The following is a 72,089-nucleotide window of genomic DNA, read 5'->3' on the forward strand; positions in this document are numbered from 1 at the left end:
ATTCCAACTTGTTCTTTTACAGATCATAAAATTTGGGCTACATTGCCATCTGACATCTTTGTAAGACAACGAGGACGACGTCGAGTAGAGTTAATCAGGGATATCGATATTAGCCGAATATAACAAGAATTAATAATATACAATCATACAATCAATATTTCAAATTAATTTGTAATATAAGCATTTCATTATGCTTTACAAGAATTTTACAAATTCAAACAATTAATCCATACATCAAATTTTACATCATATAATAAATGAATTCATGAAAAACATGTTTACATCATAAAATCAACAGAAACATCTATAAATTAAACAATAAATTATTCACTCACACATTTCTATTATACAATCAATATATTATTATACCAATTCTATAAATCGTTCTATGAAACTAACAATCATGTGATAAATTTTATAACCAAGATCGTTGACCTTCAGTCAACGTTTCGTGTAACGTTTAGTAGACCCGTTTAAATTTACCGCCAGAAAGTGTCACTTTGCCTTCAAACAAATGGCTTCTTAAGGTGCATACAAAGACCCGTTATACACCTCGAAAACGCGGGGATGCAAAACTCCTATACCGCTCAAGCGATCAGAGTGAAACTTGGGCAGTTAATGCCTTATTTTTGCAAAAAGTGGAGCGTCTTTTCACTTTTTCAAAATTTTAAAAGAAATTTTACAGACATTTGTTACCGATATTACGCGCATGCCGGTAATGTATGCGTGTAATGTCGGTAAGAAATTACCGGCATGCATGAAAGGTCGGTAACAAATGTCGCCAAAATGAGATTTCGGTGTTCTTCGTAATCGAAAACCAGATTAGCTGCCATTTCGTCAATTCACCATCAAATCTCATGGGACTGGGCTCAAAATGTGTGTTTCATCACCGCCGAGTAGCATCATACCGGACAGTTCGATCAATTCAGTGTAACTGTGAAGATTTGGCCAATTTCTGTGGGTGATAACTAATCTGTAAATTTTTTTCAAAATTTTGAAAAAGTAAAAAGACGCTCCACTTTTTGCCAAAATAAGGCATTAACTGCCCAAGTTTCACTCTGATCGCTTTAGCGGTATAGGAGTTTTGCATCCCCGCGTTTCGAGGTGTACAACGGGTCTTTGCAGTCATGCAAAACATGCAGTCACCAAATCTTCACGGAAAACTGTTCTGTATATTCGAACTGAAAACTACTTCTTTATACTCAGGAATTTTTTCAGTTCTTTCGATTTGGTGGAACATTGTTAAAAAAATGAGCAACTGATTTTTTTCTGGAAACTTCGTGTTTAAGGGGAGACTTTGGTGAAATTTTGAAAATCGTTACTAAAAGTCGTATCAAAAAATCCTTCCACCGGTTTGTAGGTTATGGTAGCATAAACCTTGAAATAAAGTTTCAACTTTCTGCGATAAAAGCTTATGCGCAAGGAATTTTTCACAGCGATGGGCAGAATCTTCTTTAAAAAGTTCCTTGCGTATGCATCTTCAACCCAAAAAGTTCAAACTTTTTCTCAATGCATATAATAACGTGACCTAACAATTGGCGGGAGGATTTTTTTATACAACTCTTTTAAATCGTACAAGAGTTAAAAATCCGATTTCCGTCCAAAGTTTCACTCAAGTTTCCCCTTACGGGGTTACGTAGGCCTTAAACTTTGAAAAATTCCATTTTGTCTATGATTTTTTTTTAATATAACAAAAAAATTAATTTAATCAAACTTAAGGTATATGAGAGAACAATATTTGAACTATAATTCGGAAAATTTTTTTAACAAAAAATTTTGAAAATTCAGTCGTTCCGAACTGGTTTTCAGATTTACGTGAGATCAGCAATCAACCGTACGTCTACCATTTGCACAATCACGACAATATCTATATCCCATTTATCCCATTCTTGTTAGAATGGGATTCAATAAGGTGACGATATGTCTGGCATTGATATGTCTAGATTTGAATGGAACTTTAAAAATGTTTTCAGCTATTTCTACATCCTGTAAGCTTATATTACACAGGTTGTAACGTGTCAGAATTCGTCCATTTCATCATTCCAATAATTTGATTGATTTTGCCAATCGGAAAATGAATAAATGGCAGGGCAAAGCAGAGCCCCGCAATCTCTAGCAGACCGCGGATGTCAGCAACGAGCTTCACTCGAGCTGCCGTGCTGTGCCGACTCCCTCGCTATTTGTCGCATAAACAAATTCACATGTAATTATGAATAACTAGGGCTTGATTAATCAATCAATTGGGCGAATCAGATCTGCTCATACATATAACGTTAACGTAGAGTCCTTGCTTACTGAATTTATTTTCTTTCAACTTTTCTGGTTGGCGACGCATCGCGGATTGTACTTTGGTCCATCTGCCTGTCCTACCCGTCGATATTACGAGATTTAAGATACGAGATTATTCAACGGTGGCGCATCGCGAATTGTACTTCGATCCTTCTGCCTGTCAAAATCGTTTGAATTTACTTATAACGTTTTGGAATTGAATTAAATAACTCTTCTCACTGGGAAAGCATCGTGGATCGTACTTTGGTCTTTCTGCCTGTCAGATCCTTTGATATTACGAGTTAAATCAACAGTGGTGTCCGCGGATTGACTTTGGTCTTTCTTGCTTGCTAAACTGTCTTGATTTTTGTAAAAGAGCAGATCTTAGTATTTAAATTCATATTTTTAGCTTCGTGCAAATTTGCCCAGTAGAGTCAAATATATAATTTTCCGTATAAAGCTCTATCGCGAATTAAAATATTATATTAGCGATGTAATTTCATTTTCTTGTTCAGTAAATCACCTCGTCAGTAGGCAGGCCCATATAAAATTGAGTAGGAACAAGCCGAACGCGAAACTATTATTTAACTTGCAGCCATCCGATAGTGAATGTTTTGTTATTAATTATCGTTATATTATCATGTATTGAAAGATCATTATTAATCGTACCTTTTGCTTTATCGTATAGGCTCATATGATAGTGTATGCGGATTAACTGTCCTCCTATCGAACCATCCGATTACGAAAGTTAACTTAACCTAAGTACTTATCTAACCCAAATACATTTATAATTGTTATAATTCCTAGACACCCGACACCTATAATCCCACAGTACATACTCCTTGGTCATTTTCTGAATAATATAAATATTGATATATACATGTATTAGGGTGGTCCTTATTTAGGGTATGTTCGAATTTTTTTCCACGATAGTTCTGAATAGGTTCCAAATATATCAAAAAAAATTCGTACCAAACTGCAGTTCTTAATTTTGAAATTAACCCGGCCCCCACGACAGCCAAAGTTTTAAGTGGAATTAACATGGAAAAAATTATATTGTTACTTTGGAATTTTCTAAGTTATGCACAAATGAACGTATCATATCGACACACAATAATTTTTGTAGCAAATTTAAATTTAACTTTAAATTTAAAACTAGAGTTCATCAAAAAAATTCGAACATACCCTAAATAAGGACCACCCAATGTGTATATAATTGTCCACCATTTATCTATACGAAGATTATTCACACCCCATGGTAAAAACCAAACGTCCTGAGAAGGATCCTACTGCTCTCCGCTTTTACATTTATGCTTCGTTCTCTAGAAAAATATTGCAAAAACAAAAAGCAATTGGCGCCCAACATTAACGTATTTTATAAAGTACACGTGGCTGAAGCATCACAAGGTCGACAAAGAAACTATTTTTTTTGGGTTTCTGTTTTAATGCATAAATTCTGATGCTAGGCATCGAAAACCACCAAAATATCCATTCTTAGCTTTTAAAGTTTGCTTTTGTCTGTTTTACGTCAATAAGTAAGTTTTGAAGATTTTAATTGATTTTAAGAGCAGCAGGTGGTAGTACTTTGATCAAAACGGTAGTAAATTGCATATTACTCGCGTAAGGCACAGAAGTGAGTGTTATACTTGTCTATCAAAGGTGTAACAACTGTTCTTAATTGTGTATTACTGAGTTAGAAAATGGCGTTAAGACAGTGTAAACAAAATGTTGATTCATTGTGTTTTATTTGCGGTGAATTTATTAAAGTAAGAAGCAAAAAATTTTTTTGGCAACAAATTTGAAGCTTTGTGAAGCTTATGAAGCTACTTGAACCTTGAATACGGAAGCAAGATAAACAATGAATACCTTACTTTGCCTATGTTAATTTAAAATTATATCTAAAATTAAAATCTAAAAAAGTTTCGAACATACTTATATTTTTATGACTTGAATACTAAGTAGCTGTTATTATCATACGGAAAAATCATCAGGCTTAACCCCAATTGATCTCAATTCTGATACGAGAATATGATGGGAGATTACGTTTGGGGTTTAATACGAGAAGGTCCATACAAACATAAGAAAATTACTAAAAATATTCATTTTTAAACTTGATTTTTTATGATTTTACAATGAATACCTTAATCAGACCCAAAAATCGTGTCGACCGGTATTATGATCTTTATAATATTCAATAAGGCAACTATATGTCTGTGCATTGATATGTCGAGATTTTAATCGAACTTTAAGAATGTATTCAGCTGTTTTCAAATCCTGGAGGCTTATATTATGATCTTCATCCATTGTTTCAGTCAAGTATGATACTGCTTGCAAAAGCTGATATAATCCAGTAAATGATTTTGCAAATCTTTTTCAGTCAACTCTGAAAAATCGAGTAAATCATCTGACACAATATTTGCAAATGATACTTTTCGTTGAGCCAATGCTCGTTTTCTACATCATGTGCTAAAGTTTATCCTGATTTTTTTTTAAATTCATAACAGATAGTACTACATCTAAAACATTTTTATCTGAACTGAAACGTTTCCTGAACTTGTTGTTTAGAAAAGTAATCCGGCAGTATAGTTGTGCTTTTGAATAATTGAAATCTAAAAAAATTGAATTCATTCCTGAATATAAAGAGGTATAATAGAATTTTTCTGTTAAAATTGGGTGATTGCGTGTTTTAAAAAACACAAATTAAAAAAGTAATTTATTGTTATTTTTTTTTTTGATCGGCTTTATATTTGAGAATGATGAAGAAAATATTTTTTCATGTCTTTTGTTACCAAGTATTTGGGAAAAAAATCACAATTTGCTAATTTTTATTTTTAAAATGGGAAAAAAACGAAAAAGATGTTTTTTTTTAAATAACTCGAAAACTGTTTAAGAACAAAGGTTGAAATTTGCGTTGTACTGTTTTTATTTGGTAACAAAATGATCTCCAGAGTGTCGATAGATAACGCCGCGGGGGGCAGATTCAGCATGTTCATCGGGCTCTGCCTTTTTATCGTTCTGTATTGTTAAGTCCATTGGAATGTTCCCGTTAGCCGGAAAACAGCAGTTTCACACTGTTCACAGCGCCACCTATTTTCCCGAAAAAATCGGACCACTTTCTGTTAGGGGAATACCACGGACTTCCTATTCCTAACTCCGCGGGAAATACCAATATGTGGGAGATTTGTCTCGTGCACTGAAATATGATAGAACTGGAACGCGCCCGACCATTCTCTTGCATTAGACAAACCGTGTGCAAAGAGGTAGCTCGCTTGTAGTATCCTTGTCCTTTTCTTACTGAGTCACGCATGCGTACATCAAGTACCGTACAGCATCACCAAAATGTTAAGTCGTGCTACGTACGTCTCGTTACGTTTACGCCCAGTCAATGCTTCCTCTATCGCTGCATTCCGTGAATTCAATCACTTATTATTTTAACATATTGGGTGCGGTATTTTTCCTTCCTCAGTCACTGCATTCCGTGAATTCGATCACTTATTGTTGAACTAACATATTGGTCGGGACTGTATCGACAGAGGATGGGGATACCAATCGCCGCTCGGAGCTATCTCTCTCTATTCGGGTCGGAGCGGTCGGCTTGCGTTCCAGTTCTATTTCAGTGGTTTCCTGCTCCATCCTGCTCCACAGGCATGGCATACCTACATAACCGTTGCATGGTATCCCGTATCAGGTATACATAGGTATGTGTTTGCGAGCAGTGGGATGGGAAGCAGTGCCTCCGCGTGGAAATCTAAGCTTTTTTTGCCTACTCCTAAGAGAATTCTGTAGACAATCGTTTTTTCGTATAATCAATTGTTAATATCTTTACCTCCAACACAAAATGGTAAATATACAAGTTCAAGATTCGTAATACTAGCAATATCTCCGTAAGCAAGGTTATTTCTATCTGATCAATGGGTGTTACCTTATTAGGTACCGTACTCGAAACAAGAATTGTAGATGTCATTCATAGGTGTATACGTGATATTACAATAGACATTTCACACGTGACCATTTCACACGATTGCATCTAATCTACTCAAGCGCGGCAACGTCGCATTGATACAAGGCAGTTTTTGGAGCATTCAGTGTTGCCCAAAAATTATCCTAACAAATCACTGTCCGTTGAAAATTCGTCACATATTCATATGTGGATGTTGTGTGTGTGACGTGTATGTTTTAATAATCCTTTCTAAAAACACTGCCACACTTCATACGTGAAATTAATTTGGGATCGTATTACCAAACAAAAAAGGTTGATATGTACATACATGGTATTATTTATTCTATTCATTTCTGATTTGTTCAATTTATGCGTCCGCTGTTCAAATAATTTTGATTTGGAAGGAGACGTACAGTTGCCATTAATTGACATTTCAGCAAGACCCAAACGAAGATACCGAGTGGAATGATGCGCTAAGAAAGCAAGGAATTATTCCTGAAAAACAAAAGGAAAAAGAAATCACAGAGGATCAAATTGTCAATCTCTTAGAAAGTACAATCGATAAAAAATTGGGCCGAGGTATGTATCACGAGGTACATTTTATATGTTAATATAAATTACCGGAACAAGTATGTAATAACGATGTACGTACACCTGTATAGAAGCTCATGCAGATTAAGATAGGTAAATTTTCCTCTATTTATCAATGCACATTCATGGCATTTTAATAGTGATCTTGAGAAACGATCAACACCAACTTTTTGGACACGCAGTACTTTCACTTTTTTAGACATGGAAAGAATTGAAAATATTTGTTTCACAGTATCTTCTTGACAATTGCGTAACTTCCATAACAATCGCTTCAGAGTACAGAACGCATACTTGTAGCACTTTTTCAATTCATGCGTTCTTTTCAAACAGGCTGTTTTAATTACCTGCTAACCGCTGAGGATGCGCCACTGGGTGCTATCTGACCTGAATGGTTGCTTTCCTTTTAATTATTTATTACATTAATTTGAATTTTAAGTTGTGTAGTTATTTTTTTTATTTTCAATTTTATTTCACAAAACCTGACCATCATCTCTATACTTTTACTTTGCTTTTTTGTACTTTTATTCTGTATCGGTGTTGTTAAGTTTATTGTTTCTCTGTGTCTCTTTTACCTTCAGCATTTTGGTTTGTTTCGGTTAGTTTATGGTCTTTAATTATATTTTATTTTCTAGAGTAGTATTTTGGGATTTTTTCTATAATTTGAGATTTTTGTCTTTGTGATTGTTTAACTTGTTTAAGATAGATGAATTTAAGTTGTCCAACATTGTCATGGACTTTAATAAATACTAATACTAATTGATATAAAAAAAAATTGAGCCTATCCGTGACAACTGAAACTATTTAAATTTCCTACCATTTTTATGAAGTATTTTCAATTTCTTTTAAGATTCTCAAAATTTTCAAAGTGCTCTTGCTCAATGGGATTGAGAAGTGACTCTTCAAATTACACATGTCATGAGGTATAGGATTCGATGAGATCCATTAACCTGATCTTGGTAGTAGTCAAAAACAGTGGTGCGTCATACTTGAAATTCAAAAAAAACTTTTTTGTCACTTTTTCTGGTTTCTTGGATGTTGCTGCAATAAGAGTGTTCCTTCTTTCAACTAATATAGACGAATCGTGTTAGAAAATCGGAGAATACTTGTTTTACACAAGATTTTGGAGCTGGTCGGATTTTTTAAATCCAGACTTCAATTTCAATATCAGAGTCTCTCAAAATATTGAATTTATGTATGTTCAAACCTCGGTTCAAACTGATGTATTTCAAATCCCATAAAATTTCGATACTGGCGTACTCAAGTAAGTGCTAATTATTTTTTTCCTTCATTGAGTAAAAATCATAGCCAATTAGTAAAATTTCACTTTTCTGTAATCTCTCTAATAATCGCATAAAAGTGGGGCTTAAAATGTAGAAAGTTCAGAAAGTAGACGAGACGAAATACTGAATTATCAAAGATGCGAAAATCCCCTATCATTTTCTAAATGTAGAAAGTTGAAATATAGAAAATTTGAACTAGTATCGTCAAAATATAGAAAACAGTGATATAGAATCAGAAGAATAAATAGGAATATTGAAGAATTCTGACAATTCTATGTTTTGGTTTTACGTACTTTACTTTTCTATGTTTCGATTTATTTATATCTCGAGTTTATATATTTTCAGGATCTTGTAAAGTAGACTTTTGCGTTTAAAAAACACCTTACAATAATTATTCAGTTTGCAATTCTTATTCCGTTGAATTCTATGCCGAAAACGATTCAAGATGGAAAAAAGTGGGACCTCTTCGAAATCACTACTTCATAGAGTTGGAAACTAAGATGATCCATCTCCTTTAAAGAAACAGAAAACTGTTCATGCACGGAGAGAAAAATCAAGCTTTGAAACGATGAACCTTCATGCTTTTGGACCTTGTAATTTTTACATGCTTTCAAAGCATGAATTTCACGAGTTTAACCGGTGAATTCATCGTTTAAAAGCAAGACTCTATTCACGGGCTAGAAGGAGGAGATCCATGCTTTAGCCGCATGGACTTCGTGGTCCGAAAGCATGGAGTCTATCGTTTGAACGCTCGGAATGATTCAAGCCTCCAAACCATGAACTCCACCGCTTGAAACTGTGAATCTCGAGCGTTCCCCCTCCTTGCTCTAGCGGCTTATTAATTTTAACACTCGAGACCGAGAGATTCACAGTTTAGAACCGTGAAAGTCTTGCTTTCGGACCGCGAGCTACTGCAAGCTTCTGCTCGGTGGTATTCATGGTCCTAAATGACGAGGTTCTTGCTGCAAAAGCATGAGTTTCATGCGTTTCGAGCAGAACACCTTCCAAGCTTTAGAAGGTTGAATTCATCCTTTAAAAGGATGGTCTTTCCAAGCCTTCAAAGCTTGAGATGTTTCCATCGTTTCAAAGCTTGATTTTTCTCTCCGTGTGTATAATATTGATTTTTTTTTTTTTTAACGTAACTTGTTTATGAATATCTTTGGTGCTCACACATTTCAATATATATATCACTTTATCTGTTCTTGTCAGAATTGCAATCTAAAATTTTATAGCAATGGCGTATCATAATTGATAGTTCTCGCAAGTGTGCAAGTCTGTCTTCAGGGCATGGCGGTCTTGTGATCCACACATACTGAAGTTCGTGGTCATGCAATATGTGGCGATCACCAGATTCGCTCATTTGAGGTCACAAAAATTAATCAAATCATTGAGTACGCCAGTGCCGAAATTTTATGGGATTTGGAATATGTAGCTTGAAGGTACATAATGACAATATTTTTAGAATCTCTGAGACCGAAATTGGAGTCAAGATTGTGAAATTCTAGCAAGTTTCAAGAATAGCCGAACGTTGTAAAAGAAATTTGTAACTTCGATTTTCTATCAAACTGAAGTTTGTAACGTCGATGTAATGATGCATCTTTGAAAAACATTGTTATTTTGCAACTTAGGGATTACTTGAAATTTGGTAAACTGTTAAAACAGAATCAACAAACTCAGATTTTGTAAATTAAACTTCTTTATGTGTTCTAAAGGTGCATAATGGTAATTTTTGTTTCAATGTTCCAATATGTTGATGTTACTAACTTCAGCCTCATAATTTTGTAGCATGACCCATTTATATTAGCTGAAAAATACATGTGCATATGGTTTTTAGACTTTTGGATTATAAATTTAGGGTAAAAATACCACTGTTTCTGCAGCAAAGCCCGAGAAATCAGAAACCAGACAAAAAAACGATTTTTTCAAATTTAAAGTACGACATACCACTTTTTGACCTCTAACAAGATCGGCTAAAGAGGTCTTATTGAAATCCATATTCCATTGAGTTGAATTTCCTGATGAATTTACTTTGAAATGAAATGAAGAATTCAAGGTATTTTAATTGGAAATTCGTAGCACTAATAAAGACAATAAGACTGACCTTTAGTCAGGGAAAAGTCAGGGAATATTGTGTCCGAAAAATAAGGGTGACCGTGATTAACGATGAGTGAAAGCAAGTTTACCTATCTTGACCTGCATGAGTCCTGATTATTCTTTATTGTACTTGCTCCAGCCAGCCATAATGCGGACAGTCTAACACTCGACGAGCTAGATGAACTTGAAGATGAAGAAGATGAAAAAGTGCTGTTGGAATACCGGAGAAAAAGGATAGCTGAAATTAAAGAACTTACTGAGAATGCAAAATTTGGCGAAGTTAGAGAAATATCGGCTCAAGATTATGTTCAAGAAGTCAATTGTGCCGGAGAAGACATTTGGGTTGTTTTACATCTCTACAAGCAAGGGTAATGCAGAATGAACTTATGTACATCAAACTAGAAGTAAATTTGTTTATTTACATTGGATTATCATGATGTTATGGTCATCATATCAGAAATACGAAAATTTCAAGTAATTCTTAGCGACTGAAAAAGTCAGAGAAAAACGTAATTTTTGCGAAATAAAATTTCAAAATTATGTGATAATTCAGCTGTAATAGGCAAATGATCTTACTGATCTGAGCCTTTTATTAAGGTAGCATATTCTTCATTCAAAAGATAGAGGAAAACAGATTTCTGTCCATAGTAATGGTATATAGTGTATAATATTTGCAGTGTAATAATTTTTATTTGAAATAAAGGAGTACTTGCAAAGTCAAAATTTTTGCTTCACGAGAAATAGATTAACTATAAATCTCTCTGAAACTAAATACATTCGATTTGGCCCAAACAATTGAATTTTGGCCTATGTCAGATAAATTTGTAGATGTCAAAAATTTTATAATCATATAATCAAAAATCTGTAAAAATTCTGAAGTACTGTAAGTACACTGCTTTGTGTAACGAGCGATACTTTTTATGGAATGTTTTTTCATCGTGTCACCTCACCATACTTGCAACTATGTCGGTTCTTTAGTTATTTCACGTGAAAAATTTTGGGGTCACACGAATAACTCATGTGCCGGGTTTAAGTATTAATAATAGTAATGGTTTTGTTAGGCCTATTTAGAAAACATTCATTACATTTTTCGTTTTTTCACAAAATCATTGAAGTCCTGCCTTCAATTAACAATCACTAATCAATTATTTAATGTTCTTTCAGGATCCCCCTGTGTTCCCTACTGAATCAACACTTGACATCTTTGTCTAGAAAGTTCCCAGCAACGAAGTTTCTGAAAAGTATTTCTACAACTTGTATTCCAAATTGGCCAGACAGAAATTTGCCAACGATTTTCATCTATAACAACGGAAACATGGTTAAGCAGTTCATCGGCCCAATTGAATTGCGTGGAATGAAGATCACTGAAGCAGGTAAAAAAATGCATGTTGAGAATTGAAAAAAAAAAATTTTACAAGACGAACTTGCTGAGCCAACCATACCCGTTTTGTTATGCGATATGTTTCCACACCTAAAAATCAGTTTTGCACATTAAATTGTTTGATATAAAAGTTTTTATCAATCATTTGCTATCATTTGCTAGAATTGGTGCTTTGAAAAAACTATTTACCGCAAAATAACGTTTGACTGCTTTAGGATTGTTACACTGAAAAAAACACCTTCCTTTTATGATATATGTTGGGTAAATTCAAATCTTGATACAAAATCATCATAATCTCTGTTAGTCATATTCGTAATTTTATTTCGGCTGTATGCTGATTGTTAGGTTTCAAGAGATATCCTTCTGCATGGATTCTTTTCTCGATGTATAACTTTTTCGGGTGAAGGAGAAAAATAGTTGCTAGACAAAGCATCATAGTATGTATAAATGTAATTAAATTACCACTAATTACAGAAAAACCATCTCCATTATTGTTGCATGAATCACAAAGTTCATTGGGTATTTGTATTTTGCATTGCATGCAGTTTTGTGCTTTGATATTAGTCATAATAAGTGATATAATACACGGTCCGTAAAGACTGACTACAGCGTCCGCTCAACAAATTTACATAATTTTAATCAAATCATAATAAAATCATAAGGTTTTAGTGTAACTCGATACTTAGGGGTTGTCCGCATATTATGGAAAATATTTCTGGTAAGAAGAGGGTAGAATAATTACTTACTTGATAATATTTGGAGGGATAATATTAAAATTCTTTTAAATACAAACCTTCATATAATCCAGGATACTGTTGTTTGTATCAATGATGTTGAAAGTAGATTAGATAATGCCGTTGAGAAGATTTATGCCCTACAGAAGCATGATCACACTTCAAGTATGGAAAATAATATACAAATTGACTAGATAGTCTTATATGAATCAAGCGGAAGAAAAGGTGGTGACAGGAATATCCTGTTTCACAACATAGACGAAACCGAGGTTGAGGAATAAATTATTTTATGGCAGTAACATCAAAATTGTTAGATTAGAAAAGACGCCAAGTACAAAGTATATGTCAGTAATGGTGACATTTGAAGAAACTGCACGCGTAATCTGGGTACTATAAAATGCTAAAGCGATCACCAAGGACAATAGTAAAGTTTCATGAGACAGAACTTCTAAGCAAAGGGAGTTGTTGAACAATGTTGTTTCTGAATTGGATGACAGTAAGGGTAAAGGGGAGACTGATTTGATGATACGATTTATACATGGGATACCGAAAATGATGTCATTTCAACATGGTAATCAAGTGACACAAAAATAATGCATTATGTTAGTGGAATTAAAATTTACTATCAGAACGTGTAAAACATCACAATGAAGACTTGACTTCACCCCCAATGTTGCGATCTCATTAGTAAGCTGTAACATAATAGTGCTAACTGGGACCTGGTTAGATAAAGATTACAAAAACTATGATACAGTGTTAAATGACTACCTTATATATAGTTGTGACTATAATGTTCTTTCTTCCAATCAGTTCGAGGATGTTGAGTTATGATATTTGCGAAAAAGTTTCGTTAGTGATTTCGAATTCACTATAAAGACCGAATAAAGTCAGCAGCCTACTCCCAATAACAACCAAGTACAAACATTCTCTTGCTCCATACCCTCTCCTTGAACAACATGTAACAGAACGAAAGAAGGTTCAAAACAGAACACACATCAACTGAGTATACTAATCAGAGATTCGATTGAACAATTTGTAGACGATCTTGGCTCGTATCTATTCAGATAATCATCTGTAGTACCCCAATCGCCACATTCATCCAAGTTCCTCAGATGGTTCAGTAACTGTCTCAGGGTAGCCACTATGGGTAACAAAAATATACCATAAAGTTTATGAAGAATATAACACCATTAATTACGGGGCCCCTTTACACTACAGTAGAACGTCGGTCAATCGGAAGACCGCTTAACCGAACTGGCTGTAAACCACGCATCCCGCTCTTACCAGCATGAATTTTTTCAAGCGTTGATTGTACCTATTATGTACATGCATATCTTATTACCAGGCTGTTTACTTTTGGAAATGAGTTGCGATAAAAGTGATTGAAATTATTATAAGTATGGTTTTTATTTGTAAATTGATGAATAAAAGTATATAGTTCGATAATCCAAGTAGACCGATTTTCCGAACACCTATGTCCCGAACACTTAGTTCGGATCATCGACGTTCTACTGTATTTAGAAGCAAATGTAAAATCCTAGTGGAAATGGACTATACTAAATCATTAGAGGACACAGCAATGATAGAGGACTCCGACATAGAAACTTTATGAAAAATATTATGAATTTGTAAATAAGCGAAGAAGTAACGATGACATTTCGAGCTGTTTGTAATTTAACAATCTGGAGGCAGAAGATGGTCCTGATAAACTTAATTTATTTACTAAAAATTTCATTAGTGTTACGAAAATCAAATCTTGCCATTACCAAATTTTAATTGTGACATTATTGAAACCCTGTAAACCATTCAGTTGAGCTGCAGTGATATAAACTTTGCTTTCAATTCTCTAAATACTAACTCCAGGCTTGACCGTGAAGGTCTGCATCCTTTATTCCTCAAAACTTGTTCTGAATCCCTTGTATTTCTGTTTATGGTAATCTTGAACAAATCCCGAAAAGATGGTGTCTTCAGTTAGCCTCTTCAAAAGTGATATTGATAGCGTATCAAAATGGTGTGAAATGAATCAAGATTCCATGTAGACGAATTTAATGTTATCAGTTTTGCAAGATCATTGAAGGTGTATATCGTTAGCTATGAACTCTACTTGTTTCCATTAGTCTATTCAAGTCAAACCCAAAATCTCACGAGTGATATTTAACGAGAGAGTAAGTTTTATACCATACATTATCTTCATAAAAAACATGACTCTGAAGACACTGTATTTTGTATTAAGAGTTTCGAATGACCTTAAAATTACTGAAACAGTAGTAGCACTACATATTACGCTAGTCCATCCAATACTGATTTCTGTGTTCACCATCTAGTTTCCTCATTACGAAGCTTACACGAGCATAAGTTCCTGCGTGAGGTAGCTTATTAAATGGGGAGGCTTATAGCTAGATTTGAGCATGAATACATAGGAGATATCGCCATCTGTTAATCTTTGGGCCCTAAAATCTTATCTCCTACTGAAAATTTTCCACAACAAAGTCACTTGTGAATGAATTGTTAGCAAATTTAATTGAAAGTCAGAAGTCCCAGAGATAAAAAATCTGATTGGCTTGATTTATTTTCTGGATTCATTGGGAGATATAAAGTTTTATGCGGAAATAAATTATGGAAACACGAAAAAACTTGCAAACTTTTGCAAATATTGTCAAAACTACAATTTGTGATCAATAGGGATCTGGGTGCCTCCCAAGTACACAGATGGCGTCAGGCTCCAAATCACACATAACAATAGATTGCGCACAAAAGAGATAAAATAGGTCTTTTTGCGCCGAGTGTAAATTGCAAATACGCGAGGAGGAAAAAACTGCCTCCATGGTGCATATGATACTTCATGTAACAAAGGTGTGGTTTACTTACCTGTGGTTTTTTTTTTTTTACAGCGGAGTACAAAAAGAGCATTTTTAAGTATTCCAATGCTCTTTTTTTGTACTCTGGCAAAAACGATTACTTTATATACAGAAGGCAAGCAAAAAAAGATGCGCAAACCATGCTAATGCTAAATAAAAGTTATCTTACATCTGCATGTGCCCGATGAGTATGAATTTCGATATTTATAAAGGGTTAACCCCGTGAACTGAAGTAAACAATGCTTGTAAAATTTTCAAGCAGTTATATGATTTACTCTAAGGTTAATCTGGTGGATTTCAAATATTTTGTACAAATTTTCAATGTTTGGATAATTTTTTAAATTTCCAACGCAAGATTTTGAGGAGAGCAGGGAAGGGAAGCTCAACAAAGTTCTTTGATTCATTATTTGAAGGGAAGGAGGGTTCACAAACACGAAAAATCTACTTATATAATATATGGACAGCCCCTTATAGATGTACGTGTAATATTTGTAGCCTACTGAATATGTTATATGCCAACTGATATAAAAATATTCTATTATTTTGTAAACAAGTCAAGGTTCTTGGTGGCGGTATGTCTAAAAACATTCTTACTCGATTTTTAATACCGGGATTGGCTTTATATGTGTATTTAAAAAATGATAACTAAAATGCAATCTCAGAATTAGAAATCGACTTGGATACAGGGTTGACTTGTATGTGCACAATATGAGACTATTCTATGAATTATTAATCTATAATTCCAATGCCACAGTTTCATCTTATGGAATCATTTTTCCTCAATTTTCAGAGCTAGAATGGTTACTTGGCCAAGCAAAAGCCGTGCCCACAAAGATAACTGAAGATCCGAGACCTAAGGTACGTGACGTACTATTTTCAACTTTGAAGAATCAAAACGATGATCTTGCCGATGACAACGATTGGTGACATAATTACTTGATTTCGATTTTAACTTCACACAAATAACGAAAGAATAGATTTTATTTAACGGAATTTATATTATAAAAATAATAAAGAAATAAAGAAATATATACAAAAATAATTGAAACACTTTGGTCGTAACGATTTTTCTACAGCAGTTACATTGTGGTATTTTGCTCACTCCTTAGTTGTTCCATTAAAATGTATTGGAGAAAGTGTTTCAGTATCAAAAAGGAATGTAAGGGATAGTTCAACTTTCATCACAGAAGGGTACACGAGATGCCCCCCTTCGCCCCACACAAGCATCATGCGATGTGTGACATAATGGTGAAAAAATACAGGTTATTTAGGCCTCTGTAATGGTACTCAGGATACCATATCAAACTATATGATGTTAGCGAAACTATACTAATGTATTAATTATGCGCAGTGAGCCAAAAAGAGGGGTGTCGGTAAGGGCGTTTTAGAATTACATCAGACTTACTTAAAACCGTGGTATTTTATTTACTTTGATCAGAGTCACAACCTACTAGAATTATTTGCTGTCAAAGCAATTATCATATTTGAATCGAAATTTTTATTAACCTGTCGATTTGATTTATCAAGTAAGTAAGGAATCAGCCCATAATTACATGGTTCAAATTTGATAGAGAATTCCAGATGCTTAGAGAACGTGATTAATATTAAGGAAGAGCTGTTTCTCACCTTCTGTGCATTGAAAACTTATAAATCGTTAGGCTTATAAATTTATCTATTCATTGGATAGAACTTCGACATATTCTGGTTTGTCCCAATCTGAAATATTTTCAGTGGAATCTTCAGACATATTTTCCGTACTGCTGCCGCATGGTCTTTCCTATTCGTATTAATACAAGAAACAGATCTTTCATAATATTCGTCATGCTTTCGAAACATCTAGAATTATTTAAGGCAAGTTGAAACTATGTATTTATCATCCAATTGCTTGTGTGTTTTGCGCTCACATACTGCATGATATTGAAATAGACTGATTTATAGGAAATCCGATTTTGATGCGATGGCAAAGGAGTAAAATAATCACTTTGCCAATTTTTAGGCCATTTATATTAGTAGTTTTTGGGAAAGTATGCTTATAGGGCTCTTTAATGACGCGATGAAATAAGGTTGGCTTTCTCATGCAAATCTGAGATTTATGGTGGACCTATTCGCACCTGACTGCTTGGACAAAAAAAGATTGTAGTGGGTTGTGACACTCATCGAAATAAATAAAATATCACATTTTGAAGTGAGATGCAATTAAGGATGTATTGGCTATACATTCTCAACCAAAAGTGAGTTTTGTTGACAACATTGAATACTTTATGATGAGATAAAAATCTGAAAAAAATAAACCGTAATAAAGACGATAAGAAAATTAAATTGGAATAATAATAATGCCCGAAAGTTATCAGCAAATTGTTTAATCAAAACATTGCTTTTTTTAACATATTGTCAGGAAATGTTTTTTTTTTGTCATGTGAAATGAATTCGTTGATTTTTCTGAATACACATGAAATTTGAAAGAATGTTCTTATATTTTTGAATTTTCCGTTTTTGAAAATTTGTAAGGCTTTATTTACGAAACTATTCGTTTAGTTCTCCGGAAACTTTTCTAATTGTTATGTAAAACCTATCTACAAAAACGTATCCAAAAATCATGATTTATCTTCCATTTTTCAAGATTTAAAATGTTCGAAAATGAAAACTAACAAATAGGAGAATATTCTTTAAAAAATTCATGTGTATTCAGAAAAATCAACCAATTCATTTCACATCCCCATAAAAAAAAAAACATTCCCTGAAAATATGTCAAACAATATTGTGTTTAAACAATTTATTGATAACTTTGGGGCATTATTACTATTCAAATTTAATTTTTTTGTCATCTTTATTGTGGTTGATTTTTTTTTTAATTTTTATCATATGATAAAGTATGTAGTATTATATGTCAAAAGTAATTTTGTCTTGAATAAAAGATTAAGTGAAAAATTATACGCTATTTTCATAAGTATACAAAAAGAATTTAAAATAACATTGTTAACATAAAATAGAGAAATCACGGTGGCTATATCACAAAAGACCAATTAACAGTATGCAAAGATGTTCGCAGCAGTTTTTCTCTTACATAGGGATATGGAAGATTTACAGAGGTCAATCCATCTGCCGTTTCTATAAGCTAAAGCACTTATAATAGATTGAGCTTCCAGATTATTAGTGACAATGCGACGGTGAAAAAATAGAGGTCCTCATAATCCCTATAGGACCTGAGGCTAGGAATATTCGTTATCCTGTCAACCGCAGAGAAATCATGATCAAATAAACTCATAGGATGGTTTGTTAGATGGAAAGCAAACTTTGAAAATCTGTGCTGAACTTTCTCAACGATGTACATATTAATTCTCTTTAGTAGAAGGGTATCATATCTGAAACGCATAACATAGGATAGGTCAGACAAAGGGGACGTAAAGGGTTTTTAGGATGCAGAGGCGCTTAAACTCTTTGGTGGAGCGTAACAAACATCCAAGGGTCGTGGATGCTATACAAATGATATTATTATGGTGTTTATTAAACGTAAGTTTCGAGTCAAATATAACCCCAAGATCTTTTACAGAGTCAGAATGACTCACGGTAGCACTATAAACAGAATATTTAAAAGAGGAACCCTCTTTCCCTCTATGGTAAGAGATACTAAAACATTTATTTATATTCAGGCATAAGCCATTTGCCGTACATCAGGCATCCACACTGTTCAGATCCTTCTGGAGCAAAAGCACGTCCCCTCTATCACGAATAAGCCTGTATAAGGAAAGGTCGTCCGCAAAGAGCAGGAATTGAGAGTGGTTTATGACACGGTTTACATCATTGTAATATATATGAATTTGAAAAAATAGAAGTGCAAGTGATATGGTTGATTGCCGTTTTTTGTTTATACATAAATCAAAATTGAATGTCATCTATATATGATCAATAACACCGATCAACACGAATTTTGAATCTGGGTTCTAGATGTCAAATTTTCATTTCTTTCACGTAACTAATAAAAGAAGAAATAGTTTCATTAGATAAAGTTTGCTTTTGTAGAAACCAGAACGATATTTCGGATTTTGAGAAAAATCGCCTATTTTCTCAAGCATTTATTGAAAATAACATGTAAACAAACTTTAGCTTTGTATTCAAATCACTTTTATACAAAAATAATAATTAATCACAGGTTAACAGGAAATTTTTTTTCAGTGTATTTAAATAAATAAGCTTTCATTCTATACATGGAACAGTAAACAAAATATTCATTGATTACTTAAAGAGTTTGCTTTTGCCTTTTTTAGGTTGATAAACTTTATAAGGAATAAATGAAGATTTTGATTGTTATTTGATATATAAAATCAAAATTTATTCATTCTCATAAAGTCAAAAATTATTTAACCCGAGATTTAACCCTTAGCGGCACACATTTTTCCTTACTTACTATCGACTTGAAATTTTGTACACGAGGGTTTTTGGGGTCGCTGATTACGAATCTGCACTCAAAATTTAAAAATTTAAGATGGCGGATTCAATATGGCGGACCAAACGTGCAAAAACTCGTTTCACGAGAGCGAAAGTTGGTACTCGGGGGTTTTCAGGGTCGCTGATTACGAATCCGCACTCAAAAGTTAGAAATTCAAGATGAGGGATTCAAGATGGCGGATCCAATATAGCGGACCAAAACGCAAAAAGTCGTTTGACCTTCGCAAATCATAAAACCCAAGATCTTTTCCATACTTTTAAATCAATTGCAATCGTTTTGCGGTCATAAAATCGATCATTTGAAGTGCACAGCCGCCATATTGTGTCCGCCATTTTGAATTTTGCAAATCTGAAAACGGATTTGTAATCAGCGACCCAAAAACCCCCGCCTACCAAAAATCGTAAGGATACTCTCAAAACTATTTTCAATAAAATATTTTTTTTTTTAAAAAGTGCTATTTTTCAGAATTTGTTAATTTATATAAATGAATGAACGAAACATAAAAACAATTTGAATATAAGCTTTGATCCTCTAACATATCAAGATCATAACATTACAAAAAAAAACGGGTTAAATCGAATAAAACTACTCTAAAATCGTACAAACGTGTTTTAAAACAGGTGGCATTCTGGAATGCCACTATGCCGCTAAGGGTTAAATAAGAATAAAATTTTCAATTTACCACGTCTTTAAAATGAGGAAAAAAAGTATAAAATAATTTCTCCTAGCCCCATACAGATGTAAAATGCAAAACGAGGGGCGTTCTTCGTTTTAAATCTGGATGGTGCTAGGACAAATTATTTTATGCTTTTTAGTCCATTTTAAAAATGTGTTAAATTAAAAATTTTGATTCAAATAATTATTTTCTGCTTTTTAGCCTTGCGATGTGAAATTTTGCAATTGATTTTGAACATCCCGATGAGATTTTGACAGAGACACGTGGCAAATTTCAGGTCGCTGCTTCGAACGCTTCACAGTGAATGAGTTTGTCAGTGCGTTGGTGTACATCACTGCAGACCACGCCTGTCGTCTCTGTCTGTGGTTGGTCATCTTCATCCAACCTCTTCGACTACCTTTGGTCTCTGTCGGCTATTGCCATGTCCACTCATATTTTTATAGTTCAATAAATTAAGATTGCAAAATTTGTACCGAACAATCAAACAATTCAAGCAAGTCCATACCGAACAAACAATCAAACATTCAATACTAAGTTATGTTTAAAGTTTCAAGTCTCTAGCTCATTGGGAAACCATAGTTTCAAATCGATTGCCAGATTTGTACCAAACATAGAAACAAACAAACAAACAGAGCGACAAGAAAGCGAGCTAATAAAAACGTGGTAAAATAGTATATTGTGCAATAAGGAGGCAAACTCGGTCTTTTCAGGCCGAGCGTAATTTTGCAATATGTGCGTCAGTCCTAGGAGTGAAAAGTGGTATTTTCAGTACCCTGCGCATGCGCGTGTGCAGACTCACTCGACCGTCCTAGAAACGGGACTTAGTATATGGAAAACCGCGTAAAATATGCTCGCGTTATATAAAAATAATTTTTTTTTTCTTTTACTTGTGTAATTTCGGATTTTTCGTACTCGGGATTTGTTCCAATAAGCGTATGAAGCCTTAAAAGCAGTGTCAGAGTTATAAACAAGTGTCTGATTTGCTTGACTTACGATTGAACGCGCGAGCGTACAAAATTCCCGTTCAGATGCACTTCGATACAGAAAATATTGATAAAAACAATATATTTCTTCTCAAATTTTTTTATTTAAATAACGCAAAAACACTAGGCCTGTCTATTTGAAAATTTAATCACTTTCTAATTAGGCAAGGAGAGCCGCGTTATTCGAGACTCAAATTATTTAAATCTGGTAATCCGTCCGCGAAATATCGTCGAACAAAAATATAGTCACACATCCCACGCTCCACGTGCATCTGAAAATGGTCGGAACTAATTTTGTAGATCTCTAAACGTAGAGATTTTGTGAAAGCTCAACTTTTCATTTTCCAAGTGATTATATAGAAGTATAAATATATTAAATCATATGAAAGTTAAAAAAATTAAACGTCACGTTCTTTAAGGCATCATGCTAGTGTAACAGGTCGAAAAATGGCTGATTTTCGCGATTTTTTTTGTCGATGGTTAAAATACGCTAATCCGATTTTTTTAATATATAATGAAAGCACTCATGTCCGAATTTGGACACATTTTTCACGCCATTTGCTTTTGTTTTGAAATTTTCATATCTTTTTAACGAAAAACTAAGGAAAAATAGGCCAAATTCGATCCTTTTTCTTTCAAACCGTTACCATTTTGTCAATTTTGATAGAAAAAAAAATTTCTGTTATTCACGAGTGCCTTGATTTGACATAAAAAAAAAATTAGACTGATTGGTGTATATTAACCATTGAAAGAAAAATCGGAAAAATCAGTTATTTTTCGACGCATTACATCGCGATCTTCCTATAAAAATATGTCAAATTGCGTGGTATATACGTAAATTATACGGCACATGTATCATTCGACGCTAACCAAACGTGCAGTAAACAGAGAAGTCGCTAGAGAGGAACTATTTTCGATCAAGTGTCTGATAGAAAAAAGGTCGGTCCACTCGAGGTGTCAGCCAAATAAAAGGCCCACGTTACACGTACCGCACATACCCCACTGTCAGTTGTTTTGTTACTTGACACCCCGTCCGTGTACTTGAGTTGCATACACACATACATCCTATGTATACTGTATACGCTAAGATCTGTAAAGACAAGAGCACACTGAACAGTCTCAACCTGGCAAGTTCGTCAGCAAGTCCTGGCGACTCTGGCGAGTCCGCAGTCGTCGTTCGACGTCGGCGTCTCGTAATCGGTTAATTTACGCCAGCCGATTCGGCTCATAATTTCGCGCAAGTCAAATGAATATTTATTCGAAGGCAAAATAACCATCGTTTGTTTCACGATGTAGTGCTTCATCCCTAAGAATATTACTTGGCTCGTTGCTTTAAGAACAATGCAGACCTCAAATAATTCATGTCATTTTTACCAATCGCTGCCCGTTCATTCGAACATTCGATTGGCAATTTTTGTGAGTATCTACCTACCTTTTTAGTATCTCATTGTCATAAGCTACAATTTACGTTATGATTGAATATCATTATCATTGAATATAACATATCGAACTTCTTGGGCACGCGTATTTTACACTCTGTGCATGTCTCATATATTTCACCACACATTATACCTATAACCTATTGTACTGTCAATTGAATCGGTTTTTATAATTAGGTGATATGCAATGGAATTGCTTTGGCAATTTCGGAAGCACGTGTCATAACCGCGTTATCAAAATGTTGTACGAGACAAAACCTAACTCTTGATATTCTTCAATACTGGCAAGTCTGCTTATCTCGAAATCATTTCTTTAACAGGGTTGAAGTTTTAACGTTCGCGTATATAATATATACGTATAGATGAAAAAATTAGTCACTGCACCATTAAAATTTTACGGGATCGCAAAAAATGAGCTCAAAATTTAGTTGTATCTGAGAAGATATTATTTACCTTTATTTTGCTATTCCCTCAACCTCGAATATAATTAGAGTAACTGAATTCTATGTTCGTATTTTATTGAGTTATCTTCAATTTGAATTCACAATGTACTGTTTTTTAACATTCCATGCTTATGCTGTATATGCTGGTTACTGTGAGGTTGAAGTTTTTAACATTATCGAAGCGAAACATTGGGAAAAAATTCAATACTTTCCAAAGTCGTGAAATAAAGATTTTTCTTCAGCATAAATTGTTGCAATAACATTACTAACTTCACCATGATTGGTTACCAGGGTGTCAATGGACCAATTGATATCCAAATAATTGACAAACATTTTCAAAATATCAGGGAAACAATGAACTCTGCTGAAAATTAAGCAATCTTACAAAACAAAAAGACATTTGGCATGTTCAACCACTTCAAAGTCATTCCAAAGACAAAGCTGAAGTTGACAGCCAGGGCTAGCAACCAAACTTACTATTTTGATTAAATCAGAATCAGTTCATCCACTTTTTTTCACGGACCATTTCAGATATTGTTAATAATTTGCTATGTTTCAGTAATACTTGAAAGTAGTCTCTTTCAATTATTTTAGATTTTTAAAGCGATCCTGGGAGATGAATTGTTTTATATAAATCATACAACTCGGACGAAGTAGATGTGGCAAAAAAGTTGATTACAAAAATGCTATTTTTCACTGAACTATCGTATCGTGGATCCGCTAAACTCATATTTTTATTCTGATTGTAAAAGCTATTCGAGCCAAGAAGTTTAAATAATTTGTCTTGATTCAATGGTTTACCTTTGATATTATTATCGATTTTGTAAAATCTACAGGGATGTTTCAAAAATGATAGAAAAATCGGTATAGTACGATAGTAGTGTGGTATTTAATAAATATAAATTTTTTCTCTAAAGTCTCCATATGAGATCGCTATTTTTATATAGAACCATAGATTATTTGGAATTATAATTGCATATTATTACCAAAGTGATTTGGGAAAGGTAGCCGACACACGCAGTGACACAATTGATCGGAGATTACGTAAAATTCAGGATAATAGTAGAACTGTTGAGTTGAGTAGAAACAATTTAATTCAAGGTATTCGCTCAAAACAGCCTTTTTCAATAATAATAAAAATATGAAATATGTTGTGTTACATAGATCAGTGGAAAACATATCAAAAACTTTTTTCACACGTTTACCCGATCCGAGTTAGGTGCGTGATAGAAAGAAATTCATATTCTCAAAGGATTTAAAAATCGAAACCAATTGCCAGATACTACTTTCAGATAGTACTAAAATATTACCAATTATGAGCCATGTCTGAGAGAACGTGAAAAAAATGGCTGAAGTGACAGAGAATGCTTTTTATAATGATAACTTTAGTGCATTTGCCTGCTGAAGTCACCGATATGTTTGTACACCTCAGATTCAATAGTTATATAAATTATGAATTCACAGGCAGATGATCCATAATTCTTGAGTATGGAGAATATCGTGCGTAGTAATTTATTGCCTTGGAAGAAATGCAATTTCGACTATCTGAAGGCAATGGGATGGAAAGAAATTGAACAAGAGCAGTCATCAGAATTCAAAAGCAGTAAACAAAGAAGAAGAAATTGAGAACCATTTGTTATCGTCGTTTTTACTTGTTTGAATTAATTTCAACTCTGTGGGAAGAACGATTAGATCCAATAATGAATACCTTAGCGGTAAATGAGAAAGCTAAGAAAACTTTCAGTCCCAAGCATATTTTATTGACCTTAAAAAAAAATCCCGGACATTCCCACATGTGCGCAGTTATTAGTCCTATTGATAAAAACCAAGATGCGAAAGTATCTGTTGGAAAATTACGCAAAATGAAAAAGAACATTTGTGAGTCAGTTAGCAAAAATGTCCGCAGTATTGTACTCAAGGATGTGGGCAATTTGGATAAATCAAACATAGCCGACCTATCGTTACCGAAAATAACTCAAATTTTTCGAAGTAACAAGACATTGCCAAACATGGAGCAAAGTTTTGCAGTTGACAAGGGTCTGTTTACCGAATCACAATTCCTCCACAAATGTACGAATATGTTACACGAGCAGCGAAGATTGGACATTTTTTTCAATAAATCAGTGAAGATAAATACGAACGACTCAAAGAGTAGGACTCTAGAATTATCTCTGAACAAACATAGTAGATTCATTCCTAATATTTTGAAGAGTACAAAAATTATTGATGGTACTTTCAGCAGTATTACCGATCCAACCGAGTCTGATAATGCAAGCGTTACGAAATGTAATGAAGCTAGTGAACATGGTGTAGATAAACTATTAAAAAAAAGAAAGAGGAAGCAGGTGCTGAGGCCGCTAAATTTAAAACGTCACCATTCAAAAATAAACCAAACCTTATCAAGAAAAAAAAAAATCAAGCGATGTGTGCCAGATTTTTGTAATAATCACAATTTAACTGAAGATAGTAACTCCGCAAATTCTGATGTAAATCCAACAAGCATATCAGAGCAAGATGGAGAAGAACCAAAAAAAGGACATTCAGGGATTTCAGAAGAACTAATGCCGGACTCTATCGACTGTGAAGAGCTTCATACAGCTGATCTGGAAGTTCTATGTAAGACTGAAAATTTGTCTGATGACAGTGATGGTGCGAGTACCCATTTTGATCAATCGGTTGAGAAGATCTTTGAAGAATTCAAAGAACCAGATTATAAAAATTACATTGCTTCCGAAGATCTTCATTTCGATATTGATGAAATGGATAAATTGCTGAGTTCTGACATAAATAGCTTGCTATTAGAATCGGCAGCCATTGTACAACCAAGTACAAATATAGTGGAATACGATGTAAATGGTAATGATATTGTTAGACACTGCAGAGAATTTGAAAATGGATATAATAAAACAGCGCAGGCACAGGACAGCAGTCGTAAAATTACACAGTGTTATAACAATAAGTTTGAGATGCCAATTAATACATTCACAAGAATGATACATTCTGATAACTTGGATGATAGTTGTTCTAACACTTTTGACCGTGATTGGGATATTGAATTTCCTCAGATAGATTTATGGTGGAATGAGTTGGAGGATCGTTATACCAGCGATGATTTTCAAGGATTTCAACAGACTCTTGACAAGTCGACATTCTCTACGTACATTGGTTCTGACAATGAGCCTGAAAGTGGTGAACTCAATTACACCAAGAGTTCGAATGTTACTTTACCAATAACTGATGAGTTCAATAGCTCTGCAATTTCACTGGTTGTTAGTAACGAGGTTCCCGATAACGTTTTCAGCGACGAATTTAATGAACCGTCTTTAGACAGTTTGCAATCTGATGACGACAGGTTGAAGAAACTCTTGGATTCCAATTGTAACGTTGGGAAATACCACCTAAATGCTAGTCGTAACAGTGAATATAATAATTGCGTTTCTCTGGATTTCGATACAAATTGTGAACTGTTCAAAAGTGGGAATTACTTGGTAGACAAGAAACTGAACACTGATTTACTGGAGGAAGGAATCTACAACGATTTTAATGCATTATTTGATTTTAACGACCAGTTTCTTGATGATGAGAAGTGTGACATGAATGGATTGGATATTCAAAATGGTAACATTGAAGTTTCACAATCTATGAAACTAGGCGATACATTTCTAAATTCTTTGCGGTCTGTTTCGGATGTTCCACCACAGTCCTGTACATTTAATGATCTTCACAACGGTCTGAGTTTGGACCTCGAAAAAGAGTTTCATGCTAATAGTATTTTAATATCTAACTATCACAATTCTTGGAATAATGACACTGAGTTTGAGAAACTTGTTCAGATAAAAGCAAAAAATACTGAGACAACTGATTACGATATCGAGTCGTCATGCTTGAAGGCCTCAGAAAATGAACACTCTGCGTTCCAAAATGTCGTTCAAACTGAAATGCTTACACGTTGCCTTGAAACCGAGCATCTGGATTGTACTGATTCGGTATTAGGAAATATATTGTCGAGAAGAAAGAGGGCGCGTCCCTCAACCTGCGATGCCAAAGTCATTGATACTGATACTATGCAATCGTGTAGTCGATGCTCACCACTATGGATGATTAGGAAAAGAAATCTGAACAAATTAAGTACGTCGAAATTGGAAAGCTTAGCACATGGTGCAGACAATTGTTTGGATTTTCTGCCATTGATATCACTTAGAAGTGTTTCGGAAATCTCTTGTAAAGATACACAGTCTTTTAAAAGTGGGAAAAATTATAAAGACATCCATCGATTACCACTGGAAAATAACTCAGACGTTAGCATCTTCGATTCCGCAAAAAGGTTCTACAGCAAAATGTCTGGCACTCAAACCTGCACAAATGCATCACACTTCAACTTCACTCAGGAATCAAATGTGACTTATCGACACTTTGTACCCAATTTAAACGAGTCTCTCCACCAAAAAGATCAAGGTCAATCGTAGGTATAATTTTCGTGTATCAAAATCCATATGTTTTCTAACACGATATCAATTTGATTTATACTTACTAATGTTGAGGGGATTAAGAAACGAAAATAGGGAGAAAATGGGATAAAACTCAAATGACATTTGTTATGAACTGAAACAACATACATACATTTTCTTTTTTGCAACGTTTTTATTAGAGTTTTGATTATAAAATTCAGCAGTTATCGTTTGAAAAATATTAATATTTAAGGGAGATGTGAGTGGAGAAAGAGGACCACGCGTCTAATGCGCTGCTCCCTCATTGCCACGATTCCGAGTTAACAATGAAAGTTTTTGAAAATTTTGAAGCAATATTCTCTGCAAGGAAAGTTCCTCTACAGACTGATCCTAAGATTATTGAAAAAACATAACAATTGAAATAATGGCACCTAAAATTTGAAAAAATCCAAAAATCCAATTTTTTTTTTTCACATAGACGTAGGTTCACTATGTAGAGAAAGTTGATATTTTCATTTCAAAAAAATAAAAAAAAACGAAATATCTTACCGCGTTCTTGAGTTATTGTCTCAAAATTAGTACGAAATGCTATTTCGAGAAAAACGCATTTTAATTTTTCACGTAGTACTACGGCAGAAACATTGCGACTCAGGTGCGTTAAAAATTGCCGGCGCTGTAGAAGGGCATCTCGAGCTCAGTTGTTTCTGTCGCAGCAATCGGATACTGCGGATTACTGCAGTTTTATTGCTCTCCTGAGCTCAATTATGCGAATTTTTCAGTTTTTCTTGCACCAAAATGTTTGGAAGAGATTACAGTAACAGAATAAAAAGCAAATAATAGATGAAAAATGTCGAAATTTTTCGCTTCCTAATCCCCTTAAGAGCTTACATACAAGTAGATGAGCAAAAAAGAGCATATTTTGAGATTTCTTTTCTCAGGAAACAATTGCTTCACTCTAAACTAGTAATATAAAACACAGTAGTTACAAGCAAATAAAAAAAAAAAAATCGCTGAATGGCAGTTGTTTAAAGTCTCAGGTCAATTTTTCACATGTTTTTTGAAGTTTAAAATTTATTTTTTATACATTTGTACGAATTTTTTTCTCAAAGTCTGATCGTAACTAACTGAACAAAACATCTAAGAATATCCTATCTAAATTTGAAGAAGATATATCCATCAATTCTCGAGACATCAGGTGTAACGGTTTTCAGAACTGTGTTTCGAGAAAAGCGCGTTTAAAATTGGGGAAAAGGTGTAGAGTATTATTGATTGTTTAATGATATATTTAGATACAGATAACTCCAAAATGGATTGTGTCACCAGAAAAATGCAAGAGACAAAAATTTTTTATCTTCACGAGAAATTATGAATAACGAACATTTTTCAGGCTACTCTGCCTCACTTCGGTGTAACCTCCATAACTTCTATAGTTCTTAGAATTCCTTAATAAGATTTATACACAATATTCTTAAGACTAAATACTTTCAAGATATGCAAAAAAAAAAGTAAAAATAGATTTTTTCTAAATTCTACTTTTATGGAAGCCCTTATTATGTTTCACATGAGATCGTGCCATACTGTTAAACCTTTTTATTTGACTGTCAATTTATATAATTAATTCTGAAAGAATTGGGAGCTATGTATACTGAGAGTTTCAATCAATCAGCTTAATAGAAAACCTAATACGAAGTTCCAATAAGAAGTGAGTATTGGTCAATAGAAGATACACCTTCAAGCCGAAACACCGAGATTCATTCTACCCTTCAGAATTTACTAACAGAACACTAGAGTAGTGACAACTTGAGTATTCAAGCTTGATTGATTGGAACTTCAGGCATACACGATTCCTGGTTGAAGTTTAATACTGGTTTGAGAATTTGAATTAACCGTCGCTATGTATTTCAGAATGACGTGTAAACTATCTTCTTTAGAGAAACTTGGATCAACGCACGAGCTTATTACTAATTTGGAAAAACCAAGTGAAGGTAAATGTTGTATTTATAATTAGTGTCTTACAATAAATTCCCCTTCCGGTATGGAACAATTCACAAATTGTCATTTTTTAATCAAATTTTATGTTGGTATAGTGGGAAAGGGTAGGTACCGTTATAGTGCAGGGGTCGGTTTTTGCAATACTTACAAGGTAACTGGCTAACAATTCTTCCGATTGCTTGTAAATTTTTAAAGTTATTACTTGATGTTTGCTTTCATGTAAAATCATTCACTTAGTAGTACTTTTTTGTCTGTACTGTAATGTGATGCTATTTTTCCGCTTTAAGTAATGCACGATTTTATGTATACTTGGTTGATTTGAATTGTATTATGCATCTTTAACAATACTCTTCGACCACACTATTTGCGGATCATAATGGAATGTCCAAAGTATTCCAATTTTATTCTTGCTGACACCAATTTCAATTTTAGATTTAGTAAAGAGGGCAACAAAAGAACTATGTAATTTGATTATGGTTGTTCGGACATTAAAGCAATGTTAAGATAAAAACCTAAATTTTTTATATGTTATTAATTGCTAATAAATACATATCAAATAATATTTTGAGAAAGATCTGACATGTAGTTTTTGTGTAATTAATAATTAAAAATTGGATATTCAACATGTAGTCAATAAAGAATTTTGTGTAAAACGCACATTCTTAATATAATTTAACCACAACTACTAAAGACAAAAATATGAGTAACTGTAATTTATATTAATCAATTCTTACAGATTACGCATAAATGATGGAAAATGTATTCTGATGTGTAGCTTTGTAAATATTCTAATCTGAAGGGTCGAAATTTCATATTTAAATTACATACCTGACTTGTAAAAGTGTGTTTTTTTCATTCTAGAATTTTTTTTTTTTGCACATCATTCGCTGTTTCGAAATTAAGTTGTTTCCTTACTTGTTTTGTAAATTTAGAAATGAAATTTAACTCAACACTGGCAACAATACATACAGCTGCTACACGCATTGTTGCCAGATCTATTTTATGTGGAAAAATGCATGAGCCAAAAGCCCTTTATTTATTATTCTTAGTAAATAAATAATTGAATCGATCCGATTAGAGGTGATCGTAAGTAAAATCCAAATTTAACTTATTATCTTACTTGTTCAAATTTGTTATTCTACTGTCCGAACAACCTTAAAAACTAGAATTGCATGTTATGTGGGCAGATGTGATTTTTCTAAATGTAGTACTCGATCATTAATTGTTGGTTTAAAATTAAAATGTGATTCAATAACATCGTACAACTTCACACGTATAATTAAACTAAATTTGTTCCGGATTCTTGTAAGATATGCTTGATACTCACATCAAAATTATGGGAGGTATATTTTTATTAACTACAATTCACGTTATAAGTATTTACGCATTCTGTGTGTACCCAAAGTTCCAGTCGATTAGGTTTATTCAGGTCATCGTAAACTTAGCTTGCCAGTCATAATAAGATTCCTTAGTAAGTTTGTTTAGAGTAAATGAAATCTGGATAGTTGTTTGAAAGTATAAAATGATGTAATTGCAACTGAATATTACATTTATCTTTTCGTTCGCCATAAGAAATCAGTGTTTTTATCATCCTATCGTAAATGGTTTATTTATTGGTTCTGAAGTATGATTCATTTAGCATCGTTACAACTCATTATTTGTTTTTCTGATTTTTGGATGATGTTGAAAAATTTGGAAAAATCGTACGACATCCTGCATACTTATTATATATATCGCACCCTGGCAACGATGGTGACACAACTCAAAAATTGGCATTTTTGAGTTGGGACCATATTTGGATTTGCAAAGTTTGAATGTATAAACTTGAAAAGTGACGTTGTAGTTGAAAATTGGCCGTCGTAAAGCAGAGAACAACAGGTAATTTCCATAACCATGCAAGGCTTCTAGTCATAGTTATTTACTTCTACTGAAAAATCCCAATTTTCGAAAAATGACACCCCCGTCGTCGGGGTGCGATATGCATTCCCTAACATCAAAGAATTATCATTAACCTTAGCTCATAAGTTAATTACTAAAGAACTAATGCTACCTTTGTGCAACAATACTTTACAATTATAACTTTAACTTATCATTACCATTTGTAGAAGTCCTTAGAAATTTACAAATTTTCCAACCTACACGGTTATTGCTCTTACTTTTATTACTTTACCATAAAATTTGAATCCAGCAATCGTGTCTCAACTTGTTAGGAGAAAGAGACTAGAGTAGAGAGAGAAATAAGAGATGAGAGTTTCAAATTTTTATACTAATCAATTGTTTACTAGCTGTGAAGAATAGTTCTAAAAGGAAAAGTAATAAGCAGATACGTAACACTGCACGAATGCCTTGCCCCTACTGCGATAAAACATACAAGTAAGTGAAGAACACTGAACCAAAACAAGCAAATTTCCTCCATCTACAGCAGTTGGAAGACCTATATTGATTTTGTAAATCCTGTAACTTACAGATCAGATGTGACCTTGGATAACCATGTGAAGGATATTCATCGTTATCGACCATCCCAGTTTATTTACAAGGACAAAAAATACATTTGCAACAAGTGCTCAAAGGAATATGTCATGTCTACAGCCATAGAGAAACACTTCAAACTGCACGAGGATTATAGGTACATACATACACCAAAAATAATTAAACCTCTCATATTATGCGTTTGATGTTGATGTTTTGGAATTTGTATCTACCATGTCATTATAATGTTGTTAGATAGATATCATCATGTCGAAGTTAGTAAAGTTATTGTAACGAATTATGCTGGTGAAAAACGTTTATGTTGCGACTTTGAAATTGTTCGAAATTCAGTAAACCGTAATAAAACAAGACATATTCTGAAATCTTGGTTCCTTTAAAGTCAATGTAAAAATAAGAAAATAGTGAATTTTTCCGAATGTTTCCTTACAATAACCTTATAAACTTCACCTTCATTATATATCTAAAAAAAAATTGTACTAATCATACTTCAAATTAGTTTGACCTGCAGGCAATGCCAAGAACATTTCTCTGAGAAAAAATTTCTGATGCGCCACATAAATAAATACCATTTGATTCAAGAATTCCACTGTAGCTCTTGTAACCGGAAATTTACTAGGAGAAAAGAGTACACACAACACTTGAACGAATGCGAAGGTACAGAATTATTGTATTACAGGTCTACGTAACCGTAATTATTGAATAGTAAGATTCTTGTTACGCATCAAAAGTTATGCCTACTCGTCACAACTAGTTTTAGTTTTAAAGGCTATAAAAATCACTTTTTTGTATACTTTCAATATCATAACTCATTAAGGGAAGTTTGACGATTGTCTATTTTTCTAGTTTGACCTTATGAATTTGGATGATGTAAATTATGGTATTCAAAAACCTTTTACAATTTAGGCTAGTCGAGGTTACAATGAATGCTACTAACCTGGCTTTTTTGTGTAAAATTCGCGACAGGTAATCAACAAAAAGTCCTGAAAGTTACGATTGACGGGAATATTCACTCTTATGGCAATTTATTTGTTGAAAATTCACTTTTTCGAAGCTTCAGAGTGATGCCCTTTTGTTTCATAAATCTCAGTAGTTTCGAACAGGTCTTTTGTTACATAAAATCTGAATTTGTTATGAACAGTTGAATAGATGAAAAAATTATCGAAACCAATTTTCCTGTGTATTTTACAGGTTGTGAAGATTCTTCTTCCTAAACGTTCACGTCTAATACCTCACACACGACCGGAAAGGTTAGTGGTGGATCCCAATCATCGTTAACTTAGGTTTACAACTGTACTTTAATTGTCCTCTGTAGTTCTTATGTATGTCAGATTCCACAGCATAAATTGTTATATTTTAAAATGGGCTTAGACATCGTCTTGTCATAAGTACCTTCGAAAGGTCAATGTGATATTGAAATCCAAAGAGCAAAGAACGTGTAACCTAAAGTACAAATCGAGCACAAGAAGATGTTTTTCTGATTGTACAAATAACAGAAACATGCAAGCATGTTTCTCATATCCTATAGAAAATCATTGTTTTTGTTCTTGAGACGAATAATTTTTAATTTGATATCAGATAGATTTCATAAGTTGTGTTACTGCCCAGTATTGAAACCCAAGGCTCAATGGTCAAATATATTATTACGAAATTTCTCGTTATTAAGAAACTTAATTGGTATAAAACGTTTGTTAGATTTGATAAGATTACAGTTTGTTAAAAAAAATGTTCACCTATAATCACAATGTATTACCAGAACTTGTTGACGAAAAAGGTGGAGAGTCTTGGACACTTTGAGGTATTTAAACTGAGTGTCAAATCTACAGCTTTGGGTATTTTTTTTACAAGTTCTGAAAAGTTCTGTGATTAATACCTTTCTCAAAAAGGCTGAAATTTCCTTGGCTAAGCTTTTCTAGTGTTTAATGAATGGTGAATAATCTTTTTCAACTGAAAGAATATAAATCACTGACTGTATGTGATTAAAAAATCCCTGGAGGATTGCAACAGTATTCATTGTTGAATAAGTAGGTATATCGTTTATAGAAAATTAACATTAGTCGGAAGATTCTCATATTAAGTACCATTAAAAAAGAGAAATTTATAATATTATGTCTGGCACATTTTCTTAATTAGAAATTGTCAATTTTATGATATAGTAACCGTACTGATTTTTGTATGCATCAAATTTTCTGTTTTTCTTCTTGGGACTGTTCAAAGTATTTGAACAGTTCAACTCAAACTACGGCACAGTTAATTTATAAACTGATAAGATATGGGAAGGAATTTAAAAATATTTAACACAACTAAATTTAACGTGAAACCATATTTCCAATTTTGAACAGAAGTAGAGGTTGCCGAAAAAATACTTTGAAGCTGGGCAAGATGTCTTGTAGTGAAGCACGCCATCGGTTACATATTCTACATGTGGTTAGTTATTACAAAAATTGATAACCACATCGTCAAAAAGTAGCTTCATCTGTAATATGAAGTACTCCATAAAAAAAAAAAAAAAAAAAAAACAGACAGCCATCCACAAAACAAATTAATCAGTGTGTATATTGTTTATTAATATAAATTCCATTATAAAATGCGGAGCCAATATAATAACATTCCATTGGAAAATGTATAAATTTGGTCATCTTTTAATGCTGATTTCTTAGTCAATATTCTACATGCATAAAATTTGTACTATTGCTTCGCAATACACTAATTACTTAGTCTTTCAATTTTTTAGTATAATCTTAAAATATAATAGGATATGTCAGGATGCTAATAAATTTCGAATTCTTTTTAACTGCTACTTGAAGTTCTGACGAATATAGACAATATACCTGTTTTTTCTTTTTATCAATAGCAATAATGCATTTTGTAAGTAATAATACTTATGTATCGGTTATATCATTTTGTTCTTTAAGTTCAAGGATTTTGAATGTAGTGTACTATACTTCCGTGAATACCACCAATACTTCATATTTTAACATTTGGATTTCATTTTAATACTTTTATTAATCAACATTTTTTGACACTGAAGTTTGTTTTCAAGTTATTTGATTTTTTAGGTACAAGTATTATATCTACTTTTAAGGCCGTATACATATACGTTAAACATTTTATATGTTATATATAGGCATTAAGCATATATGACGTTTATCACCTTCATCATTGATGACGACAGACATTATTTTCGTTTTGTTGCCATAACTCTTATAGCTGTGTGTATTTGATACATCACATTATTACACTAATAAAAAAATATTAATCCTGTTAAACTTCAACACAATTCGAGACATTCAAATTAAATATATTATTATCTTACTTATTCTTCAGCTCCTACTTAGCCTTTATTGCAATAAATTCGTATATTTAGTACGTGTATTGGTTAAACTATTCTATTTGCACTAGGATCATGAACTTACGTTCCGAAAAACTATACCTATATACCTTCCATAGGAGACTGCACTATACAGTGCCAGAAAAATGTACTTCTGTCGATATTCTTGGAATTAATGTTTCTCGTTTGTATAGCTCTTTTTGTGTTTTCAAATAATAATCGTCAAGATAGATAGCAAAATAAACAGACAGCGTTTAAGTTACTTTCATTCTTGTTATTTTCGAATTGGTTGGAACGTTCGGCCGTGCGCCCAGCTGATCGCGAGAGCATTTTTTATTTACGAAATTTTTGTAATCACTAGTTTTCATCTAGCGATCTCAATATTGTATGAAAACAGTTTCACGATGGCTCATTTTACTCCTCATTCTTTTCGCTCTGATGGAAAGTTGTTCAAATATGCGCTCTTTTACCCCTGAAAGGCGGGAAATTTGGGAATAGTGACACGTGTCAAAAAACCAGCCAATTTTTAACGATTTTCGGGATATGAGTAAGTTTCCTCGATTCCGCTACAAAAGAGCTATGCACAGTTGAAATTTCATTCCGTTCGTTTGTTTATATAATATAGGAATATAACTGATGAGTTCACTCGGTCGGTAAACGTAGGATCGCTACATCGCGAGAAGCGATGAGAGAGTGAGAGAGATAGTTGTTACGAAATGATTGAATATTTGGCTTCCACACAATTTTCATCCTTAGAAAATCCGGTATCTTCAATCGTGACTGTGTTGTGTGCAGGATCCATGGCTAAATTCTTATGTAGCATTATTTCTCGTGAAAGCCAGTGTACTCCTAGCTGTGGCATCACTTATCATTCGTAAGTAAAGTTGATTCGAATATACAATGCAGTTTGCTGAATTCTCTAAGATTTAGTGTTTCAAGACAAGTGAAATTTCTTGACGACTTAATTGGGTTAGTAAAATTCTTTTGAAGTACATACATTTATTTTTATATCTTTCCAGCAGAAGATACACAGCAGACGAAGTGACTCTATTCAATTCCAGGTAATCTTATTAATGAAGTGACAGCAAGGACGTTTGTATGTAGTCTGCACTTTAGGACAGAAGACTATCACAATACTCCGACAGGGACAAATTGTTTGAGAAGAGATGCTGTTCTGACCTGCTTCAAACTGTTATCAAAAATAAAGCAATTAGCGAAAGGAAATCTAAATTATGTGGAGAGTATTAGTTCTGAAAATAAGGTATATATAAAAAATACAGCATAATGTGTCGTGTACTTTACTACATTTATCTCAAGTACATGCGTCAGATATAATTATAAGAGATTTATAATTAATAAATGTATTATTACATTTCTAATTACAGGAAACTATGTCACTCGAACCAAGAGAAGAGACTTTGATGTCAAAAGTCGATATGCTGCAGAAGCGTTTGCTCAATCATTGAAGCCGCTATCGAAGTCTTCAAAAAAACCTCAACCTATTCCAAAGATATGGAAACTATTTAAGAAGGCATTTCTCAGATGCCAAATTGCAGCTGCTGCTGAATGAGATTAACAATAATAAGTTTACACCGAATCATTGGCAGTACCCTGAAAAAATTAATTTTGTTGGCAGTTGGCTTTCACGGTCCTACATCAATATTCATATTTGCATCATTCTGCTACCATCAGGAAATGAATATCGTCATATGGCTGTGAGGTAGGTTTATTAACTAAAGTTTTCTATTACTTGGAGATAGAAACTAAGAAATCACTTTTTGTAAGGAATGTATGTTTGGTATTTGATGCAATGTCAATACATGCAGAAACGGCCTATGATGTAGATAAAGACAAGTATTCTGGTTTTGTCAATTATGGTGACCTTATTGATAGAGAATTTGACATATTTGCAACACAAGTCTTTGTCTTCTAGATTGTGTCATTCACTGAAAAATTTAAATGCCCTATAGCTAACACTTTGACCACTAGAGCATCTACCCAGGTAGAAACGGAACTCGTGAACAAAATTATCATCAATTATACGATGTAGGAGTAACAGTGAGATCTATAACTTGCGATGGTATAAAAGTAAATTTTTCAACCTCAAGTATTTGGATGTACATTTTATTCAGATAACTTAGATAAACTAAAAACAAGCTTCCGTCATCCATGTCATCAAACAAAAATCCACTGTATTTTTGATTCCTGTCACATGACTTGAGTTATGTAGAAATACAATAGGAGATAAAGATGATATCGAGTCAGTTTTAGGCACGATGTCTTTTAAATTTATAAGGGCATTGCATGTCCTTCGGAGAAAGAAGATCTCACTTTGGCAAATAAATTATCACCAACTCATTTGCTTTACAAAAAAAAAAAATGAAAGTAAATCTCGCAGACTAAACAATTAGTTCTGGTGTAGCTGACGGTATAGATTATCTGAGGGCATGTAATGTACCGGGTTTTGAAAAGAGTGTGCGGACCATTGAATTCATTAGCTATATTGATAGATTATTTGACATGATGAATTCAAGGAATGTTCGGGGCAAGAGGTTCAAGTCTCCTATGAGGCCTAACAATTTGCAATACTTGAAAGATGTTTATGCTAAAAGCTGTTCTTATATATCAAATCTTGAAATCAAAGGTGCTCCTGCGATACAATATCCAAGAAATACGTTTGCATTGAGTTATGTAATAAATATACATAGCTTTATCAATCTTGCGGAAGATCTGCTTAAGTTGGTATAGAGACCATTGAAATTTTGTCTTCCTTATAAGTGTTCACAAGACTACATAGAACTAACTTTCTGTTGTATCCGTCACGTGGGGGATGGACTAATAATTCAAGTAGCCTGCAATATTAGAAAAAATTAGATTAGCTAATTTTAGAAAAAGTTAGATTACAACAGTTGTCCGGAAAGGGCATAGCCGAATAAGCATGCCAAAAGTGTCCTTTCACCAAATGGATTTTTTCGATGACTAACTGTTTCCTCTTGGTAAATGACTGACCCATACCAAATTTTAGCCTTCTACCTCCATTTTGTTCGAAGTTATCGCAAAAAACGTGATTTCAGTTGTTTCGCGATAACTCTACTATTTCTACCCGAAAACTTCAAAAATCACAAATCCAGCAGGCAGTTTGTACACATATCGAGGATATTGTTTAGATTATTCAGTATCAACCTGGATCTTACAAAAATTTTTGAACATTTAGATCGCTGGTTTCCGGTGGATTTTGAAAAGGTACCACCTTGTTCTTATTACAGTATAAACATCTGCATTTATGTGATTTTTTGTAATTTTTTAAGATTTTTACGATTGGTGCGTCATTGCACAGCCAGATAGCCCGGTCAAAAGTGCCTTTTCACTACACGATTCGCGGACATGATGCATCTCCTGTGTATAAACGTATCACATGCATATATTACTCGACTATTTACCTCAACCAATATCATATAATAACCATTTATCCATCATGATAATGATGAACATGAAATTGATATATAATTAATCGATCAAACGAGCCTGCCGAAGACGGGCGAAGTTCGATCGAAATTATATGTACAGCCTCGTTCGAAGAGATTACAAATATGTAGTGACTCTCGAGTCCACCAGATGGCCACAACGTATAGAGTAAAAAACAAAAAACAGAGTGGGGATATAGGCCCCGCTCGTGGCATCGCTTCCGCCGCCTTCTCATATACTTTAGAGTAGACAAGATTGTTTTTTGAAAATATAGGTATAAACATAGAGCATATACAGTATGGAGGAAGCCTTGTATACCCGTTCGTGTAAGTGGAATACGGCACAGAGAGAGGAATATTAAAACGAGTACCTTTCTCTGTCTCGATCGCTCGCGATTGGTTAACTAACGTCAGCGCCCCGACACTCACGCTCGTTGCACAGGGCAAAGAGTATAGGATAGAGTGGAAGGTACCCGTATCGCCCTATTACAGCGCCCCTAGCAGCTCTGAGGAAAAGTATAACGTGTATGTGTAGCCCTAGAATAGAAATTTATAGAAGCGTATCTGCCGTGGTTTGAGGTGGGATGGAGTTCGGTTGCAGTCAGCGCCATTTGCCTTGCCGTGGTTGTGTGCAGTATTAAAAGATCAACGAGGATTCAATGGCGGGAGATTCGAATTCAGAATAAAGGTATTGGTTCAGTTATTTCCGACGGATGGGTATAGGTAAAATATTAAAAACTTCAACAGGCTGATTAATTATCATTACGTAGTTATTTATATTCTTTATAATCAACAATACAATCACTGATTTCTACATTATAAACTACGTAATAAACGTCAAATATGAAAAACTTCAAGAGACTGATTAATCATCAATAGAGTTATTTATATTCTCTATAATCTACAATACAATTACTGATATCTACATTATGAACTACGTAATCAACTAGATGTTTGTAAAATATGAAATACAGTAACAGAAATACAAATATTTTTGACCTAATCTATACATTGAATGACGAACCAAGTACCTAACCAGTTAGACTAAACTAAACTAAAGCGTAGTAAACATATTACATTGCAAGGAATAGGTAGCCTGAGGTGCTTGTATAATTTGACGGATACTAAAGTGTAGCTATGATTATGTAATTAGATGGCTTGAATTCATACATATGGATTATATATAATCTATCATTACTTAATTGCATTACTATTAACAGGTATCTTAGTTGTTATTTTCTTTTCTTAGTTTCCAAGTACAAGTTGTGCACTCGTTTCTTCAGTTTCTTACTGTTGGGGATTTTGTCTTCGGGTTTGAAATGTGCCCCGCACATCGTATATACTTTGTAAATATGGTCATCGCTGATTTCGTTGAATCTCGGATGTTGTGCTCGTTGTTTCCAAATTTGAAACACATTTTTTTCGTTTTTCGGAAATCTGTGCCGGATAGATGTTTTATCACAACAGTTTAGCACACAGCACTTTGCAACTCGAGATATTTTTGATCTAACACTCTTCGTCAACAAACATTTCAAATAATACGGCAATGCGACAAGCAACAGGTGATTCCAAGGTGATTGTCGAAAGCAGAATGGCTGACAAAATGGCGGTGGCTGACCTTGAGGGCATCCAGGAAGTAAGAGGGAGGCGTCGCACTGGGATTTGGCCTGCGACTGCAGCGCCAAGGAGTGTGCCGTGGTTGTGTGCAGTACTCAACACGGTATCGGTCGGCCTATCTTAGATTCCAGGCCCTGTGTGTAGCGTCAGTGAACATGCGATGTAGTATTGTTTGTTGGTGTGATGACGCGGTCGCCATATTCTTTGAGGAAGAATCAGTGGTAAGAATACATGGTAAGAATTGAGTAACAAACAAACTTTTCCCAAAGATGCCAAATTCTTGTGACATCAAATTATGTGACAATAACAAATATGTAAAAAATCAAAGCATAAATAACGGGAAACAAATGACGTTTTTCTCGTTACCAAATAAACAGCAACTGTAAGTAAATATGAATATATAACCTCACTTTCGCGGGAATGTTGTGGCTCACGTATCTTCATATATTGTGAAAATAAATGTAATGATTTTCGTGTATGGTTGTTTTGGTAGAAACTAATAAAAAATACAAGAGGTTTTTGAGTTGATATAATATTTTATGTAAACATTCTTTATGATACAGTATTATGTACGGATATATATTTTTATTAAGATTTGAAATTACTGTTTACGTTTTTTAAATATAAGTACTTTTTTTGATGTTATATATTGAAGATTACCTATTTAAATACATAATTTTGATCCAATGTGTTTGATTTGTTGCCATTTATTTCATTAATTTTGTCTTATACTAAATTCACATCACATTCATAGAAGAAATGTGTATGTGCGATACTTACGTTATGTTCTGTATCCATGCAAACATATTTATAGGCTGCCAGATATGGAGAAAAATATGAGATCGTTCTGTAATAACAGCGTTGACTGAAGAATTCATTGCAAAAAATTTATTATCAGAAGTTTTAAGAATTCTTCACTGTATTCCCTGGTTTAAAGGGAGCGCCAAAATCGTAGTGGGGGTACTTTATTTTTCCTCAGAGCCACCAGAGCGTGCTGAAAATCGAGGTACGCTTTTATACATTGGCTCTTATGGGACCTTCCACTCTATCCTATACTCTTTGGAGAATACCACATGTGATGCCGTCGGATGTTGAAAAGCTGTCGCTATTCAGAATATTAGAGAAAAATCAACCGATACAGATGTGCTTCAGATCTTGGTCGTTGCATGAATATCCCAATTTACCGAAATCTAAAATGCAAGTTTGGCCCATCAAAATAGCAACGCAACTGGAAAAATCAAGATATGTGATATTAGCGTTGCAAAGAAATAGGAAGGAAAACGTGAAGAATCACGCGAGTTATTTCGACCATTGCAATTTACGCAACGTTAAGCTGTTTCTGAACAGCGATTACATCCATATGAGAATCTAAATGTAAGCTGTAAAAATGAACAATTTGCTCTACTGTACGATATGTATGCTAAGTTCCAGAGTTCGTATTATGGAACTGAGAATAGACCGATTCTCGATATGCAAACATACATTAAGGATGCGCCAATAATAGTGATAGATTGTTCGCGACAAAATGAATCTATAAAAAGTACTACAGTTGACATACGAACAGAATTTGAGAGCGAAACGGATATAGAGGATGGCACGGCTGCATATTGCCTCGTACTGCACGATCGAATCGTCGAGTACACACCTCTAACCAACGTCGTTCGAAAATTGTTGTAATGGATTGTATGTTCGTGGACGTGCAGGGATTTATCGGCGCGGCGTTGGGAATAAATTCGTGGTGAAAGAAGTCGCATTTTATGAGAACGTAGCAAAGACCATGAGTCATTACATATTTCGAGATCCATACGCCTGGAACATGTTGTCGAATGAGCTGCGACATTAAGCCAAGTATGTTACACACAATCATCATGGATTCCGATGGACTGATGGTTTTACAACTTACGGCAACTTGAGGAGGATTATGCGTGATCACCTGGGTAGAACACCGTTGGTGCTTGTCAAGTGATTGGAAAAAATTCGTTGGTTGGAGGAATATGCGGAAAATTTGAATGCAGTGGATATGATGGAACTGGGCTGTCCGGCGATTGGAATGTTGAGGAAATCCTACGATAAGAAGATTGTTGATTGCAGCTTTCATGCAGGGATTTGTGCGTTTGAAAACGTGCAACTCATGAGACTGTGGTATAATGAAAATCAGGACAAGAGTAATTTCGATGAATGAAATAAATGTATACTGATTGTTAAAAATAAAAAATTGATCATATTTTAATAAAGTTTTTTATTCAATCAATACATTATTATCAATAAGGTTTAAATTTGTTTTTTTTAGTGGTTCGGCGTTTGCGTTCAGGTTTGCTGCCGGGGAGTTTGCGGATTCGGGAGATGACTTTCGCAGTCAGGTCACCCAAAAGCTGATATTCGGGAGAGCTTCGGTTAGTTGTGAACTGCATGTTGGACAGAGCGGTTCGCCACCAGTCAGTCTTATCAGTTCGTAGAATATCCTTGGTGTTGTAGATTTTAATTTGGACGGTTACCTCGCCGTTGCCGACGTCGTTGTTGAGAGAACAGGAATGTGTGTCGGTGAGTAGTTTGATGGATTCGGGAATACCAGTCTTCGGCTCGTTCTCCGGTAATACATCCCATTCGGGTAGCAGCTGACTCAAACCAAAGTCTCCGAAAAATGAATTGTTCGATGCGGTGGGTGGCTCATCGAGTAAGTTTGTCTGTGAAAAAAATAATTCATTGGTTAGGATGCGATCAACGTCGACGGCGCTGTGTATATTTACCAATTCTTGCAGTTCAGCCATTGCGTGTAGATCGTTCAGCTTGCAGAGTGATTGTGACTTTGGGTGGTGTGTGATAAAGTTTTTATATACCGGGAAAATGGTGGTGGGAGTATGAAACAATGATGGCTGTGGGCAATAACTCACGTGGGGACGTTCTGCATACAATGAAATTCTTTTGGATAAGAAAACTGAGCATATAAATGACTGATTATAAGCCTGTATTTTTGCTGGAAATTAATGTCGGGGTAATCGACTATTAGGAGGCGGAAGTTGATTACCTTTGAGCTTACGGCGGAAATGGTATTGCGGAATTTATATTTTCAGGGGAATGTGTGAGTGCGGTGTTGGAGGCGTGTTCCGACGTTAGATCAAAAGTGAAAATTAATACTTTCGACAACATGCTTCAGATTAACCATGACTTCATCACACTTGGTACAACCCTCTGTTGGCCGGTTTGTTTCAAATAGACTATCACAACAAACTCGACACGTGACGAGTCCGGTTTCACGTACGAGATGTGGAATAGTACGTTGTTGTCGAAGTGTGAGATGTTGGCGCTGGAAAAAGTGATATTTTGTTAGCGATTTTGATGGTAGATGATTTTAAGGTGTTGTTTATACTCACTGGATGACGAAACATCGCAGGCAAATGTAGCCTGGTACATTTTTTTCACAAATGGCACTAACGGTGCCGCAACGAACTCGAGCCCACTGTTGGGCAAAGTGTTGTCGCAGGGGCTCGCAGGTTAGCCGCCTAACGTCGGTCCAGTCGAGTTGGGCCGCAAGTACCCCGACGTTGGTGTTCAGTTGAAAGTCTGACATGATGAAAGATTTTTTTGACTGCGGATTTTTGCTGGAGAACTGCTTTTATACGGTGTTAATGCTATGGTGGGTGGGGGTGTATGCGTCGAAATTGGGCGGCTGGCCAGGCGACATTGTATGCACTCGTTATTTTTGAATGAGCTGAATCGCAAAAAAGACAGGTTTATGCGAAGGGGTAAATCCCCGGGGCGTATTAATTGGGTGACATTGTAAGTTTTTTGCATGTGCAACGCGAAAACAAGGTAATTTTGGAGGACAGGTTTATGCGGAAGTTAAATCCCCCCGGTGTCATAATTGGGCAGCTGGCCAGACGTGAACGAGCAGGTGGCCAGACGTGAACGGGAGTTCTACTTACCATTGCACTCTGATGGTAATCACCCACTGATGATAACACACACGAAAACGCCGAGAAGTTGAGAACCACGGGTTGAGAACCACGGACACACACACACACACACACACACACACACACACACACACACACACACACACACCACACACACACCTCTCACACGACACACACACCTCTCACACGACACACATGCGGTGAGCCAGTCAAACATATCCACGTTAAGTCAGCTTAGGCCGGTCACACGACGCACGCACACCTCACACGGACACACGCACACGCGGTAAGCCAGAACAACATACTACTGCTACTATTTTGCCAACCGCTGCCTAAAATTTCTTGCGTCTACCTTTTCATCGCAGGAGGCTGACATTTTGTTTTACTGCCTATAGCCATACTAGTAGCTCAGCAGTGCTAGCACTCGAGTCTACGGAGCGGGAGGACTCGGGTTCAGGTCCCTGGCCTGACAATGAGACTCTGAACGGCAGCTTGCAGATAATACATGTAAGACCGGTCACGGCGTTCAGGCGCCGAGTTGTTGGTCGGTAGCTTGGACTCTGGTCCGGGCACACTCGGACAAGGTTTTCGGCAGTTTTTATCCGAGGCGTTGAGCTACCTGCAAGGGTGGTTTCATCGTCGTAGATGTACCCTCGGTGTCGGAATGTCGGTAGCTGCTCTATTTCCCTCCTCTCTCCGCCTTTAATGCTCAGGATAGCTCGGGATAGGTGGGAAGAAGGGAAACAAAATCGAGAGAAATTAGTAATAAAACTTAAAATTACATAGGTGACCATATCGATTGCCTGTATTCCTTGCTGCCTTTTTTCAATAACGGGGATATCGGAGGTCAACTAACGCGGTGCAAATCGCCGTGTTACAATCTATATTGGGAGAAGGTGTCGGGATTTTTTTTGTAAGGTCGGTTATTGCGGTAACGGAAAACTAAATCGAGACAACTTTATGCCGGCAATTTTATTTATTTTCAACACGGGACGACACAACAGAAAGAAATGCACACTTATGGGGAAGTTTACTTCGACCCGTTTTGAATAAATTTAATAAACTGAATTTAAACTAATGCTGCCTTCGTTTTGGGTTGCACACGCTCAACTCTACTCGCTCGATTGTCCCGATCTACTAACTCCTTATCCTTCGCGCAAATCTTTTCATTGTCCCTTTTCGGACTTTGCTCCGGTCAACTCACGTACATATACGAACACACCCACACATACATATACAAATACACACTTACAACTTGGAACCAATCGTACATATATATCGCGACAGCACGCGCTATCGTTTTTAATTTTAATTTAATTTAATTTTAATTTAATTTTTGAGTATTATCTAATTGGATACGACCCCTCTTCTCTTCCATTATCTTTATCTACTGAGTAAGCTGTGAAAAACCGTCGTAGAATCTGATCTATCTTGTCTATTTTCTATTCCCTATTTTCTTATATCTGACGCTACCGCGTCTGGCACCCAACATTAATATCTTTCCTCTAATTATCGTTCATATCTACTTGATCAGGTCAGTGACCGCGCCGTAAGGTAACGTGATTTTCCTCCCTCAACAATTACCTGTTTTAGCAGATAAATGACGAATTTATCACCGTTCCTCTCTCTCAAAATAAAAAAAAAAATCCACATTACAACATGTACTTCTAAATATTTTATGCTCAAGACCCGTATACGGTTTTATGGTCTAGAAAATTCATGAAAATGAAAAAAATAGTGTTTCGTAACCAATTCTTACTAATATACGATTCGCAATTGCAAAAATGATAACAATAGAAATGCAGTCTATGATAAAACATGAATGCAACTATTTGAAACTTTATAATTTTGAAAAAATTCTGTGAAAAATTCTGGAATACCCCTTTACATCTCTTCGAAAAATGCAAAATATCTTCCTGGTTCAGAAAGTGTTCAATTGGAAATTTGACGTAAAAAAAAAACATATCGAGAGAAAATTGAAGAAAGTGAAATTGAAAAAATTGATAAAAAAAAGGAGCCATATAGTTCACTACATCCTCGTCGTTGGCTCTGGGTAATGCTCAGAGTGACTAATTCAAGGAAATAAATATGAAAAAATATTTCAAGAATAACTTAAATTCCCGACGGGTAAATGTTTCCACTCTGCTGACGATTTGGAGTGAAATGGTCACTTTTCAGAGTAAGTTCCGATTAGCTTCGACCTTTTTCCCGATAGTTCCGGACGACTCAAAACATAGTTCTGGTCAGAAATATGTGTAAATAATTATTTTATGCACTCACTTCGAAGTTTTGACTCCAAGATGTGAGATGCTGATGTTTCGGAGTGAGTTCCGGGGCACTTTGACCTGTCACTCGATAGTTCCGATCGATTCGAAAATAGTTCCGGTCAGAAATATATTCAAACAATTATTCGATACGCCCATCACGAATCTCCTGCTCCGAAACGTGTGATGCCGACTTTTGAGATCGAGTGTCGAGTCACTTCGACCTTTTTCTTCATAGTTGCTGTGTTGTCGAACATAGTTCTTGTCGGAATCATTTCTAAATAATCAATTGATTTACTTGTCCAAAATTCGTGTCTCTCATACTTGCGATGTTGCCGTTTCGGAGTGAGCTACCGGCGTACCAACGGAATTTGCGAGCTTTGCAGGTACTTGACATGATAGTTTCCGATGATTTGGACATCGTTTCAAACCTGGTATTCAATTGCACAACGTTAGCGAAGTGCAAACGACTATTTCTTGTTTCACCTCTCGGCCTGCAGAACTCTCGATACAAAGCTTTTCGGGTGTAGAACTCTCTATATTCACGTTTTATAATGATCAAATTGTCATAGTCTGTTGAGATGCTACGACATGCCATGAGAAGTTACCTCTATCAAGCTGGCACCGCCACAAAAGAAAAACGAAGTTTACTATATAAAATAATTGAGTGCTAATTAGATGCTAATTAAATGCCGTAAAGTCGAATTTGTCGCTCTGCGATTTTTGAAAAAGAAACCTGTGGCGGTGCCAGGTTGGACTCAAGCTAGCAGCGCCACAACGAGAAAACTACTAAGGAAGAGTGATTTCGAAAAAATGATTACACAGGAATTAAATGCTAATTAGATGCTCCAAGAATATCCAAAGCTCGAATTTTTTACGCCGCGTTTAAAACAGAAAACCGGTGGCGGTGCCAGGTTGGACTCAAGCTAGCATCGCCACAACGAAAAAACTACTAAGGAAGAGTGATTTCGAAAAAATGATTACACAGGAATTAAATGCTAATTAGATGCTCGAAGAATATCCAAAACTCGAATTTGTCGCTCCGCGTTTTTCATTTATTTTTCAATTCTCTATACCATTTGTGGGGCTGCTGACGCCATTAGGGGGAGAATCAACACAAGGGGTGGAAAATTTGAAAATGTAACTACTCAGAAATTAAATGATAATTAGATGCTCCAAGAATATTCAAAACTCGAATTTGTCGCTCAACGTTTTTTGAAAAAAACTTGTGGCGGTGCCAGCTTGGGTTCAAGCCAGCACCTCCGTTAAGCTGGCACCGCCATAACGGAAAATCAAAAAACTAACTATACCACAATTTTAGGCTCATTTCAGGCTATTTAAATGCCACAACGCCGAATTTTCTGCTCTTCAAAAAACCACAAAAAACGGTGGTGATGCTAAGTGAACGTTAAGCCAGCACCGCCACACCGAAAACCAATGAAGGGTGAATAATTTTGAAAAAAGGATGACGTAGGAATTTTAGGCTCATTTTAGGCTCTTCATGCGCACTAGTCCCGAATTTCGTGCTTTTGAAAAAAAAAAAAATACACAAAATTCCTTACAGACATTGACCACACGAGTAAAGTAGGTGAACGAATTGGAATTTCGGGACGTTCAGGGGCTCAAATTGTTGGGCGAATTATAGGTTTTTCAAATATGAACCGACGATTTTTCGGCATGACTCAAAATGGAAATGCCTTGAAATTTTTTTTTACATCGGATACGGATTTTTTTTACATTCGTTAAGTTGGCACAACCATTTACAAATATCGAAATAATATCTTTTGGATAATTTGCCGTTAATTAGCCGCTAATTAGCGGTGAAAGCAATTATTTTGTCGTGTTTCAAATTTTTGAAAAAATCGATGGCTCTGCAAACTTCACAAAAAGATAGCACAACCACGTGGTAATTCTGCATGAAGGGATGATCGTAAAAAATTTTCGAAGGCACTCGAATTTGCCGCTAATTAGCCGCTACTGGCTAATGAAGGTTTGAAATTTTTCGGAACCCGAATTTAAAAAAAAAACCGATGCAGTGCTGACTTCTCTCGAAAACAGCACAACCACGTACTGATTCTGCATGAAGGGATGATCCTAAAAAGTTTTATAAGGTACTTAAATTTGCCGCTGATTAGCCGCTATCAGCTCATGAAATTTTGAAATTTTTGGGACGAGAATGTTCAAAAAAAAAAAAAAATCAATATCTCGACAATGGAATGGAATAGAAATGAGTCCCACATCATGAACTCTAGAACTCGTTCGAATTGTTCACGATCTGTGAGCAAATAGTGATACTGCAAATATGGGACGTAATTTGTTTAATTCTCTTTCTTTCGATTACGAACAACTGGGACTATTACTCGTGTTAGCATAGAATAATAGAACTAGTCGATTACTGTTCACCCTTCATCAGTTTTCGGCGTGGCGGTGCTGGCTTAACGTTAACTTAGCACCACCACCGTTTTTTGCGGTTTTTTGAAGAGCAGAAAATTCGGCGTTGTGGCATTTAAATAGCCTAAAGTTAGCCTAAAATTGTGGTATAGTTAGTTTTTTGATTTTCCGTTATGGCGGTGCCAGCTTAACGGAGGTGCTGGCTTGAACCCAAGCTGGCACCGCCACAAATTTTTTTTTGAATACGCGGAGCGACAAATTCGAGTTTTGGATATTCCTGGAGCATCTAATGAGCATTTAATTTCTGTGCAGGTAGATTTTCAAATTTTTCCCCCTTTGTGTTGATTCGCCCCCTAATGGCGTCAGCAGCCCCACAAATGGCATAAAGAATTGGAAAATAAATGAAAAACGACGAGCGACAAATTCGAGTTTTAGATATTCTTGGAGCATCTAATTAGCATTTAATTCCTGTATAATCACTTTTTTGACATCACTCTCCCTTGGTAGTTTTTTCGCTGTAGCGCTGCTGGCTTGAACTCAAGCTGGCACAGCCACAAGTTTTTTTCAAAAAACGCGGAGCGACAAATTCGAGTTTTGGATATTCTTGGAGCATCTAATTAGCAATTCATTTTTGAGTCGTTACATTTTCAAATTTTTCACCCCTTGTGTCGATTCGCTCCCTAGTGGCGCTAGCAGCCCCAGAAATGGTATAAAAAATTGAAAAATAAATAAAAAACGACGAGCGACAAATTCGAGTTTTGGATGTTCTTGGAGCATCTAATTAGCATTTCATTTCTGAGTCGGTACATTTTCAAATTTTTCACCCCTTGTATCGATTCGCTCCCTAGTGGCGCTAGCAGCCCCAGAAATGGTATAAAGAATTGAAAAATAAATGAAAAACGACGAGCGACAAATTCGAGTTTTGGATATTCCTGGAGCATCTAATTAGCATTTCATTTCTGAGTCGTTACATTTTTAAATTTTTCACCCCTTGTGTCGATTCGCTCCCTAGTGGCGCTAGCAACCCCACAAATGGTATAAAGAATTGAAAAATAAATGAAAAACGACGAGTGACAAATTCGAGTTTTGGATATTCTTCGAGCATCTAATTAGCATTTAATTCCTGTGTAATCATTTTTTCGAAATCACTCTTCCTTAGTAGTTTTTTCGTTGTGGCGATGCTAGCTTGAGTCCAACCTGGCAGCGCCACCGGTTTTCTGTTTTAAACGCGGCGTAAAAAATTCGAGCTTTGGATATTCTTGGAGCATCTAATCAGCATTTAATTCCTGTGTAATCATTTTTTCGAAATCACTCTTCCTTAGTAGTTTTCTCGTTGTGGCGCTGCTAGCTTGAGTCCAACCTGGCACCGCCACAGGTTTTTTTCAAAAATCGCAGAGCGACAAATTCGACTTTACGGCATTTAATTAGCATCTAATTAGCACTTAATTATTTTATATAGTAAACTTCGTTTTTCTTTTGTGGCGGTGCCAGCTTGATAGAGGTCGAGAAGTTAGCATCTCGTGTTATTGAAATTTTTTTTCAGATGAAAACGCCGAGAACTCTTGTCAATCTCGTTCGAAACCACAGAACTCTTGTGATATCTATAATTTGCAGGTCTAGCGATCGAATTCCGTTGAGATGATGTGAGATGCTACGTGAAGTTAGCATCTCATTTTCTCAAAATGCATTTTTCGGGGCAAATTCAACGGAACTATTATTGAAACCTATCTAGAACTGTAGAACTACTCGGGATGCTGTAAGAACTGAAGTTTATTTGTGAGATGCTAACATTTGATATGCGAGATTCACACAGGTATGTCTTCCACCATTTCTCACTGATCTCTTTGGCTAGTGAGTCAGCACATACGTTTTCTGCGATGCCGCAGCGAGCTGGAATCCATATAAGGGCGGTGTCATGTTGTCTTTGTCATGTTGGAGTCTAGCCCTTCCTTTTGGATGTTTGACAGTGCTTCCCTCGAGTCGAAACAGATCGGAAAATTCGTGCCTACTTGGTGAGATGTAGTGTGCTTAAGTATGGCCAAACATTCAAGGTTGGTAATACCTCTGTTTGTGTTCGATGAGCAGGCTATAGAGAAATCTGGTCAGAGAAATTTATGATAAATACTCAGATGCTTGAACCCTTGTTGGCTGGTCGCTTGGATTCATCTGTGAAGGCTAGCTCATTGTTAGGGTATTTCGCCTGTATAAGATCGTGTATGTCTGGGCGGCTTCCGTCTCTGGGATGCAGAAGCTTTTCCAGCTCTAACAATAAGTCTATATGGTTGGCTAGGAACAAGGCGATGTAATCGGTTGTGTAAGAGGGCGGGCCTTACTCTTTTTCCACTGATGTCTATGTGTTCCTCTCCATTTGTCGTAGGTGGTACAGTCTGATATCTAAGGCCTGGTTGTTGTTAATGTGTCTGATTTTTTAGTACCTGAATTTTCTTAAGTTTACTCCCTGCCATATTGTTGCGTCCTGAGAGGGACGTCGTGAGGAGGTTTGATTCGCTGCGTGATTTAAGTTGCGCTCTTGACTTACGTAGTTGTTGATTATGATCTCGGAAATCTTCTGATCAGCGTTTCGGGTTTTCACACTCAGCTCACCCACCAATCCTGAGAGTTTGTTATTTTCAGCTCGTGCCAACCATCACTATCCGTGACTGGAATAATTAATTACTGACGACAACACTTGGTTTTTATACAAATTTATTTACACAAATTTCACATGTTTCAATAGTAAAGTTTACAGTGTTTATTAACTGATGATATTCACTTATAATAATAATAAACTGTTTTAAGCTACTGACGATTGAATTAGTTATTCGATAACTTGGTTCTGCGATTTTTGGTTTAGTTCTTTTTTTATTTGATCAAAAGTTCGATTGATTCTCACTGAGTCTAAACTTCTCTATGATATCTGAATTTATTCCCTCTGATGTTCTGCTTTCTAAGATGTCGAAAACTCTTCTCTATGATGTCTGGATTACTTCTGTTCTCTACGAAGTCTGATTTTATTCTCTTCTCTACGAAGACTGATTTTATTCTGTTCTCTACGAAGTCTGATTTTATTCTGATCTAATTTGAATTAGGGTCGAGAAAAGAAGTGGAAAAGTAGGAGGAGCTGAAAAGAGTCGCGGGTTCTCGCGGGTCTCGGATGATTGGATGAGGATGTTAATTAATATGCGGGTAAGGTTTCTGATTAGTACATAAGATCTTGGCGGGAAATTAGCGTGAGGTGGTTGGTTTAGAAAGCAAGCGATGATGCGCTAATTGGCCACATGATCATTAAAATAAGGGCGCTATCCCTAATTCTGAGAATGAGGTTTTATCTATTTCCGAGTTATGTATGATCTCTCTTCCCACGTTTCCAATGTTTAGTCTACTAGATTATCTTTATTGAGTGTTAAGTTTTCAAATTTTAGTGCAAGTGTTTATTACTTGAGATATTGCAGCTGAGAATCGTAAATGATAGTTTAATGTGAAAGCTAATGTTGAAAGACATAATGGTCAAAATGTGAAAATATATGTACCATATATGTTTGATCCTTATTATTGAAATAATGGTGAATATCAGAATTATTGATCTACGGGTAATGCATATTATGATGGCAATTGTGTATGTAGGTATGAGTTAAGCGTATGGTAAGAGCGCCTAAGGCTCTCTTGTGGTAACTACGCGTCGATAAAGATAGGATGCAGGGAGGGCCCCGCCGTAGTTACCGACAAGGACGTAACACCTCCCACGTCAAGACTCGGGCGTCCTCGCTCGAAGTATGCGAGTGCTGTTGTACCGACGCGACGTGAAGTTTCCGTAATTCGACTTGCTTAGTATAACATGTTACATAGAAATTGTGAATTCCTTGAAAATTATGAAATTAACAATGAATTTTGATTAATTGTAAAGTATAATGAAGAAAATGTTGATCAACTAAATATAAGTAAGTATGCTTAGAGTGAATATAATAGTACTGGATATCTGATATTTACGATCATTCTATGAGTATATATGATTAAGGTAAGTAATATTGATATAAATTTCAATTATAATTCTACGATTAAGATATGAATTATATAAGGTTTGAAACATTGAATGATCATACTTAAGAGTATTAATTGAAATTTCCTAATTTTATAAGTTTTTCCTGAGTTACTAAAGTTCTACAAGATATTTGTAAAATATCATTATTTAATTATGTACTATATTCTATGATTTATAATGTTTTGGTATCCTTGAGGTTGCTTGCTTCTATGATCGATTGATTAATGTACATTTAATAATGTATATATTGTAAGGTGGCATTTCAGAATGGCTCATTACTAGGCTAAAAAACTGAAGGAAACTACCGAAAACGCGTCCCTGGCGGGGTACTCCAAGCAAGCTCGATACGATATAGGCGAAAAATACTAGATACTAATATTTTCTGTATAAATTTTGTAATCCCGCGCTTCGGTGCAAGCTAAACAGGTACCGCAACAACGATCATCGAGGGATCAACACGTTTCTTTGATTCACCGAGGGATCGACAACTACCGAAAACTACAGTTCCAGCTACCGACGAATTCAACTACCGTTCCGTAAACATGAATCTCCCGTACAACTTTGAATGCCTACTTTTTCGGATGCCGTAAGTTCGACATTAAGGGCAGACCGCAGCCTGTCGTCCACCGACTTACCGGCCAGGAGCCGGACCGAACCCAAAACACTACGTCCAAAGTTGATAAAGCCCTCGTTCTGAGGATCGACGCAGCCTTCCTGTCAGTAAGGGCTACAATCATTGTGAGTCATGGTCCACGGACGATGAAGTGCTGTAAGCCGCCGTGTGACTGCATGGTCTTCGTGATATATCGTGGGCAGTTGGCCACTGCCTAGACGACGAAGCCGGTGGAGGCAAACAATGTGGAGTTGCACTCCATCCGGTAACCTTCCGGAGGTAGCCTACGTACCTGCTTTCGTGGAGGGAACCCCCAATGACAGGCAACCTGGATAGTACGACGCAGCAGACGAAGAAAAGTACGAGTGATGTCAACGCTCATCTAGCGGTAATCGTCGACAACGCGTAGCCGATATTCGCCAGAGGAATGACCCAATTATGGTGGGGATTGAATGACCACCGAAGGGGAAGAAGAATCACCTGACGACAACGGCGAGATCGCTGATCCGGACTCCGAACTCTGCCTACTCTACGCTCAACCCGCCAGGAGACAGCTTCGCTACCACCTCGCTCTCGTTCAGTTAGAAATCCCTCAACTTTCCTTATTCTTCCTCTATCTTCTATTCCTTTTATCGCTATCGCTACCGTTACCTTTTTCGCACCCACTATCGTTTTGATCTTTTAGCTTCACTCCTTCCTGTAAAATCACTTCCTTCCTTCTTTAGCTTTTCTTTAAGTTTATTTAAATATAAAGCCAGTGTTACCTATTATCGTCGCCCACTAAGGTAAGGCTTTCGCCTATGTATCGTACCGTTACGAAGTTGCTCTATTTTCTAGTTCTCTTATCGTATCTTAATTATCGTTTTGGTTGCATCGAATGATGCCAGTATCTTTGTGAATCATGGTCCACGGACATTGAGGTGCTGTAAGCCGCCGTGCGACTGCATGATTTCGTTTCGTAATTACTTTCCGAAAACTATCGTGAGCGACCTCGTAACTACCGAATAACTATCTTTTGTATTTCTGAATTTCTTTGCTTATCTTTTGTACCTCTGATTTTCTTTGCTTCTCGTAACTTTATGCTAGAATTGCTTGTGTAATTTCTAATGTCTATTGCTATCGTTATCTTTACTTTTCTTTACTATTTTGCCTATCGCTTTGTATCGTATCGCTTGTTTTATATTATTTGCTTTGTGCATGGAATTTCGTATCGTATATCGAGCTACTTGGAGTACAGCTGAGCGTAGATTAAGCCGCTAAATACTACCGCACCTTTGTTCTATCGCTTATTATTTGATTTACATTTCTTATTGCCTTGTAATATTTTCTTGCTTCCCGAATATCGTATTTCTGTGTTATCGTAAGTTGCTTATTGTAACAGGTGTATTTAGTGTATTATTTTTACTCTGCGCTCCCGTCTCTGAATCTCTCAACCTCGTATAGTTTTTGTATTCTCTCTCGTTACTATAATTTCGAATTTCCTTGTTAAAATAATATCGTAAATTTGACTATTGTAAATTATCGATTTACATGTCGTGAATAATTCTCTCGTATAAGCTACAGATATTTGTGAATTATATATCACTGTCAATCTTTCTCGCTAATTACCGTTTGTCGTAATTTAAATATTATTTTCTTGTCGCTATCGTTCTAAGCTATCGTCAATTCCGTCAACTACCGATTTTCGCTAAAGTTTCACTCTTGCTTTAATTTAACGAATTAACAATTCTCGTAGTGCCGCTTTTGAAATTTGGGTAAAACCACATCGCCCAGTGACGTCTAGTTTAAGTAGAGTTTCGTATTATATCGCTTCTCTCGACCTACGATTAATTTCTTTTGTTAACTATCACTTTTGTGCGAATTATCGCTTAGCTTTTTTTATCGAAAATCTTGTTAACTGCTCTCGTTGACTAATTATCTTTTGCTACCTTTTTGTAACAAATTTGACTAATCTACCGCTTATGAACTGATCAATAATACACGACTGATTGACTTGTTAATTTACTTGATTCGAGCTTATTTTTTGATCTCTTTATTTTCCTTATTTCCGTAACTGCTGTAACTGCCTTTGGATACCGCCACTCTACCAGTTCGTGTGAGTACCTGAGCCTAGCCAGCCATACAACGGGTTCTCTAATTATTATTATCGTATCGTATCGTCCCTTTTCTCTAAAAATTGACGCTGAAGCGTCTGGCGCCCAACGAGTATCTTTTCGTATCTTCAAATATCGTATCGAATAATTGGAGGATCGCGCCAAAGTGCTAACGGTAAGTCCTCGTCAGAGGGTAACAGAATTTAATGTTACAATATATATATATATATATATATATATATCTAATATGTATGTATATATTGTAACATTGCGCTTGCGGCGCAAGTTATGGACCGCCACCTCCACCCCAAATTTTGCTATCAAACGGTAGCGACGAGAAGTCATGGCGTACAATAGGGCAGAATTAGAATTGTATAGAATATTTTCCTCATCCCGTTTGTTTTAAATATCTCTCCCTATGTCCCGACTACCTCCAAATCCTTCTCATGATCGTTGACTGAGGATATGTATCCTACATATCCTCAGTCAACGTCTCATGGAGCTGTTCGAAGCGATAACAGTTACAATTCACAAAAATGTCATTGCCGAATTGCTGGATTATTTACCATCGCCTCAGCGGAAGGGTCAAGGTCTACTTCCGCAAGCTATGACTACGCGACAAGGTGTTCAATCGGAATACGTTTTCTGGGATGATCCAAACGAGTTGGTGGAGCGTTCTCGTCTACTTCTAGCATCCCAGGCGGCGGGAAATCCGAGTCACAACAACGAAATAATGTCCATTATCGAAGAACTGCGCAAAGCAGGAATCATTTATTAAGAAGCTCCTATCGCTTTTGCATTCATTTCCAAGATCAGCGTCGATGTGTTCGGATAGCACCTGGATAAAAATACAGCTGCGGGTAATCGCGGCCCTCCCGCTATCGGATTTCAAATCACTGCAGACGGACATTACGATCTACAGAATAAAAGACTGCAATGTCGTAGAACCTGTTGAGCAGAACAATGCTGTAACTTTGAAAATCTTATGAGGACAATTCATCTTGCTGCAAAAACAAATCGACAGCCTCAATCAAATGATCAAAGCTTTGGAGATCAGTACGGGGAAAGCTTTGGATATCTTCTACGCAGATTTTAAAACAGGCAGAGGCCTGTCGATTTGAAACGCTGAGATAATTTCCAAATTGGACACTAGACTAGCAGCTTTGGAAGATGAACGAGAAAAAGCTAGCGCTGGTGACGGGACTGCATAAATCTGAACGCTGGAATCGCCCGCGTCGACGTGTAGACGTGCGTGGCATCGACGAGACCTGGCAGGCGGATCTTGTTGATACGATGTCATACGCAGGACAAAACAAAGGCTACAAATATATGCTCACAGTCATTGAAATTATTCCAAAATATGCGTGGGCTGTACCGATAACGAGCAAGTCTGGGGATAACGCCACAAAGGCGATGGAATCTGTCCTAACTCAAGGACGTGTACCGAAAAAATCACACGTGTATAGAGGAACGGAATTCTACAACTCAGAATTTGAATCTCTTATGTCGAGCTATGGAATCAAACTCTACTCCACGTACAGTAATTTGAAGGCTTCGATCTGTGAACGCTTTAATCGTACGCTCAAAAGTCAGATGTGGAAGCGGTTCAGTATGCAAGGAAGCTACAAGTGGCTCGAAATCTTATCTGGTTTAGTTTCAGCTAACAATAACATGGAACACCAAACCATAAGAATGAAACCATTGCGAACGAAAGGCTGGTATTACGTCAGTCGTACGGAGGGCTTCGAGTGAAATCTACCAAACTGGCAAAGTTCAAAACCGGTGACAAAGTTCGAATCAGCAAATTCAAAAACGTCTTTGAGAAAGGTTACACTCCCAACGATTGAAATATTCACAATAAGCCGAGTAGAAAATACCAATCTTGAAACGTTCAAGCTCAAAGACTATCAAGGTCAACCCATCGCTGGTAGTTTCTACGAACAGGAGCTCCCTGAGGTTGAACATCCGGACATCTATCTCCTGGAGAAGGTGCTCAAGAAGCGGGGAAAAAGTTATACGTTAAGTGGCTAGGTTTTGACAATATGCACAACAGTTGGATAAATGAATCTGATATGTCGTATTGAATAAATGAAATTATTTTTTCATTACGTATCTTTATTTTTACATCTTGGAGATAAAATTCACACCAATGCTTAGTTTAACAGCAGTTAATGTACCCCCACGGCAGCGTTTCGGTTGTGTTTCGAAATACGATACGCTTATCGTCGTTCCAGCTCAGGTGCTACTTTCTTCTGTTCAATGGTATAGACCTGATGCTTCTGACTTTGTATCAGACTCTGACGTTCAACTAAATTTTCGTGTTGTAAAGCACACTTCAAGTAATCATCGAAAGTTATAGTTTTTACTAGAGACCCTTTGGCACCCTTGGCTCGTTTTTTATGCTTATCCTTTCCCATCACTCTGAATGAATACAAATTCGCTCTCAAGCCTATAAATTCCGCCACTATTCTTCCATTACACTAATCTTTCATCAAACCCGGAACTTTTTTGTTAACCGACGGCATTCCGTAGACAATAACAGGTGGATCATCTCGGGTATCAAATTTATCCAAGTCCTGTTTGATGCATTCGTAGATGTTGGGGACGGTGAAGTGATATACCAAACTATCCGTGTCAGTGTACGTTAATTTTCCCTGATGTCCAAATTTTGTTTCAATATACTTGTAGTGAAAATCATGAATAAAGGTGTTCGAAAGATCTAAAATGGAGAAGCCTTCATATAATGGTTTGTTGAGTTTGACTGTCGTTCTACGCAATTCAACTATTATCATATCTTTATCAAAGATTGTGCAGCCGTGGAAACTTGTCCATTTCGTGATCAGCCTGAACCTTTTTACTTCCTTCCATTTTCCATTGTCTTACCGAAAACTGCGTTGTTCGTCAGTTTATAGAAATTTTCTTCAAATTCATTGTTTGATTTTTTGCGTAAGTCGGTATTTAAATCGATGTATTTTTTGTGCCACGGTGTTTGTTTGAACTTGAGAACTCTATGAATTTTAACTAATTTTAAACCTAATTCTAAGCATAGTTTCAAGACGCGGTAATAAACAACATCGTATTGCTTGGAAAGTAGCGTGGTCGTCAATTTCAGCTGCTTACTTTCTGAGATGGGAGGTATGTAGTCTTCTGGACAGAGTAGTAAATCTTTGTACATTTCATGTAGTTTCTCAGGATATTCCAAATCTACCTCTAATATGTAACCAAACTCCGCTTCGTCTGTAATGGTAAAAACATCAAATTGTCCGAAATCTAATACCCATTCGAAAGAACTGAATGGCAGAGCAAAGCTCATAGCCGCACCGTACAAGTTGTTGACGTCGAAGTACATGAAGGACGACTCTTCGAACTCTGGCTTGGAAGCATCTCCGATGTATCTAGTGTTAGCCTTTGCATATCGATTAGAGCATTGGGCCACACCATCTCGAATACTTTTTACTATAAACATAAGCATATCTATATCAGTAAGAAGTTCGACTTCGATACCGGTACATTCCAACATTGCGTCAAACGAAGGACTAGGCGCTGTCAAATAATGTAAAGGGTCCAGGTCGTACGTTGCATAACAATTTTTTCGAAAGTTTTTAAAAACGTCAGCCAACAGAAAAACATCACTTTGCAAATATAAGTCTGAATATTCTCCTAACGTTTTAAGATTAAAAGCTTTCCAAAAATTACACGGGTGTACGTAATCGTTAACCAATATATCCTGGTTGTTCAATTTTGAATAAAATTTTTCTTTAGGTCCTAACTTTATGTCCTCAAGCTTTTCCCAACCATCCATGTACCCATACGAAAAAACACCTTTCCTGATTAATAACTTGAATTTTTTAGAGTTTGTGCAAAATTTACGTGTAATTGCTTTCTGACTATCATTCGAATACGTTGCCAATTTTTCGAGGCTGCTGGGCACAAAATGGAACGAATCTACAAATCTAAACTTTATGTCTATCCCCTTGACATGTTTTGTGAACGAAATGTACTTTTTTTTGTTCACGGGTAAAAACTGCATCGTACCCCCAAAAGTTGTGGCCAATGCTTTATTCAGAAAATGCGAATCGTAACCCGGCAGGTTGTGGAATATCACTGTTATAGTATGCGAGTTTGGATGATTAAGATTACAGCTTTGATACGTAGGACCACGGTACTTTTCTGTAAAATTACAGTGATTACGGTGTTTCAGGACTTTGCGCGTGAACGGCTTTTCACAAATATAACATACCTTTGATAAATTAAATTCGTTAATTTCATCGAAATTCAGCGACTCCATAGGTAGGACGGTTTTGAAATACGTTTCTAACGAGTGTGCCAATTCCTTTCACTCATTTGCAAGCCATTCGATGCAAGTCTCCCCACGATTAATTTTGAACCTTGCAATGGAATCGTCGAAGGTGCAATGAAGGTAATATGCTATACTGTATGGAATATGATTTTGGTAAATTGTTCTGTTTTTTGAAACTTGAATATGAATTGAAGTAGGCTGCAACAAACATTCAAGATCCGCGTGAATGCAGAATAGAACGGCTGCTTTGTGCTTAAAATTTTTAAATTTCAGAATCGTTTCCTCTTCTGTAGGGAAATCAACTTTGGTCTCGTTTAAACTCATGCAATAAACTCTATGGTTCGCCAAACATATTTCAGATTGGAAGTGCATCAGACATCTATCACACAACCAAGTAAGAGGTTGGTGCTTAAAAATTTGAGAACTTGTCAACCATGATGAATTGAGAATCCAAGCGAAATGAAAGATTATTTTTTTTTCACAATATTCCAAATCAATATCATCGTCATCGTCTGTAATTTCGGTTTCCACTACCAAGAAATGAATTACGCGTTTATCAGACATATTCCGACTCAAGTGAATCGGTACTTCTTCACTTTTTTCCCACCATCTTAGTCTATACCATAAAAATTGTTGGAAAATCCGATGAGTTTTTAAAAATTTTGAAATGGTATTTTTATCTAGAGACATAGGAAAGTTTATACTATCATACCGCAGCACTGAGCTGAAATGTTGGTAGGCGCTGGTTAGGTCAGGGTGGGTGTTGTTGTTTGGGAACAGAGCTGCGGTGACCAACCTAACAAAGCAGTGCGAGTCGTCGTTTCGGATGTTCACCACAGCCTTCTTATCTCTGATGTGCTTCGGTAACGGGGTGTCGGTACACAGACCACCTCGTAGTGGCGTATCCGTGTTGACGGCAAGATTCACAATTTCAAGTAACGACCAGCCTAAATCCTTTTCCTGGAAATCTTCCACCTTTGTTGATAAACGGTTTGTGACATTTTCGATGAACCATTTGTTAATATCTGTTGTCTTAAAGATGATTTCGTTTCTCGTATTAAAGAATTGGTTCTCTTCTATTATGTTATCATCCTTCTTTACTTCAAATTTACAAGCCAGGATAGCGTTGACTTTTAGGCTCCTGGCTCTCTTCAAAGCGTTTTTCAGTCTTGTCACAGCAAGTAACTTTGCGTCTTCTAGAAACCTCTCCACGTTTTTATGTTTTAAATTGGTAATGGATCCGGTTCGTATTCTTCCCTCAAAAGCAGACTTCAATTCCTCCCAGTGTACGCGCGTACACTGAGAAGAGAAGAGAATGTCACGTTTTTGATATCGGGTAAACGAAAACAATTCTCGGAACTGTTCATTGTGAAATGTAGGGTGTCAAATATGACACCGCAAGCCACTCAAGTTTAACCGGAACATTCCTGAGATGGGTACGCTGGGAACAGAAACGTTTGCGTCGTCGCTACACCTCGACCATCGGTAAGGGGGGGATGACAGTGAGACTGATGGTAAAGCCGTGTGATTTATGCTGATTACACGGTCGGTAAGGTTGAACCTTCGGTCGATAAACAGGTTGCGCCATTTTGATCTTCGGTTGGTACAGCGGACAGTGACGTCATCGCGGAGAAGGGTTTGAGTCTAGGGAAGATGTCGGTAAGTGTCGGTAACAGGAATCTGTGCTCAGAATGCCCCTTGTATCACTACGGTTTTCGTTGTTAACTTGACTATGTGTTAATAGGTTTTCATCTGAAGGGTTATTTATGTAGGCGGTGAGAGAGGTCCTCTTTTGGTCTACTAATCTTCTACATTTATCGTCTCACCGCTTTACTGAGACCGGGATTCTAGGGTCGTTTTCCTTGCCTTTCTTGTTGAGCATCAGCGTTCCTGCTCTTTTTAATGCAAGGTGCATGGCATAGGAAAGGTGGTCATATTCCAAGAAGAAATTTTCTGCATTGATCTCGTGCCTTTCTGCACACAGGTCTATGACGTCCGAGGATGATAGACGTCTTCCCATCCGACTATTTTCGTTCCGATTCTTATACTAACGTCAGTCTTGTGGAACCTTTCTCCCTCAATGATTATTTTGATTGGGAAATGGTCATTCCTTCGTGAGTCTCCTGTTGATTACTGCCAGTTTTTTTTTTTTTGACCAGTCAGTTATAGGCCTGCCAGGCCTATGTACCAAACACATTTTTTATAGCGATCAAACAATACTGCTTTGACTGGTATTTCTTTGTGAACCTTCGGCCTCTTTCCTCCCTCAGAATACTTACTTCACTTCCTGGAGCCTTCCTAGGGAAGGTCAGCTTACAGATTTCCACTTAGGGTCAAGATTCTGTATGTAGAGTAGCATCGGTTATTTGGTTTCCAGAATCAGTATTGGACAACTTCGTGTAAATAGGATGAATTTGACGAAGGGTCAGCGATCCTGTGGTTACTTTCGTTGATCGTACAGCCTATACTCCTTTCCTCCTGCTTTTTTTTCTGACAGTTCCGGTTGGTAGAGGAAAAAAGGACGAACACGAACTACAGCACATAATAACCCTAGCTATACTAATCATAATACCCGTCACCATTTTATATTCTTGTTTCTCGAGACCTAGCCTAACATCCTCAACTACTGAACTGTATACATATCTATGCTGGCCAGCCTAAATCCTAAGACTTGACTTACTATGAGCTATATCGTTAAGCTATTTTCTAAAATGAACCTGGCAATAATAGCAAGAGTGTCTATTTCTGATTTTAATACAACCTCCTCTATGGGAGTACTAAATTCGACAAACTTGCCAGCCCACAAAGTAACAAATCCCCCTCTTTTTCCACTGTTATTCGGACACTTCCAAAGTAGGTAGTCTGCCGTTTCAGGTTCTTCTTTGCACGTGCATGAGGTCAGAAGAGGATCGTTTGCCACCTCGTTGCAAGCTCTTGAGTGTGGAGGGGGATGAAGATTACGGTTTTTAAAATCTTTGATTCCTCTCAAAATTTCCCCTAGCTTCTGCGAAGGGTTTAATGAGTAGACCTTGACTGGGAAGTGATGGCTCCTTCTGGTCTCTCGAAGGACTTTCCTATGTGTCTTCATGCCTAAATCATTAGACTTAATTGATAAGTCCGGCACGCTGTTTTTGCCAGGTTCGGGATGGTTTCTTGTCCCCTGGCCGCTGTTGATAACTATCAAATTGGTCTCGATCAGGATGTCCACCATCCAATCTCCTCGAGGATTTCAGAAATCACTACCCCAGGCAGGGTGATGAGCATTCCAGTCACCTGTGATGATAGTGCTTGGTCTGTCGTCTAAGGTCGCAGTGAAATTCCTCAACTCAATTTTGGCGAGGCGCAGCTGAGGAGGTACGTATATACTGAAAATCTGGTACCTTTTATGTTGTTCCAGTCAATTTCCACCTCTAACACCTCAATGTCTTGAGGAGGCTGTTGAAGGTTGACCGTTTTATACCGTATCCTTTGGTGAAGATATATGATTAAGCTGCCATCTCCCCCTACAGGCCTGTCTTTGCGAACTAGGTTAAGGTGTTTTATATAAGGGTTGAATTTAGATAAAGGGCTCCTTCTCCTTCTTCCTGCTGGCTATACCCCATGCGAGGATGTGCCAAGGTATTTTCTATTTACCACCGGTATATTACCCGGATTTCAGGTGTCTACGATCACAGATCAGTTCTGTGGCTTTAAGGATGCCTAAGAGCCTCCGTTGAAAAGATAGATGAATTTTCATTCAGACTGAGAACGATGGCATGGCTCTCCTACGGAAGAACCACAGCAGCCGATACTTTCGGAGGTATAGATGACTTGTATCCATCCGTATAGAATGACACAAGGTCCGGGAATTCCGATTCACCAATTGACTTCAAGTTGATATTTGGAACTGAGGCTTGTTTGAAGCACAAACCGATTGAGTTGTTGGTGGTAACTAGGTTGAATATAGCAGGGTATGGCAAATCATAGCAGGATGGAATTTTGGCTGATCTGATCTAAGTAGTGTTGTCTCTCACCGAGGAGCAAACCTTGTATATGAAGGAGCCGGGGGAGTTAGGAGCCCTCCTTTGTCTTTCGATTGAGAGATCCATAAATTGAAGTTTTGGGATAATCATATTGCCTTGAAAGGAGCATGTTGTAAATATGTAGTTTTTTGCTAATTCTTGACTTCCAGCTCCCAAAGGAGGGATACTGCTGAGATTTAGTGCCACGTTGTTAGGGGTTGTCCTAAGGCATCCTAAACAGATTTTCACTGCCAAAGCCTGGACAAAGCCAAGGCTAAAAAGGTGGCTTTTAAGAGGCATTGCCAAAGAATGGAGCTCCCCATTCAAGGATGACTCTGACGATTCCTTTGTACACCATTAACATTGTGGAAGGATGACTACCCCAGGAAAAGTTAGAAATAGATTTAAGTATTGGCATGGCTTCAATGGCCTTCGACCTGTTGAATTCAATGTGCGATTTCCAGATGAGCTTCCTGTGAATGTAAACGCCTAAGAATCTGACGAATGACTGGTGGATACGGGCCTCATTGAAAAAAATATAAATTGGGAGGTTGCCGATATTTCTCCTAGAAAAGACACAGAGCTGGGTTTTCGCCGGGCTTACTGTTAGACCTCTAAAAAGCAGCCACGAGTTTATAGTTTTGAGGGAACCACTGACCTCGGCAAGAGCCGATTGTAATTCACAATGCGCTGAGTAAATAACTACGTCGTCTGCGTAGATGACCATCTTGCTTCGTGGGCCAATATAGTTAAGAATATTTTGTATGTGGGTGTTGAAGAGGATAGAGCTAAGAGCAGATCCCTGGGGCAGGCCGAGATGGGTAGTCCCGACTCCCAAGTCCGACCCTTGGATCCTGCCGTGAAGCACTCTGTGCCCAATCACGTGACTAATGAATCTGACGATTCTATCTGAGATAACCAAATCTAATGCATCCTGAACAAGTATTTTCGGAACAATATTATCGAAGGCTCCTTTAATATCTAAGAAAACTCCGACGAGGTGTTTTTTTCTTTGAAAAGCTATTCGTAATATCAGCAGTGAGTACCGCAATATTATCATAAACCGATCTGCCTTTCCTAAAACTGAAGAAACATTTGGGGAGACTATGTCTGTATTCGAGCCACCACTGTAGTCAGAAGTTAGCTATTCTTTCAAGGGTTTTCAAGATAGTAGAAGCACTGAACTAGTAGAAGAGAGAAAAATGTGTCTGTATCCTTTGGCCCCAGATTTGGAGACGAAACACATCATGTAGTGTGTTCATTCCTCTGGGTATTTCGCTGAAGCAAGGGCAAGATCAAAAACGAAGAGAAGCCAGCTTAAGGCCCCGCTGACCTGGCATGTCATATACCGGGACCATCTCTAGAAACTAAACAGGAACTGCGCATGCGCCAAATGATTCAATTTCATTGGTCAGCGAAATTGCCCCGCGGAGTAATTTTCGTCAGCTAACCAAGGCGACCAACGTACACGAAATGTGACAAGGCTCTGAATATCTCGCGCGTAAAGTAGCGTATTGAGGTTATGTTGATATTTATTCCTACTTATCGTGAATTTTCTAAGAAAAGTGTCATTCAGCAATACCGTAGTTGATATTAGAAGATATTTAATCGACACAATAAAGGCGTCAATGGAGAAACAAATATCAAAAGCTACAGAAATTGGATCAGTTATTTATTGAAAGAAGAAAACTGAAATTAAATGTGGAACGTCATCAACGAGTGGGAGTCTAGACAAACTGAGGCAGGTAAGTAAAAATATTGTTTATTTTAAACAGATTCTTTATTTACATAAAATTAAAAATAAATGGATTGTTGAAACCCAGTAGAAGGTTGCTCCAGAGTAGATTTGTTACAGTGCAGTGCTCCGGAAGCCAGTAATCAGTGCCAATGAACATGAAATATTAAAATAAAATCAGTAACAAGGAATAAAAGAAATAGTGTATCTTGAAACACAAAGCTTAGGAGTGCAAAAAGTAGCAATTCGTTTTTCTGTCGCAATTTATTGAAAATTAGTGGTATTCAAAACAATTAGAAGCTCTTGTCTGATAATAATATCTTTTAATATTTTCAGGTGGGAAACAAACATGATCGAAGCGAGACTAAAGTTGTCAGGCGTTGAAGGGTGTAAGTAAATTTCTGATACTGTGATATTTGCATATTACAATATTTTCACATGTATTCAATGATAAAATTCGTTCGTTCTGACAGACTTGAAGTTTCAAGTTTGGATAATATGATGAAAATCATACCTTACCTGATGGTCAAAACGTTTTGGTGGCTAGGACCCTAGTTTCTCGATTGGTGCCACCGTTCCAACCATCGAACCTGGTTGTTCCGTTGTTCCATTAGACAACAGGTATCCCAAGGAATTTCTTCTGATCATCGCCATCTTCTGAACATCAGACGTGGCAAAATTGAAGAGCACGACACGCTACAGATCATGGTGTTTGAATATTCCATTATTTTAGATCTATCGAGCCAATAGTAATAAGTCTGTTATTCAACAATTGCTGCTAACTAATTTTACAGAGCAATCATTCCGTGCACCATTGTAATCCAAGCAGTATTATTGGCCCGCATTATTTTTCAAATTTTATTTTCGGCAGTTTTGATATTTTATTTTTCACTCTCTTGGTATTCAATTCAGATGAATAGTGTTTCAAGTGTTGAATCAGATTCCAAGGATGAATTTTGATGTGTAAACTGAACCAATCTCAATCTAAAAATGTTGGATAACTTCAGTTGAAAATGTCTCTAAAGTCAATATTAATCGACAGTATCATCTGACTAGCTAGTTGCAGCTATCATCCGTGCTTGAGCCTCGTTCAACCCCGGCAAGGTCTAAGGAATGCATTCACTTACTAGTACACGTTACAAATGATCACTTTGTCTACAATAGGACTTACTTGCTGGCTAACTTTTTTATGATGAATCTTCATCAGGGAGTCATCCGGTAACTTATTGAAAGCTTGAAACCAGATTCAATTTTATACTCTTACAATGGTCCTTCATTGAAACTGAGAGTTTGTGAATCTCCATTTATTACAATTAATTCTGCATCCCATGTTAACACTGTTCGAAACAAAAAATCTCATCCTAAGATTGGAAATGGAATCTGCAATGCAAAAGTTATCTAGTGGCATAAGTTAAAAACAAAGAACCTTATAACGGTTTCTGCTACAGAGGGATTCCTTCCGGATATTCATGTTACTGGATGATGTTCGGAGCACTATGAACAAGATACTGTATTGGATTTAGGTTTAAGTAAATATTTTCATGAGCTTCAGTGAAAATTAGATATTTATTTGTTTCAAAGGAACAAGGGGTACAATGTTGAACCCGATAAGTCAATATTTTCATATGAATGTTCTGAACATTACTCTAAAACATGATTATCCTTAAAGTTAATTGTGACACTGAGGCACATTTTGAAAATGTTGATTTTTAACTCGTGTCACAGAATGTTTCTGAGTTTTACTCTTTGGATTAGATTTCTTTAGATTAGATTTGAAATTGAAAGAAACCGTAAGATCTACAACTTCCTTTTCCAACCAATAAAAGTGGCCGATGATCTCTGCATGTGTCATGAATTGAATGGGAAGAGAAGACATCAGCGAACAGCAGAGATGCTATTATTTTGGCTGTATTTTCTGTTGAAAGAAAAAAATGTCATTGTTATTCTTAATGTATGAAGTAATGAAAATGATTGAATAAATTGTCCCCACCTACCTGCTTCGTTTCTTCCAAGCACCCAACATTTGAACAGATTTCTTGTTTCAATCGAATAGGACTAATTTTCAAAGAGCATCAGCATTAAATTCTGACCGTTCTTTGCACAATCAATTTTCAATAACAAATGCTTCCCAAGCCTTTCCGAGTGACCATCTCAATAACTTGAGATTCTAACCTCAAAAATGCATGTGAACTACATCGCCGACAGAAACAGAGTTTGACAGCAGGGTCTCGGGGTGGCCAGACTGCACGGACGACGGATTTAAATTCGCGCATGCGCAGTTCCTGTTTAGTTTCTAGAGATGGTCCCGGTATATATTTCGTGACGTCAGAAGCGGGGAAATTGGGTGAAAAAGCCTATACGAATCCTGCGATAACGAGAGTATGAATCTTACTCGGAAATATTTTAAATCGTAGCTTGAATAATAGTGTACGTGTGAATCTCAGTCACTGCTCAGGCAAATCGCTGATAATGTTTATAATAAAGAATGATGAAGTGAACAACATCACGCGACAACAAACATGGCCGATCGGAGCTACCGCATGTTGAATATTCACTGATTGTACTGTTCCACAATTTCTTTCACCCTCGCCAGGGAGATTCACACGTACAAAAGCACACACGTTATCCGGGAAAACTTATACTATCAGTTATTTTTTTGTAAACATGGCTCAATTCGTATAAGCGTTTTTCATGTGACAGCAGCCCGTTTATGGTCCACAAGAAGTATGTTCCGATCTGTAACTGACATCATTGGTTGGATCTAACAGAACAAGCCAATGAAATCAGCGGCCTTAGTTCACCGTTCAACGTTCAGAGGCGCTGCACGTATTTATGACGTCACGATTTGATATTTTCAAGTCAGGTCAGCGGCGCCTTAATCCGTCAGGAGGAAGACTCTTAAGTATGCCATTTGGGATAAGATCTTGTCCTGGAGAAGATCCAGTTTTGACTGGGGAAAGAGACCAGTTTAGTTCCTCTAGAGTGATGTCAAAGTTTAAAGTCTGATTGGAAAGACCCAGGACGGGAGTTATGAAATTTTCGGCTGCGAATGCCACTGAAACCTTTCGGAAAGCAGAGACTATGCCAGGATCATCGGGAGAGTATGCAGGTTCGACTTAGAAAGGTTAAATCTACTTTTGAAAGCCTGGATCGAGCCCCAGACCTTGTCAAGACGAGGAGCAGAAGTCCTTAAAACTGTTCCTTTTGACTTCTCTGAGATAGTTTTTAACCTCTTTGTCGATCCTGTTATAGGAAGCAAGGTTTTCGTCAGAGGGGTTGCATCTAAAGCGCTTAGCAGCCTCTCTTCTGGTGGCCACCCCGATAGAACATTCAGGAGTTCACCACGGGGCAGCGGGGGCTGATCCCTTTTTCGTAAACGAATTTTCTGGGCCCTGACCCCCGGAAGCCCGGAGAGAGTCAAGGATGGCGTTCAGGAATTGGTCGCAGATAAAGTCTATATTATTCTCATCCTTGGAAATACACTTAAGTTTAGAAACAAGTAATTTGTTGAAAACAGACCAGTCTACTTTATTGAGACCAAGTTTTTTTCTACCCTTAAGTCTACAGTAGGATACATTCCCTATACGGATCTGGATTGGGGAATAATAACTGCCTAGTGAATCTTCCAGAACATGCTAAGAGGTACCGCAAAAAAAGCGGGGCTGAAACAAACGTCAAGTCCGGTACGCTTCTCTTATTAAGCTCTGCATGAATTCGAGTAGAGGAACCATCGTTAGAAAAAATAGGATCGCTATTTGAAAGTGCTTCAACGAGGAATTCGCCGACTTGGTTCAGAAGTTGACTTTCCCATGATCGGTGGTTGGCATTGAAATCGCCACAAACGACTAAGTTTTCATATTGAGGGAGAACCCGGAAAAAGTATTTCCATTCATCTCGAGATAAAGGTTTGTTGGGAGGCCTATAGACATTTAAAACGTAAAGAAATGAATTGGAAAGCTTGATTTGGATCATATCCCACTCCAGTATGAGGGGAAGAGGAACATGATCCAGTCTCCGATGGAATATTTGTTCTGAACGGAGGAAGGCCACACCACCACCCAGGGTGTCCTGTCCCGCTTCACCGTGTTAAATCCTTTAAGTTTGAAAAGTTGATTCTCTTTCAGCCATGTTTCCGTTGAAAAAATTATGTCGAAATTCTTTGCGAAGGCCTGGAGTCCATTAATTTTACCGAAGACGGTACGACAGTTCCATTGAAGAAGTTTCATGAGATTAGCCATACTAATCCTGGTGTTGCCGTCTGGATAAGCCCCGCGAAGCCTTTATGTTAGCGATTATACGATCAGCCTCAGGAAATTCTTCAGCTATCCTTTTACGTAGAACTCAGTGAAGTGGGATGAGGAGCTCATTATTTCGGATCTCACCCAATCTTTCATTCGTTCTTCCGCCTCCGAAGTAGAAGGAGAGGAAGGAGAGATGTCAAGGAGATATTCCGATTCCATAGAATAATCCTAATCTTCAAGGTTATTTTCCGGAGTCAGAGTGTTAGAAAATATGCTGCAGGACGAGACCGATTTATTAACTGGCGTGAGAAAGTGCTGAGGATGAAAGTAGCGGAGAGCGAGAAGACCCTGTCTGTGCGTTCACTTTCATTGGAAAATTAGAGGAAGAAGCTCTGCGATTTATGGACGAGGTGGAAGGGAGTGGCGGAAATTCCTGAACCGTCAAGGCTTGGGGCCGAGAGGGAACTTGTGATAGGGGAGCTGTTGGTGCCTGGGAGTTTAAGAATTTTTTGCGAATAGATTCCTTCTCCTTGGTGTAAGATGGGCAACACCTGTCAGAGGCCATATGGCCCCCTTCATAACTAACACAATGGAGATTTGGACTATTGTCCGTGAGGTCACAAAATCTATAGTTGTGCGTACCTCCACAAAAGTTGCACCTAATTTTCCCTCTGCACTGCGCTTCGATATATCCAAATCTGAGGCATTTCCTACTTTGCTTAACCGAGGGGAGGTAGGGACACACATCCTTGGTGCTAAGGTAGATAGCCACTTTGTCCGGGAGATCGGAACCTCTGAAAAATACTTTGATGCGAGATGAGTTCTCTTTGTGGGAGCCTCTGTCGGGACCTCTGAGGACCCATGGGATTTTCTCAATGTGGTCCACTGCTGAGACCGAGTCACCTAAAACGACGAAGTTGTCTACTATTTCCTTTATCGAAAGTGAAGGGTCCACCCCCCTAACAAGGCCTGTTTTGTTTATGCAACCATCCGGGATGAGGGCACCCAGGAACGAGTTACATGAATTAATGCTCTGATGAACGAAAAAGTTAGCGTCTTCGACGTTATCAAAAAAGAGATTGTACCGGTTGACACAGGACGCTTTAATACTGGAAATCCCTTTCAGCAAACCATTGCTTTGAGAAGATAAGCGAAGCTCATCGCATGCATTTTTCCTGCATTCCCGCCTAATTGATCATATACTTGCACCAGGAGCGGAGCACGATCACCCTGCCTGTACATTTTCTATCTGACTTGGTTAGAAAGAACCCTAGGAGGAGTAGAGCTAGAATCTTTTTTGTTCGGAGGGGATTTAAAGACCTCAAGGCTCTCGTCAGTGGGCTTCTGGCCCTTTCCGTATCAACTGTGATATTCTCGTTAGACATTATAGCGAACACAACATGCAACAAATTTAGATACCTTCACCGGGACGAATACCAGGAATTTGGATAGGAAGCCAGTGCCGTTCAGTTCACCGTCGCATGTGGATGGATCCAAGATTGTTGGGAGCTGAGTCGTAACATGACGAAGATATGCCAGCAGTTGGTAGAGAAGATGGCGGAGATAAGAGCTGACCTAGCCAAGAGGACAAGGGACCTCCAAATGATCGTTGTTGTTTCCCATTATGAGTGTAATGGATGGTTGTCACCGTTTCCGTGGGTGTTGGTCGAAATTATTCTGGGCAGTTCAGATGAGAAAAATATAACCAGGGATGTCACACTCTGAAAAACAAAAGACGCAGGATTAACTCAACTGAGCCTGATCAGCCATCTTGAAGCACTCCAGATGAAGGGCTTAACTTAGTTTCCGTGAGATACAGGATATCACATGAGTTAAACAGCTGGACGACCTCTGCGTACTTTGAAGAAATCCCGTTAACGTTCCAGCTGATTATTCCCATCCACAGAGCCTGTTAATCCTAGGAACGTTGATTGTCTACCGATACCCTTTAATTCTATGTGAAATTATTAGACTAGCTTAGACCCTCGATTTCTAGTCGATGAAATGGATTAAAGGACTAGGGAG

General features: G+C 36.7%; 2 protein-coding genes across 2 annotated transcripts; both read left to right on the plus strand.

Annotated features, from left to right (window-relative positions):
* The first annotated feature begins 5,963 nt into the window (after window positions 1–5,963).
* LOC124416365 (viral IAP-associated factor homolog) lies at window positions 5,964–16,188 on the plus strand. The gene is made up of 5 exons (XM_046897342.1): window positions 5,964–6,109; window positions 6,646–6,787; window positions 10,313–10,541; window positions 11,338–11,546; window positions 15,937–16,188. Exons 1-5 carry the CDS (start codon window positions 6,107–6,109, stop codon window positions 16,071–16,073), a joined length of 720 nt encoding a protein of 239 aa, XP_046753298.1. The 5' UTR covers window positions 5,964–6,106; the 3' UTR covers window positions 16,074–16,188.
* A 6,352-nt stretch (window positions 16,189–22,540) lies between these two features.
* Window positions 22,541–35,121, plus strand: LOC124416366. The gene is given in 9 exon segments (XM_046897343.1): window positions 22,541–22,668; window positions 24,599–27,596; window positions 29,488–29,567; window positions 29,670–29,693; window positions 29,696–29,725; window positions 31,860–31,947; window positions 32,042–32,200; window positions 32,561–32,718; window positions 33,253–35,121. Coding segments are annotated over 8 exon segments (3,324 nt in total). The 5' UTR covers window positions 22,541–22,668; window positions 24,599–24,834; the 3' UTR covers window positions 33,276–35,121.
* Window positions 35,122–72,089: the final 36,968 nt, after the last annotated feature.

Source organism: Diprion similis, chromosome 2, assembly GCF_021155765.1.
Source record: "Diprion similis isolate iyDipSimi1 chromosome 2, iyDipSimi1.1, whole genome shotgun sequence".
NCBI classification, from domain to species: domain Eukaryota; kingdom Metazoa; phylum Arthropoda; class Insecta; order Hymenoptera; family Diprionidae; genus Diprion; species Diprion similis.

Excerpts from the sequence above, each read along its gene's own strand:
- LOC124416365 (XM_046897342.1), top strand. Across the intron at positions 6,788-10,312 it reads CGATAAAAAATTGGGCCGAG|CCAGCCATAATGCGGACAGT; the intron begins GTATGTATCACG and ends TACTTGCTCCAG. Across the intron at positions 11,547-15,936 it reads AATGAAGATCACTGAAGCAG|AGCTAGAATGGTTACTTGGC; the intron begins GTAAAAAAATGC and ends CTCAATTTTCAG.